Raw genomic sequence first — 71,167 nt, 5'->3', positions numbered from 1 at the left:
TGTGATTGGGGAGGAATCGGGGACAGGGAGGGCAAGGGTATTCTCAAAGGCAAATCAAGGTCATAGGTTGGGGAAGGGCAGGTTCCAGGAAACAGAGCAACTCAGCTCTCACAGTAAACAGAAGCTTGTTTTATTTATTTATGCTTGATTTATTTATTATGTATACAGTGTGAACTTTTTTAAAAAATACAGCATACTGGCTCCTGGCTGCACCATGGAGTCAGACAGGTTCTTCTATGTGTGTGCGGCACATTTGTGCCCTTTCTCCAGTCATATGTTTATTAATGATCTGGTAGTAGCTATGAAGAAGAGCTGACAGGAAAAAATGTGAGAATGAGTATTTTTAAATACAAAGAATCTCATGCTCCCTTTCCCCCCTCTGTGGTGTGTGTGTGTGTGTGTGTGTGTGTGTGTGTGTGTGTGTGTGTGTGTGTGTGTTTGGAGGTGTCCTTGGAGGCTAGAGGGGCATCAGGTTCTCTCTACCTAGACTTGTGTGAGCCTCATAACATGGGTGCTGGGCAGCAAACTGCTGTCTCTGTCTCTGAAACAGCAAGAGCTCCGACTGCGGAGTCGTCTCTCCAGCTCCAGAATGGGTCTTCTGTATGAGATCAAGTTAGTATACCAGGGCAGCCTCTGTTCCATGTTCCATGTATTTCGTTCTTTGTTTCCTCGTTTCTTTTTGAGACGTTGCTGTATTATTTAAGCAGGGTCTCTCACGGAACCTGAATTCATCAGTTCAGCGGGGCTAGCGAGCTCCAGGCATCCACCTATCTCTGCCTTCCTAGGACTTGGATTACAGCTGCATGCACTCCACACAGCTTCTTATTTAGATGCTGGGGTTCAGATTCAGGTTCTCTATTTGTGTAGTAAGCACTTTAGCCCCTGAGCCAACTCCCCATTACCTAAGAACTAGATGGCCTCGGGCAACCTGTTGTTCTTTATGTGCCTCAAAGTGAAGACAATACTGTCTTTGTAACCCTCTTGTCAGAGATCAGCGCTCTAATCTCTGACAGAAACCTCGGTTCTCAGGACATAATAGGTCATCGGTGTGTTAGCTTTTCTCACTGTGGTGGTTTGAACTGCAGTGTCCCCCATTGCCTCTATGTTTGAATATTTGAACCCAGTTTCTAGAACTGTTTGGGAAGGACTAGGAGGGATGGCTTTGTTGGAGGGAGGGGTGTCACTAGGGGCAGGTTTTGAGCTTTCAAAAGACTTGAACCATCCACAGTGTTCTGTCTCTGCCTCCTACTTGCGGATCAAGATGTGGGCTCTCAGCTGTTCCTGCGCCCAGGCCTTTGCTCCACCATCACGGACTCTAGCCTTCTGAAACCATAAGCCCAATTAAGCATCGTCTTGTACAGTTTGCCTGGGTCATGGTGTTTGTCACAGCGATAGGAGAGTAACTAAGATGCTCGTCACCACCATCACTCCATCATCCCGGTGCTGTGGCTTTGCTCATGCTGCCTTTCTGATAGCAGTGACCCCTTTCCCCACCACCTGACGTAAGTTTAACAGCCTCTGCGATCATTCCTTAAGCTTCCTAACCCAAGCTGACCTTGCTGCAGAGAAGGGATGGAAGCTTGAACTCGGTGTGAGCAAATGTTCTGAATTTCTTCAGAGATGCTGCACAGCCCCGTGGAGAGGTCTCATTCCGTGGATGTGTGCTAGTACCTGTTTCGAGGCAGTGTGGCCAGAGGCAGGAAATTCTTACATAAAAAGTATTGATCTTTTTAAAAAAAAAAGTATTGATCTTTGATTTCAGGGTGTTAGGAATATTCCTAACACAGGGACTGCTTTGTCTAATGAAGGAAGAAACACATCAAGAGGCAGGAGGGACTTGATGGCAGAAGCGTGGAATCTCAGTACTGGGAAGGCAGAAGCAGGAGGATCACAAGCTCAGGCCTGTCTAAACTATGGAGTGAGTTCAAGGTCAGTCTGAGTAACAAAGACCTTGTTCAAAATAAAAAGTACTAAAGTTGGGGTGAGGGGCGAGCTGGGAGACGAGAGCTGAAGCTGATTAGAAGACTGCTTGTCTGGCACGCATGAGGGAGGCCCTGGGTTTGATTCCACAACTGCGAAGGACAGAAGCAAAGATGCAAGAGAGGCAGGCAGGAAAAAGGAGGGAGATATAACAGTGAAACTTAAAGGGGAACTAAATACAGCAAAGGAGGACATAATTTAAGTGTCAAGATCATTCTCCTGCCACCTACCAGCCTAAAACCATACTGAGGGAGGTATCTTCTACCTTTAAAAGTTCCATATTGACTAAGCAACTTCCTCTAGCTACTGTTCCCTGGCGAGACCTCCCTCACCTCCTTTATAAAGAAGCTGTAAAATAATTGTTGGATTTCCGTAGCAGGAAGGTAAATCAATATAAAAAATCAGAGACTTTCTTAGATGCCAATAATGAGCTTGCCAAGACTTGAAGTAGGAAAAACATCCCATTCACAATAACTTTTTAAAAATAGCTAGAAGCAAACCGAGGAGGTGAAAGTCCTCAGCAATGAAAACTTTACGATGTCAAGGTAATCTAAGAAGACACCAGGAGGTGGAAAGGCTCATGACTCGGTGTTCACAGATTGACTGAAATAATAGTGTGAAAATGGCTACTTCCTGAAAACAGCCTGCAGATTCAATGCAATCTCCATCAACAATCCAATGGCCGAAACAGTTCCAGCCTCCTTTTGGAAAGGTGTTGGAAAGGACAAAGCATTTTCAATAAATGGTGATAGGTAGCTGGATAGCCACAAACAGAATAGCAAAAGTAGATTCATATCTTTTACCTTGTATAAAAATTAATTCAAAAGATTATAGACCAATATAAACTAAACATCAAAGAGCTTAATAGAAGAATCAAGTGTTAAACTGATAGAGGAAAACAGGGGAAGCACTTTCCGAAAAGGCCCCCGACAGCACAGAAAGCAGCAGCACTAAGGGCTAACAATTGGGATGGCGTGAAATTGAACCCTTCCTGTGTAGCCAAGGACTATTAGAGAGAAGAGACAGCCTACAGAATGGCAGAGTTTGGCTGACTCTACAATGTATAAAGAACCTCAAAAATTAAGCATCGAAAAACTAAGTCTTCCTTGCCTGGCAGTGATGCTACACGCCTTTAATCCCAGAGGCAAAGGCAGGGAGATCCCTGAGTTCGAGGCCAGCCTGATATACAGAGCAAGTTCCAGGACTGCCAGGACTACACAGAGAAACCATGTCTCCAAAAACAAAATAAACAAAAACCAAAACCATAAGTCTTCCAATTAATAAGTGGGAGAATGAACTGAATACAGTCCTACACTGAAGAAAAATAAGAGACCCATAAATATTTTTAAAGTGTTTAACACACTTTGCCATGAGGGGAATACAAATTAAAACTGCTTTGAGATTCTGTCTCATCTAAGTTAAAATAATTATCAAGAAGACAAACAAGAGGCTTAGCGATTAAGAACACACGCTGGCTCACAAGCATCTCTAACCCCAGTTCCAGGGAATCTGATGTCCTCTTTGACCTCCATAGGTACCAGGCATGTGTGTAGTGCACATACATACATGCAAGCAAAACATTTATACTGACAAATAAATAAACCTAATAAAGAAATGAAAAAAATGCCAGGGGCTGGAAAGATGGCTCAGAGGTTAAGAGCATTGCCTGCTCTTCCAAAGGTCCTGAGTTCAATTCCCAGCAACCACATGGTGGCTCACAACCATCTGTAATGGGGTCTGGTGCCCTCTTCTGGCCTGCAGGCATAGACACAGACAGAATATTATATAATAAATAAATAAATATTTAAAAAAAAAAAAGAAAAAAATGCCGGGCGGTGGTGGCGCACGTCTTTAATCCCAGCACTCGGGAGGCAGAGGCAGGCGGATCTCTGTGAGTTTGAGGCCAGCCTGGTCTACAAGAGCTAGCTCCAGGACAGGCTCCAAAGCTACAGAGAACAGAGAAACCCTGTCTTGGAAGAAAACGAGAGAGAGAGAGAGAGAGAGAGAGAGAGAGAGAGGGAGAGAGAGAGAGAGAGAGAGAGAGGGGATCTTCACTTCAGAGGGGGGGGGGGTATCTTCACTTCATGTCCAGGCACTCCATCCCACCTGTTGTATGAAATGAAATTCTGCCCTAAGGACACAAGGCCTTGAGAAAGGCTGGCATGAGAAAGGCTGGCATACACAGGCCAAAGAAGACCAGAATTCCCTCTCTCTGGCAACGGGAAAGTTATCCTAGCTGAGTGAAGGCTTTCCAGTATGGTCTTCTGTCCTGGAGAACCTACCCATTCCCTTCACCAACACTTTATAAGTAAGTACATTAATTCATTAGTGTCACAGGATAAACAGTGGTGGCATCTCACCCTGATCAGTTGCTGGGACTTTGGGAGGGGTGTTTGTGACTTCCCAGGTGCGGTGGTTTGAAAGAAAATGGCCCCCAAAGGTAGTGGCACTATTAGGTGTGGCCTTGTTGGAGGAAGTGTGTCACTGTGGGGGCAGAGGTCTCTTTCTCTCAAGCTTCCCTCAGTGTGACAGTCAGTCAACTTCCTGTTGCCTGCAAGATGTAGCACTCTCAGCCCCAGCACCGTGTCTGCCTGCACACCTCCGTGTTCCCCTTCATCATCATAGTGACTGGATCTCTGAAGCTATAAATGAGCTATTAAACGTCAGTTTAATATATATGAATAAGTTAAATGTTTTCTTTTCTTTTTTATTAAACTTTATTTAACTTTATTTCATGTGCATTGATATGGAACCGGAGTCACAGACAGCTGCAAGCTGCCATGTGGGTGCTGGAAATTGAACCTGGGTCCTCTGGAGGAGCAGTCAACGCTCCCAATCACTGAGCCATTTCACCAGCCCCAATGTATCCTTTATAATTCTAGCAACAAAAGGAAAAGGAGGGAGGGTAGCAGGGAGGGAGGAAAGTCTCAAAAGGTGCTTGCTCATCATGGTGGTTCACTCCTGGAATCTCAGCACTAGGAAGGTTGGGGCAGAATCGTTGCTGGAAACTCAGAACCAGCCTGGGCTAAACCACGAGTTCCTGAGTGATAGGGTAAGTCCTGACTTGAAAAAAAAGAGAGAAAAGAGACACATTGGGAAAAATGTGACGATTTTCTGCAAGATTGATTTTTCTTATATAATGTCACTTTCTTAAAGTTGTACAAGCCTAATGCAATTCATGTAAAAAATCCCAAGAGGGTTTTTACTTTTTTTGGAGGCATCCTCTCCTGTAGCTCAGGCTGCCTTTGAATGAATGAATGAATGAATCAATGAATGTAACTGAGATGACCTTGAACTGATCCTCTTGCCTCTGCCTTCTAAATTCTGGGATTACAGGCATAGGTAGTCAGACCCAGCTCCAGAAAGATTTCTGTTTTAGTGGAAGAAGCAGTTTCTTTGGACTTAGGGTTTCAGAGGGAGAGTCTATAATGGCAGGGAGGAGTGGTGACAGGAAGTGAGGCAGCAGATGGCAGACAGGAAGCTGAGAGGTCACATCTTGAACCAAAAGTATGCAACGAAGAGGAGAATTTGTTTTTCTTTTTCTCTTTTCTCCCCCCCCCCCCTCTTTTTTGTGAGTCAGGGTTTCTTTTCTTGGCTGTTCTGGAACTAACTCTGTAGACCAGGCTGGCCTTGAACTCACAGAGGTCCACCTGTCTCTGCCTTCCAAGTGCTGGAACTAAAGGCATACACTATCACTGCTGCGCAAGGAATTTTTAAAAAATAGATGTAAATAACATTATTCCAAAATTTATATGGAAATGCAAAGTAGCTACAATAGCTGAAAAAATCATTTTGTTTTTTTTTTGAGACAGGATCTTACTATGTAGATCTGGCTGGCCTGGAACTCTCTATATAGAACAGGCTAGCTCAGAACTCATAGACACCTGCCTGCCTGTGCCTCCCGAATGCTGGGATGGAAGGCATATACAAATTATAGAAAAGTGAATCACCTACATCACAAATGTAACATGTGTAGGTGGAGTTTTTGTTTTTTTTTTTTTGTTTTTTTTTTTTTTTTTTCGAGACAGGGTTTCTCTGCAGCTTTAGAGCCTGTCCTGGAGCTAGCTCTTGTAGACCAGGCTGGTCTCGAACTCACACAGGTGGAGTTTTTCTGTGTCTTGGCAGTCTCTTCCAAATAACCACACAGAGACTTAATATTAATTATAACCTACAATAGCTTAGGCTTGTCTTCAGCTAGTTTTTTAACAACTTGAACTAACTTGTTTCTGTTAATCTGTGTGCTGCTTCAAGGCTCCTTTACCTTATCTATGAACTTGCCATGTTGCTTCTTTTGAGTCTGGCTTGAGACTCCTCAGACCTCACCCTTCTTCCCAGCATTCTCTCTGCCCCGAAAATTCTGCCAATCAGCTTTTTATCAACAATGAGAGCAACACATTTTCACAATGTACAGGAGGATTACTCCACAGCAAATGTGATGTAAAATATAAATATTTTTAGAAAAAAAAGCATGGAAAAAATCTTTTAGATTGAGGGCTAATGTAGAACCAAAAGCATAAACCATAAAAAGAAAAACTGATAGCCAGGTGGTGGTGGCCCATGCTTTTATCCCAGCACTCAGGAGGCAGAGGCAGAGACAGGCAGATCTCTGAGTGTGAGGTCAACCTGGTCTACAGAATGAGTCCCAGGATAGCCAGGACCACACAGAGAAACCCTGTCTCCAAAAACCTAATAAAGAAAAAAACTGATGATAAGTTGGACCTTACAAAAAAAAAATAACAGCTTTGCTGGCCATGGCGGTACATGACCTTAATCCCAATACAACAGTAGATGGATCTCTGTAAATTCAAGGGTAGCCTTTAGCCTTGTCTACAACCTGGTCCAGGCCTGTCAGAGCTACACAGTGAGAACCTCTCTCAAAAATAGCCAACAAAAAACCCAAAGACAAAATAAAACAGCTTTAACTCTTGGGCATGATACCTAAATTCAAAGTTCTAGATCCTACCTGAAAAGTCAGCCTGGAATTTCTGTGCAGGGAGACTGAGACAAAAGGATCCTGGTGTCTCTACGGTCATCCAGATTTTCAGGTGGAGAGAGCTAAAAGAGGACACCTTAGCTGGCCTCTGGTCTGCACAGGTACGCACACAAGCATGCATACCCGTCATACACATGTCATAAACCACATACAAAACAATGTTAAAGGAATTTTTTAAACGAACATCTGTGGAGGAATTAAGAATTACACTGGTATCTCTCATGAAAGCAAGAAGGCAATTATTAACTTTTCTTTTTTCCCCCTCTCTTGCTGGATTGCGTCTTTGTCTGGATCTTGTGTAGCTCAGATTGATCGTGAAGGTGCCTGAGGATGACCTTGAACTTCTGATCACAGGAGTCAGACACCACGTTCAGTCTATGTTGTTCTGGGACTGAACCTATGCTTCAAACACGCTCAGCTCAGCAAGCACTCTACCGGGTTATGCCCCTGCCCATTTTGGTGGGTGTTGTTTTACATTAATTAACTATTTGTGGTACTGGGAATTGGATATAGGACCTAATATATGCTAGGCAAATGCTCTACTACACATATGCGCATACACGCACACACATATACACACACCTCTAGACCTTAAACTATTGAAAGAAAAAAATGTATGGTTTATTTAACTTTTATTTTATGTGGATTGGTGTGAAGTGTCAGATCCCCTGGAACTGGATCTTCAGACAGTTGTGAGCTGCCATGTGGGTGCTGGGAATTGAACCCGGGTCATCTGGAAGATCAGTCAGTGCTCTTAACCACTGAGCCATCTCTCCAGCCCAAAAGAAAAATTTATATAACTTCTATATATAGTCAAGCTATCCTTCAAAAATGGAAGAAAAGATACAAAATTTTTTATTTCAAACCAAGAGAAATTTTCAGCGATATACATATCTTTTGTTTTCTTTTTGGTTTTTCGAGATAGGGTTTCTCTGCAGCTTTTTTTTTTTTAGAGCCTGTCCTGGAACTAGCTCTTGTAGACCAGGCTGGCCTCGAACTCACAGAGATCCGCCTGCCTCTGCCTCCCGAATGCTGGGATTAAAGGCGTGCGCCACCACCGCCCGGCTGCGATATACATATCTTATAAGAGATTTGTAAGATTCGTTTTTGTCTGCCAGGCAGTGGTGGCGCACACCTTTAATCCCAGCACTCGGGAGGCAGAGGTAGGCAGATCTTTGTGAGTTCAAGGCCAGCTGAGGCTATAAGAGCTAGTTCCAGGATAGGCTTCAAAGCTACAGAGAAACCCTGTTTCAAAAAACAAACAAACAAAAGTTTGTAAGATTTTTTTTTAATTATGAAGATGTGGGTGTGTCTATATGAGTATAAAGTGTCACATATGTGTGAGTACCCATGGAGACCAGAAAGGAAGTTGGATCTCCTAGAGCTAGAGTTACAGACAGTCGTGAGTGTTGGACTCTAGCGTCCAAACACCGAGGAGGAGTCGCCCCCAGAGACCACCTCTCACACCACAGTCGATGCAAAAGCATGAGGATTTTATTAATTCTGTCATGACAGGGTCCCTCAGCATTCGGGAAGCCAAGAGACCCCTACTAGCTGGTACAGGCTACTTTTAAAGGAGAAGGCCATAGAAGCAAGGGGGGTTGTGATTGGCTTATTATTCGAAAGGGCTATTACCAATAATTAGTTGAAGAGTTGTTGCCAGATCAGATGAGGTTAGAGGTCATTTTGACCCCATTTCCCAGGGGACTGAATCAAAACATACGTTTATGGGTAATTGTTCAGGAAATGAGTACGGGCATGTGTAGCTGTTAGGTCCTTGGTTCCCAGGGGAGGAGGGGAAGCACTATGGCACAGAGGCTGAGAGGGTTCAGAATTGTCTTAAAGTCTTACAGTGAGCTGCCTGATATGAGTGCTGGGAATTGAACTCAGGTCCTCTGGAAGAGCAGCAATTACTGTTACCTGCTGAGTCATCTTTCCAGCCCCTATAGCCATTCTTTAAAAAAAAGAATATGTTCTATTATTTCCTGTGTGTGTGTGTGTGTGTGTGTGAGAGAGAGAGAGAGAGAGAGAGAGAGAGAGAGAGAGAGAGAGAGAGAGAGAGAGAGAGGAGAGAGAGAGAGGGGGGGGGGGGAGGGAGATATGCAGGTGCCATAGTGCTTGTGTGGATGTCAGAGGACAATTTGCCAATTGATTCTCTCCTTCCATCATGTAGGTTCTGTGGACTGAGCTCAGGCCAAGGCTTGGCAGCAAGTTCCCTTACCTGCTGAGCCATCTTGCTGGCCCCTTTACAGAGATCTTTTGGTAGAGTGGGGTGTGCTGAGGTGAGGGTTGAGATAAGGTCTATCTGGAGCCCTGGCTGTCCTGGAACTTATTCTAAGACCAGGCTGGCCTCTCAACCAAGCACCAAGTTGAACTCCCAGAATCCATTCAGAGAGGGAGGAGGGAATACATTTACAAGGGAGGTCAAGATCAGGATGGAGAAATCTACAGACAGCTGAACCAAGCTCATAGAAAGTCATGAACTCTGGACCGACAGCTGTGGAGCCTCCATGGGACCAAACTAGGTCCTCTGTATGCCGGAGTCAGTAGTGAAGGCTGGACTATCTGAGGGGCCCCGGGCAGTAGGACCAGGATCTATTCCTGGTGCAGGAGCTAGCTTGTTACAGCCCATTCCATATGAGAGGCTGCCATGCTCAGACTTGACACAGAGGGGAGGGAATTGGTCCTGCCCCAGCTATGCCAAACTATGCCAACTCCCCATAAGAGTCCTTACCTGTTGGGAGGAGTAGATGGGGAGTGGGCTGTGGGGAGAGATGGGGGGGGAGAAGGAATGGGAGGGAGAACTTTGGATGGAATGTAAAATGAATTTTAAAAAAATATTAATTAGAAAAATTCTGAGATCTGCCTGCTTCTGCCTCCAGCCAGAGTCAAGGATGAAAGGCATGCACCACCACGCCAGCTTTATGAGAGATACCAGAATAAAGTTTCCAAAGAGAAAGAAGACTAGCTGAGCCAAAACTCATCCCCACATAAAGAAAGGGGAAATAAGCCAGGCGGTGGTGGTGAGGCACACCTTTAATTCCAGTCCTCGGGAGGCAGCAGGCTGGTGGGTCTCTGTGAATTCAACGTCAGCCTGGTCTACTATGTGAACTAATTCCAGGACAGGCTCCAAAGCTACTACAGAGAAACCCTATCTCGAAAAAACAAAACAAAACAAAAAAAAGAAAAAAGAAAAAAGGGGGATGTTGAAAAAGAAACCCAATAAACCAATGAAGGTAAAAACTCATTCTTTCATATGTATTTATGTATTTATTATGTGAGGCAGGGTTTCTATGTTCCAGGGCAGACCTAAACTCTCGAGCTTTCTGCTTTAGCCTTCTGTGTTCTGAAGTGACAGGCCTGTACCAGCATTCCAGGCTAAATCTTTATTTTTTTTTTTCTAAAAGAAAAACTCACTTTGTAGACCAGGCTGCCATCAAAGGCACTGAAACTTGCCTGTGTTGGGATTAAAGGTGTGTACCACCATACCCTGCTAAATATTCTTGTTTTTAAACAGCCCCACACAAAAAAAGAAAAAAAGAGCACCAGCAGGTACGGGGCTGCATGACTGTAGCCAAGCCAGCAGATGGAGGCCGGAAGTGAGTATGGGGCCAGCCTCACCTACCATTGCTAAAATTAATTCCCTTTCTGTGTAAATGGAACTTTCCAGTAAGTCCATTTAGGGAATCACCAAATATCTCTAGAGTGAAATTTCTTCAAATTGACACACTTCAGAGGAGCACTGTGTCCCTTAACTAGGGTATCCTTTGTCCCCAAGGTTGCATTTGCTAGTAAGATTCAAGCTTTTGGTTCTTGGTGTCTAGTCTGGAACTTTCCCATGAACAGTTGACCATATCCTCCTGGCTGTATCTCAGCCCCATGCCTCTCGTCACAATGGCTAGAGAAGTCAGCGTATGAACGGTAGAGAAGTTAGGGACGCGGGCAGGAGAGACGGCTCAGCACTTAATGGCATTTACTGCTTTGGCTTTTGGTTTGTGTGATATAGGGTTCTCTCTATGTGGCCCTGGTAGACCTGGAACTCACTCTGTAGACCCAGCTGGCTTTGAACTTACTGGTTTTGCAGAGGGCCCGTGTTTGGTTGCCAGCACCCATATGGTGGCTCACAACCACCTATTTTTACTTCAGTTCCGGAACTGACACTCTTTTGTGGTTTTTCAGGCTACTGCAAGCATCCGTAAAACTCATGCATAGCACACACACATACACATAAAAATCATATATAAACTTTAAGAAAAAACAGGAGCCGGGCAGTGGTGGCGCACGCCTTTAATCCCAGCACTCGGGAGGCAGAGGCAGGCGGATCTCTGAGTTTGAGGCCAGCCTGGTCTACAAGAGCTAGTTCCAGGACAGGCTCTAGAAACTACAGGGAAACCCTGTCTCGAAAAAAAAAAGAAAGAAAAAAGAAAGAAAGAAAGAAAAAACAGGAACATGAGCTTCTTTTTTAAAAAATTTTTTATGTGCACTGGTGTTTTGCCATAAGTGCCAGGTCCCCTGGAACTGAAGTTACAGACAGTTGTGAGCCACTATATGGGTGCTGAGAATTGAACCCATGTCCTCTGGAAGAGCAGTCAGTGCTCTTAACTGCTAAGCCATCTCTCCAGCCCTAGCATGAACTTCTTGGTCACAATCTTTCCCAATGTTTTCAAATCCCCAGTCTCGCTCTCACACCTCAGATTTACAATAGGTAGCATTTACTCCCAGTTCTTTCCCTTCTTTCACCCTTTCTTTACGGGGCCAGGGAAGAGCGTGTGTGTGTGTGTGTATGTGGTATTGCCACACATATGTACACGCGTGCACGTAACTTGCTGTGGATGGCCTCAGACTCACAGAGATCCACTTACTCCTTCCTCCTGAGTGCTGAGATTAAAGGCATGCATTACCATGCTTGGCCTCTTTCACATTTTTTATTTATTTATTTACTTATTTATTTTGGCTTTTTGAGACAAGGTCTATGTAACCTTGACTGTTGTGGACTTTGCTAGTAGGACCAGGCTGACCTTGGTCTAAGGGAGATTAGCCCGATTCTGCCTCCTGAACAAAGGGATTAAAGCCACTACACCCAGCTCTTTCATGTCTTAAAATACTCTGCTCAAACTGCCTTTTCTTTGGGCTCCAATTGGTCCCAACGTTTCCTATGCAAAAAGACCACCCTACAACCCTTAAGCTCAGACCAATCTACATGGCTTCCTTCTGGGTCACATGTCACCTGCCCTCTGATGACACTTTACCCTGGCTGGCTTAGTTCCTCTTTAAATCGTCCTTCAGGGCTAATTCCATTTTCCCTCAGGTGTTTCTTGCTAGTAGTCAGGGTGAGGTAAGCCACCTCCTCATAGCTTCCGGAGGTAAACTGGGCAGTGTTAGCTCCCTTACGACCCATCTTCAACATTCCCCTAGACGGGAGACTGGAACACTGACTAGTTCTCGACCTTTTTAACGTCTATGGCCACTGAGCCATCTAGACTCACCCAGGATGCTGATAGTAGCTTGTTTACTGGAGCTTCCCTGGGTCCAGACTTTTCCAGGAAGAGAGTGAGTGGATGCCCTTTGTGTCCTCGGGTAGGGTAACCCTTGGCTGCTTTGCTTGTGTTCTCTGGGGTGAAGATAAAAGATAACCATCACAAGTGGGACCAGAAACAGCCTTTGCGTCTAACTTGAACTTGTGTTGGTTTTGGGTAAGTGATGCCTTTGGAGACAGTCTAGGGAAGTGCTTGGTTTCTTGTAGCCCTGGCTGTCCTGAAACTCACTCTGTGGACCAGACTGTGGGATTAAAGGCGTGGGCCACGACCGCTGGCTAAGCCCTTTGTTTCTGAAAATAAAATAAATGTTGTGCCAAGTAAAGATACTGATCCAAAGTACCTGCCACCTAGTTTCGACAGGTCCGCATTTGGGCCAGTGCTGCTCCCTCTGTACCTCCAATCAGACCGGGCCCTCCCCCATTATTGCGATACTGATCTGACATGCTCTATCATAAATACTTCAATTGATATCTCGAAACAAGCTTCCTTTTTTTGTTTGAGTTTAATCAGATTTACCCTTAAATAAGGTCATTCCTTTAATAAGTTTATGAACTTCTAAGGTTCTATTATGTTCCAGACCCCCTTGCCCATGCCCATCTGCAGTGAATCCCCTCTCCCATCCCCAGACAGTCACAGATATGCTTTCTGCTATAGCTCTATCTTTGCAGGAATGTCATAAAAATGAAGCCATGGTACCCTTTTACAAGCCCACCTTTTAAGACATAACTGTGGGGTCTGGAAAGATGGCTCAGCATTTAAGAGCACTGGCTGCTCTTCCAGAGGATCCAGGTTTAAGTCCCAGCACCCACATGGCAGCTCACAACTGTCTGTAATTCTGCAATTCCAGTTACAGGAGATCTGATGTTCTCACACAGACATATGTGCAGGCAAAAACTCCAATGCACATAAAATAAAAATAAATACATTATTAAAAATTAAAACATGCCGAGCGGTGGTGTTGCACGCCCTTAATCCCAGCACTCAGGAGGCAGAGGCAGGAGGATTTCTGTGAGTTCAAGACCAGTCTGGTCTACAAGAGCTAGTTCCAGGACAGGTTCCAAAGCTACAGAGAAACCCTGTCTCAAAAAACAAAACAAAAAAATAAATAAATAAAAATAAATTAAAAAAATAACTGTGGAGCTGGGCACAACGGTATAAAATTATGCTATCAGCATGTGGGAGGCTGAAACAGAAATGCCATTAGTCCGAGGCCACTCTGGGCTCTATGAGACTCTGTCTCAACACGGCTACCCTCATAAAAAAAAATAGGAAAGAAAAAGAAACGCAGAATCTTGTACCCCAACCCTGGCTCATTAAATCATAATCTACATTGGGAACCCAGAGCAAGGAGCACAGGGACACTTCTGCTGCTGTAGGTTGGTAGTGAGAAGTACCGAGTCTTTTTCCTCCTGGGCCTCACAATGTAACCTAGGCTGGCCTGGGACTTCAGGCAATCCACCTGCACCATCCTGCCTCACCCTGATATATAGTCATGTCGATCAATTGAGAAGTAGTCCTGATGATTTGGCTGTCACCCTGACCACCTCCTCCTCCTCCTGAGCTAGTTTCTGGGGGTGTTGAACCTCTTGCTTCTCAGCCCTGCCCACTCCTCTGTCTTAAACTCCCCAGACTGCTCAGGAGCCAGGTCCTGTGGCCTCCCATAGCGCAGGCTTTGTAGATGTCAGCATGCCCAAGGAGATGCTGTCTTGTCTCCCATTCTTCTCCCTTGCTCTGGCTTTCAAGCATCTCACCCTATGATTCACAAATCCCCCGAATCCCTATGTGCTTTTAGTCTCCTGGTGTTGTCATTTATTTAAGAACGCAGCGAAGAGAAGTCAAGGCATGCAATGAGGCAGAAGAGGGTCATTGGAAGAGGAGAGAGAAGGGGCAGAGGAAAGGGCAGAAAGGGGGAAAGAGACCAGTCCCTGGAGTTGAGTGGCAGAAGAGAAAGAGAGAGGGAGAGAGAAAAAAAAAAGAGAAAGAGACGGGATGCGGGCAAGGTCCACCTTTTAAAAGGAACTGTAGCGAACGTGCTCAGGGGGCGCTCTGAGCGGCAGCAGCTGAGGTATCCTTCCTGGACCCCACGGGCAGGCCAGTACAGATGCCTGGATACTGACACCAGCTTGCCTTCCGTGGGCCAGAGTGATTTGTCTTCTCAGATATCCAGTCTGCACCTCGACTCAAGGCGACTCTACGTTTTCCCTTTTCTTTTTTTTAAATATTTATTTACTTATTATGTATACAGTATTCTGTCTGTGTGTATGCCTGCAGACCAGAAGAGGACACCAGACCCCATTACAGATGGTTGTGAGCCACCATGTGGTTGCTGGGAATTGAACTCAGGACCTTTGGAAGAGCAGGCAATGCTCTTAACCTCTGAGCCATCTATCCAGCCCCGTTTTCCCTTTTCTCTGGCCTTTGGCTTAGTAACTTTTTTGACTATTCAGATCATTCCAAATTGCCTCTATCTTTTTCCCACTCTTTCACCACCTCGTTTCTTATTAGGGATTAGTTTTGTTGACTCTCCCGTGCTTGCTGGCCTTGGTTAAGTCATGCTGGGGGTGAACACAAAGCCTCCTTCATGTCAGTGGTTTGCAACACAGTACAGCTTGCCCAAGGCAGGTGTTGGACCAGTATCCACCTGATGCGATGATTTGCTTCATGGACTTTCTTCATTCTAAGATCCAGGCCAAGTCACAGCCTCAGTTTGAGAAGTAACAGGGGGGACAAAGGCATGGTCAGACCTCTGTTCAGGTACAGCACAAATCAATTCCTGGTGGCTCTAACAGGGAACTGACCAAGCCTTGCGCCCGTAGGCTTTGAAGGTGTGTCAACTTATCCTTGAACCCACAGAGCCCTGCCTGCCTCTGCCTCTCAAGTGCTGGGATTAAGGGCATTCACCACTACACCCAGCCAGCCTTCAGTTTTTTTCCAATTAATCCTGGTTGTTGTTGTTGCTGTTTTTTTTTTCTTTTTTTTTTTTGGTTTTTCGAGACAGGGTTTCTCTGCAGCTTTTTTATTTTTTTTTTATTTTTTTATTTTTATTTTATTTTATTTTATTTTTTTTGGTTTTTCGAGACAGGGTTTCTCTGAAGCTTTTTTAGAGCCTGTCCTGGAACTAGCTCTTGTAGACCAGGCTGGCCTCGAACTCACAGAGATCCGCCTGCCTCTGCCTCCCGAGTGCTGGGATTAAAGGCGTGCGCCACCACCGCCTGGCTGTTGTTGCTGTTTTTAATTGAGAGTCTCAGCCTCATTATGAAGCTAACCTGGCTTCAAACTTGCAGCAAGCCTCTTGCCTCTGCATTCTTTGTGCTGAGGTTACAGGCTCATTACATCCACCTATTGGATGGGGCTCTTTGGGGCCAAGAGCAGTACTTTTACTGGTCTTATCTTATCCATCACTTAATATGGAGATGCTTAAGAGCTAGCTGCCTGCCAAATTTTTGCAAGTCAGGTCAGTCAACAGAAGCACGAGACAAAACACACCATAATCATCTCGTGCTCTTCAAGCAAGCAAATCTTTCTACTTTTTTTCCTGGTTATTTTTTGTTGTCGTGGGTATTTGTTTTGTCCTGTTTCGGGGGCATGGTCTGACGAAGCCCAAGCCAGCCTCAAACTCACCGTGTAGCCAAGCGTGATCTTGAACTTTTGATCCTTCTGCCTTCATCTCCCAATACTGAGATAGCAAGAGTGTACTACCACACAGTTTTATGAGCTGCTGAGGACGGAACTAGGCAAGCCTTCTACCAAATGAAGTGCGTCCTCAACCTCAAACCCACTTAATTTTATTATTCAGTACTAACATTGTTTGTAGTTTTTCCAGCACAGATTAGAATCAGAAGAGAGACACTTCTAGTGGCCGTCAAGGGCTTGTCAGCAAACAAAACGCAGGCACATGATCCAGCAACCATGGTGCTTGCTTGTGGCTGCAATGTTTCCTAGCAAGGACCTGCTGCCTGCAAACCCCACTTTTCTTTCTTTCCTTCCTTCCTTCCTTCCTTCCTTCCTTCCTTCCTTCCTTCCTTCCTCCCTTCCTTCCCTTCTTTTTCTCTCTCTTTCTCCTTCCTTCCTTTTCTTTCTTTCTTTCTTTCTTTCTTTCTTCTTTCTTTCCTTCTTCCCCTTCTCCCCTTTCTTCTCCTCCTTCTCCTTCTTTTCTTTTTTGGTGCAGGGTATAGAACTCAGGTCTTGCACATGCTAAACACATAAATTACAACCAGCCCATTCCCTCATCCCTGAGCTTAGAGTCTCAAATTAAAAGCAAAGAGTAAGGTTTGGTGGTGCTTGCCATAACCCTATCACTCATGAGGCAGAGGCAAGAGGATCATGAGCAAGTAATGGCTTTCATCATGACATTAACGTATAGGCGTTAATCATTTCTTTTGTTGCTGCAACCAAATGTCTGACAAAAGGTTCCATCGGGGAGAACTGGCTAATTTTGGCTCACGGTTCATAGAAATATTGTCCACAATAGAAGGAAAACATGGTGGTGTGCCAGTATAAGGCAGGTTGGTCACTTTGTGTTGCTCTCAGAAGGCTGTGAGAGGCGAAAGCTGGCGTTCAGCTTTCCTTCCTCTGTTTGGCCCACAGCCATGGGATGGGTGCCTCTTCTTGCACCTCCTTGTGATTCCGTATCCAGGCACAGGGACAAGGTGACATTACTGTCATCACTGTGCATTGTTCTCACCCAGCCCGCCGCCCACTGTTAGACTTGGCAGTCCAGAGTGAACTTGTATCCTTTTTACTTGTTCACACTTCCTGAATTTGCCTGAGGGGGCATTGGGAAATTGCATGCAGCTTCATCCAGCGTGTCTGTGGTGGGTGTTAGGCAGTATGCATATCTATAAAGTCCTAGCTGCTGCTGCCGCCGCCGCCGCTGCTGCTGCTGCTGCTGCTGCTGCTGGTGGTCTGACCTTGGGAATCGCCAGCCTAAGCCAACCGAGCTGAGCAGTACTCTGGCCAAACAGGAAAACACTGAGAATTTCATCCTTGGTTGGGTATTTCTTGTTTCACTTACTCAGGTGCCTACAGTTTTGTTCTGTTTTTCTCTCAACGAAGATTTTGTGATCTGATAAATTTCACTCGTGGAACCAGAGGAGCTGGATCCTTCCCATCAGATATTTGCTTAGGTAAATACTGTTGCAAAACTGAAGCTATCATGGGCACGTTGACTCGCTTGCATGGTAGCTCTCTATCAGTGACTCATATTTAGACCAAAGATACTATAAGGAAACTTGCCATAGAACTGAGCCGGGCTTTGTTCCTGTTGCCGCCCACCCCCCCCCCCCACCCCTGAAAACTATCTACAAGATAGCAGAATTGAGTACGAAACCAGAGGATAGTTGCTAAAGCCCCACAGTGTTAATGGAACTCAGTCTTAAAATGGATTGCCTGACAATAGCTACTGATGTTAAATGAGTGCATTAGAGTTATTGGAAAAGTGCAATCATCAGAGAAATTTTGTTAGCGGTCAGCAGACCAGCACTGGTGTCACTGGAGGATTCTCTGACTTTAGTTCTCTCTGCCACTCATCCACAGCTAATAGCTCACACCGCGTCTGTAATGAGAAGGCGTTAAGGAGATGGGAGCATTAAGGCAGAAAACGCTGGCTGGCATATTGATCATTTCCAGTTGAAATCACTTACGGCTCTGTACCTTCATAAAGGGTCATTTGGTCTTTTCCCCTATAGGCAGCAAGCCTTTCCCCATATGCAACCAGCCATAGGGATTCTTTGGGGATAGCTTGAGTGTGTGTGTGTGTGTGTGGGGGGTGTACCTAGCATGCTCGGGGCCCTGGATTCTATCCCCAGCACCACAGACACAAAAAACAAAGAGTTTTGGTGGGAGAAAGATGTTCTATACAGACAAAGACTAGAAAATAGCTAAGAGCACACGAGTCCAGTGACGTGAACTCAAAGATGCACTTTGTGTAAGACACATCGTCTACCAGTGCCCACATCATTCCATCCCATATCCCTCTAAGCAGCAGCCCTAGAGCAGGGGTTCTCAACCTTCCCAAGGCTGCGACCCCTTCATACAGTTCCTCATGCTGTGGTGACCCCCAACCACAAATTACTTTTGTTGCTACTTCATAATTTTGCCACTGTTATGAGTCATAATATAGATATCTGTTATACAGGATAGGTGATACATGAACCCCCCCCCCAAGGGGTCGAGACCCATAGGTTGAGAATCACTGCTCTAGGCCCATTGTTCACTCGCTTCACAAAGTTATGGCTCTTAGACTGAGCATGGTGGCTCATGCCTTTTATTCCAGCACTGCAGGCAGATCTCTGTGAGTTCGAGGCCTCGAGGCCGGCCAGACTTTGTCTCAAAAAAAAAGTATTGCTCTAGTTTAAGAAATACCAATATCATTCTTTGAGATACTGATATTCTCAATTGAGAATAATATTTCTTCAGACTTCACTCTCTTGTGATAACCTCCAGGCACACGTGAAGCTAACAAAACTTTTATGCTTTTCTCTTGTCAACAAATCTTTTTTTTTTTTTTTTTTTTTGAGGCAGGGTTTCTCTGTAGCTTTGGAGCCTGTCCTGGAACTAGCTCTTGTAGACCAGGCTGGCCTTGAACTCACAGCAATCCGCCTGCCTCTGCCTCCCAGAGTGCTGGGATTAAAGGCATGCACCACACCAGGCTCCGGATAATGCTCTTATACACTGTAAAGATTTGTCACTCATATTGGTTTGGTAAAATGCTGACTGGTCAGTAGCCAGTTAGGAAGTATAGGTGGGACAACCAGACTAGGAGAGTACTGGGAGGAAAGGAAGAGACTCAGTCGTCATCTAGATGTAGAGGATGCAAGATAAGAAAGCCTTACTGAGCCGGGTGGTGGTGGCGCACGCCTTTAATCCCAGCACTCGGGAGGCAGAGGCAGGCGGATCTCTGAGTTTGAGGCCAGCCTGGTCTACAAGAGCTAGTTCCAGGACAGGCTCTAGAAACTACAGGGAAACCCTGTCTCGAAAAACCAAAAAAAAAAAAAAAAAAAAAAAAAAAAAAGAAAGCCTTACTGAGAAAAGGTACCAAGCCACGTGGCTAAACATTGACAAGAATTATGGATTAATTTAAGTTGTAAGAGATAGTGAGTAATAAGCCTGAACAATAGGCCAAACAGTTTATAACTAATATAAGTCTCTGTGTGTTTATTTGGGACTGCATGGCTGTGGGACCGGGCGGGACAGAAACTTCTGTCTACAACAATGCATATGAGTATTTTTAAAAACCAGAAGGTGGTACATGCCTGAAATCCCAGCACTTTGGAGGCCAGCTGGGGCTACATGAGACCGTCTCAAAAAAATAGAAACAAAAATATTGCAAACTGTAGATAATGCTACAGCATTAACAGGAAACATTTTGACTTTGAGGATCACAATTTGAGAGAAACTGGCACATATAATAACCGTGTTTTATATTGTTAGAATAGATGGATGTGTGTGGTCTTTCTTTGGGGGGTAACAAGCATGTGTTACCACACCCAATTTATTTTCACCTAAGCTATTGGGAAGAATAAAACATGATCACTCGAGCAAGCAGTTCTGTTGCTGGACTGTTGGTGTTTGGTATTTGACAGGGAGACATTAACAGCACATTTTTTCTTTTGTGGCTCTGGCCTGCTCACACTTGCTAGCCCATAACTGACCCTAGAAGAAGGCTATTGTGTATGCTCTCCTTCTTGGGTTTCAGGAGACAGTGGAACTGGCTCTGGAAAAGGAACAAGGGACAGAAGGTTGGATAATAAAGACACAAGGAATGGTCTGGTCCCTAGGAAATAAAGTCGGGTTTCCTGGTGGAGACCCGCAGTTTCTGCCTGCCACGGAGATGGGAATGGCTGTGTGGGTGTGTGTGGAAGACAGACATTAACACACAGCTTACAGGTGCTCCAGTCAGGAGAGAAGGCAGGCCCGTCTGAGCAAGGAAATGGCAATCAGTGTAGTTTGCTGTCCAGGGTGTCTGCCACTGTCCTTACCTGGAACTTCCCAAGAAGAAGGTCCTAAGCTGTCACCGAAAGGAATAAAATGGGTTTCTCCAAGATCTTAGGAACCATCTGGCTTGTATTTAGAAACTACAGAGTAATCACAGTCGCAAAGTCTTTATGAGCCCATCGAAGGTCATCCGGCCTGAACTCGATTAGATCTAACACACTGGCAGAAAGGGGGTTATTAATACAACCCACTTCGCGAGAAACCTGCCTGGGTCACCTAATGGGAGACATATGGACTACTCTTCTCAAAAGCGCCCGGCACATATAACTGTGTGTACTACAGTACTATGTGTGTATCATGTTCTGCACTTGTGTGTTCTTACCTGCTATACTGCATCCTCTGTGGGTTGGGATGGCTGAAGGCTTTCCCCAAGCCTACGTTCCTCATAAACGACTAAAGATGGGTATGGTCACACTTAGTACTGCAGAAACGACCCCCTGGGGAGTGGGTGGCCCAGGCTGCTTGGAAGAGTCCAGAGAACCTGTTGCTACAGCTTGGAGGATCTTTTGCCCCAGCGACAATAGCGAGTCGCTTTCTGGTAGAGCGGAACAAGAGCCTTCTTTAAGCGTGAGAACCTGAGTCCCAAGCGCAGTGAAGCAGCTTGCTGCGAACTCCCAAGGACTCCAAAGTGGTTCTGAGGTTCTTGTGTTTCTCCATATTTTACATTTTTACGGGGCGCGGGGGGTGGGGTGGGCAGCTCTGGCGTTCTTTACACAACCTGGACGCAAGCGGACAAGAGCGACTCTAAAGGCCTTTGCCATCAGCGTGGAACTGGAGAGCCAGTGGGTACAGCCCCGCTTTTCCACCCCCGCCCTTTCGGGCCCCTCTCACGTCAGGTCCCGCCCCGAGTGGGCGTGGCTGTCATGCTCCGGGACTCCCAGGGGCGGGGCCGGGGCGGGTCTGCAGCGGCGGTGGCCGGCCGGAGCAGCCCGGCGAGGGAGGCCCGCGGGGAGGCGTCTCATCCAGAGGCTGTCCCGCACCGCATAAAGCAGCAGACGCACAGGGTGTCCCCTCAGCCGCTCTGACCGGTCGCCGCGGCGAAGAAGCTGCTTCGATGCTCCAGAGCGGCCATGGGCGACCCGCACTGGTGGGACCACCTGCGGGCTGGCAGCTCCGAGGTGGATTGGTGCGAGGACAACTACACCATCGTGCCTGCCATCGCCGAGTTCTACAACACGGTGCGGGACGCGGGAGCGGGAGGGTAGGCGGGCGGAGGGAGGGAGCTGTCCCCGTGGCTGCGGTGCCTGGAAGCGGGCAGTGGGTGACCGTGGATGTCCGAGGCAGGAGTCACTCCACGCCCCCTTCTCCCGTGACTGCTCCCAGCTCTATTTCTGCACGCCTCCCCGGTCCCTATCCAGGGCATCTGGGCTCCACCAGCTCTTCCTGTCATTTCTTCTGATGGCTCTATTGTCTTGTTTGAGTCCCATGGTCCGGGAGCCAGGGGTCCGCGTCAACCCATTCTTCCAGTTTGGGTCAGTTGGGGATGTGAACCCACAGGGCAGCTCCCTTCCTCCCTGCCTAGGATCTTTGTGGTGTGACGCACCTGGATCTCATTGTGCGTTTTTGCGCTGAGTACCTGCTTTGGGCGCATTGGGAGAGTGGAGCCCGGGGCACGTTCAGGGACTGGGCCCACTCCCACAAGTCGGCCTGCCCTTTCCACTAAACTATGATAATGTCGATCGAATTATTTCTGTCCAGAATCAAGTTAATTACTCTGAGTTCTTTTTATTGTTGCTTTTAGAGTCCAATTTTGAGCCAGCTCCTGGTGGTGACAGTGAAATTTGGGAGTAATAACGGGTGGGTTTTCTGAACTTGCCTACGTCCCTGGATATGGACAAGCGGAAATTTACAGAATCCTTGGTAGGATTTTGGTCTTTGTGGGAGGGAAGGGTTGTGCCTAGGAGAGGAAATGTCCCTGCTTTTTCCCTGTGCCCGTCGCTCGGGACTCTAGTATCCAACGTGACTTTGCATGGTCATTTTGCTGGCTTATCTTTTCTTGCTGTTCAGACACAGAAAACAGGAACTCCTGGTTTGAGTCATTGTGAGTTTGAGATTGTTATTTAGGATTTTTCCCCCTCTTGGATTTCTGGAAAGAATGTCCTCAGCAAGAGTTGCCTGGGGAGATCTCTGGTCTCTTTTATTCCCCATCCTTTAATTTTGATCTCCTCCCCCACCCCGTTTTTGTTTGTATTGCTCTTTTATTCCCATGGCGAAAAGACTAGGCTATTGAGGAGAGAGCTGCCATACCCACATGCTGGTGTGTCTGGGGCTACAACCCAGAATTCTCCACTTGCTTCCCCTCAGTGCTAGCATACATGGTTGTCCTCCACATCAGCATCTCTCCTTTTTATATGGCCAGGTTGGTTGCTCAAGGAAACCAGATTTTTGGCATTCAGAGACATAGGGAAAGATCTAGTTAGTGGAAGCAGCCACCTTTTTCCTATTATACAACCTGGTGAGAAGCACGCTGCTCTCAGGTACATACAGGCACCAACCAAAGGGCTGGAGCAGGAGAAACACCAGCCGTAACAAGTGGGAAATTGCTGAGAAATACTAAAGATTTCACCAGAGTTGAAGGAATGACAGATTGGTGTCAGGCTCTTGCACACCCACCGTGGCAGTTCCCTGTGAGGTGTGAGATCTGCAGAGGGAGTCAGCCCTGTCATTAGGTCCCCCCCCCCCAAGGCTCTTGCATAGCTGCTCTGTGCCAGGCTTGAACACCCCCCCCCAGTGCTGGAGGAGGGGGAGATGTGACCTGCCTTCCCTTTTCTTCTTCCTTCCCTTTGCTTCCCTCCTCTCCTGCCCCCTCCTCTTAGTCTCTCTCTGGCAAGGGTCTTCCTGTATAGCACAGACTGGAATTAAACCGGAGACCCTCATCTCGGTTTCTCAAGTAGCCCGTGCACCTGGCTGCTTTTTTCTTATCAGTCTAACCTCATGGGAGCTGTATACAGAGAGGCGCAAACTCTGTTTTAGGAAAGAGCTGCAGTGTTTGTGGCTCCTTAATCTAGCCCATCTGCCGGACAAGCTTTTTCTTTGGGATTAATAAACCACCACACTTTTTGGGGGGGATGTGGGAGGTTGCAGAGAAATAGCTGGTTGTTATATGTAAGCTCCGCCCACCAAAAAAAATTTTTCCTTCTCACCGTGGCTCTGCCAGTGTGCTAATGCTACCACAGGACTTTCCTGAACCCTTTCTTCTCATGCATGGGGAATACCAATGAATTGTTGGTGATAAACATCTCCTAAGGTCCTCATAATAAAGCAGGAGACCTTGTTATACTTTTTTTTTTTTTTTTGGTTTTTCGAGACAGGGTTTCCCTGTAGTTTCTAGAGCCTGTCCTGGAACTAGCTCTTGTAGACCAGGTTGGCCTCGAACTCAGAGATCCGCCTGCCTCTGCCTCCCGAGTTCTGGGATTAAAGGCGTGCACCACCACCACCCGGCTATGCATTTGTTTATTTGTGTGTTTATTTTTATTTTTATTTTATAAGCCTTTGGTATTTTGCCTGCATGTATGTCTAGGTGAGGTCAGATCCCCTGGAACTAGAGTTACAGACAGCATGTGGGTAATGGGAATTGAACCCAGGTCCTCTGGAAGGTCACTCTTAACTAATGAGCCTTCTTTCCAGCCCTGTTTATTTGTTTTGAGACAGGGTCTCACCATGTTGCTCTGACTGGCCTGGATCTCACTGTGTAGACCAGACTGGCTTCACATTCATAAAGATCTGCCTGCCGCTGCCTCCAGAGCTCTAAGATGAAAGGCATGTGCCACCTTGCTCATCTCTTTGTTTTGTTTTAAGACAGAGCCTCTCTATGTAACCCAGGCTGGACCTGAACTCACTGTGAAGCCCATATTATGTAGCCTGTATTGTCCTCAAATGCACCAAGATCCTCTTGCCTCTGGCCCGAGAATGCTGGGATTTCAGGTGTGTGTCATTGTGCCTAGCTTAATTATTTTGCACAAAACTGATAATTAGTACCAATGTTGAGAAAAAGTTAAAGGAGTTGAGAAAAATTAAAAGAATTGACAATTAAGGAGAATACTGGGAGAGGGATCTAGAATGTTTTAACGAGTCTTAGATGGTAATGGTGGCTAATATGACTTCAGTCGCTACTGGTCACAGTTAGTTGTTTGTTGTGTGCTGTGACTCTGTCAGGTACTCTGCCATCACCACAAACGATATGTGCGATGGATTCCTTAGATAAAGGAGGAAAATCAGGGCCCGTTTAGTTTATATCACTTGCTGAAGTCAAGAAAATGGCAGAGATGGAGTAAGAACTTAACCCTTTTGACTCTGCAACAGCTCTCTTGTAAATGTAAGTGCTTCTGTAAGCATCTAATATATATACATATATATCTTATATATATGCACATAGTATATATGTGTATTGTTTAATCAGTGCTTAACTTTAGATACCTATGTTGCATTTCCAAATATTCCTTTATACTGTGTGAAGATGTGTCGCTGTGATTGGCTTAATAAAGAGCTGAATGGCCAGTAGCTAGGCAGGAGGAGGTTAGGCGAGACTTCTGTGGATCGAGAGGTTTCAGGGAAGAAGAAAGGCAGAATCATCTGCTGGGTACAGAGGAAGCAGGACATGCAGGAGGAGAGGGTAAAAGTCATGAGCCATGTAGCAGCACATAGATGAATAGAAATGGGTTAATTTAAGTTAGAAGAGCTAGTTAGAAGCAAGCCTAAGCTAAGGCCTAGCTTTTGTAATAGCTAAGAAGTCTCCATGTCATTATTTGGGAGCTGGCTGGCAGGATAAAGACTCCATATGGTACAATTTGGAAAAAAGTTTCCTGGTGTAACACAATCCCGTATGCACAAGGAGGCACAATTACATAGAAGCTCTTCTCAAAGTACATTGTCACTCCTTCTCTGAGGTGGGTTCTATAGGTAGGCTACAGATATTGTCTTAAGGGCCTTGGGGAGGATCTGGTGTGGCCTTGGTCATGTAGACAGCACAGAGGTCACCTGGGCAATTAGCTATCTCTAGACCTAGTTGTGGGAGCTTGGGGGATACCCCGGCCATACAGATAGCACAGGGATTAGCTAGGCTGTTAGCCACCTCCATGCCTAGCCTTCTGGGTAGAGAACAGGTTATACATCTCCTCTGCAGAAGACGCAGGCCTGTATGTTTAACATTCCCGGTTTCCCTAGTGCTTATCTGTGAGTGCGAGGACCTTTGTGCTCCCAGCAGTCACACTGGCTGCACAGAACCGCCTTCCTCTTCTCCTGCGCGCTGGAACCGATTGGCCACGGCTCACTTGGCCACTTAACTCCTTCTTGATGCTTTATTGTTTTCATTTTGGCTTTTGAAGAGGAATACAGAGGACGTCCACATAAACGCATCTGGATATAGTATTTTTTTTCTTCTTTTCATCACTGAGGATCAAACCTAAGGCCTTGGGCATGCTAGACAAGAGTTCTACCTCTGAGTTTTATGCCTGGCCCACATAGATGTGCTTCACAAGTATGAATTCTCATCGGAGAACGGCTGTGCTGAAAGTGTTCATTGTTGTTTGCTTGCTTGTTTCTGTCTTTCTTTTGAGAAACAGTTTTATCATTCGTCCTGACTGGCCTGGAACCTTCTAGTGTAAAACATATTGACCTAAAACTCCAGAGATCTTCCTCGGCCTCTAAAGTACTGGGATTGCAAGCATGTGACACTTGCCCAGATAAATGTGTTCACTTTATTTCGTATTCATTTACTTTGTTATTTAAAAGAAACACACACACATGATCTTGTGTAGCGGTTGAGTTAAAACTCCCTATGTAGCCAAGGATGGCATTAAATTTCTGGTTTCTTGCCTCTACCTGCTAAGTGCTGGAATTGCAGGCATAAGTAGTCATGCCTGGCTTGAAAAGATTCACTGTAAATGCTGATGACTGTTATTACCCAATGGCCTGCCAGAGAGCGTACACAGCTTCCTCCTCTGTTTGCCTGCTGCCTCTGTCCTCTTATCACCCATCCTTGGCTTCCGAGAAACACCAGCATCTCTTCCAAGATTCATCACTTAAACCTGATGTGGACGTGCACACCTTCAATCATAGCACTCAGGAGGCAGAGGTAGGCAGAGGTAGGTTAGCCAGGCTAACCTGGTCTAAATAGCAAGTTTGCAGGCTAGCCAGGGCCACACTGTTTCAAAAATAAAACAAAAAGAACCCACTCTTTCCCTTCCCTTGTTCACCCAGGATACTGTTTTTTTCCTATATGCAACTCTCACTGGATGAATGATATGGGTTTGTTTGGTTTGGTTTTTAATACAGAGTCTTATGGTATAGCCCCATGCCGCCTAGAACGCACTCTGTAACCCAGGCTGAACTTGAACTCACAGAAATCCTGTCCCAGCATCCAAGTGCTGGGCTTCCAGGTGTGAGTCAGGAGCACCTTTGGGGGCTCCTGCCACATGGGCTGCTTTGGATAAAAGTGGAGTCTGCTCTGGGACCACTGGGTGTGCCCTTTGAAGGCTCTCTTGCTGACCAGTGCCTAGGGAAACAGAAATAAACAGGTACTGAAAAAAAGTGAAATACGTGCTTGATATTAGCACCTGGCTTCTCACCTCCTCCTCTGTACCCAACAATCACAACAAGGAAAGCTTCCTTTATGGGTCCAAGTCTGGGACCCCCTCTCTGTTGGACAAAATCCTGGCTGGTGGCCTGACTAAGCATTTATTGCCGTGTACCTGTCCCAGGAACCAGAACTGGAAATAGTCTCTGGGCTTTGGGGCTCTTAATAGTGGCACATACACATTGCTGAGGTGTTGTTAGCACACTGCATGCGGATGTGTGTTGTGGGGCTGGGAGAGGGGTTGCAAGCAGGCATCTGAGTAGGGGGACCAAACTGATTCTAATTTTTTTGCTTGATAATTTTAAGTAATTTTAAAAGCATTTTTGCTTACTTATTTTAATTTCTTTATATTTTATTTTATGTGTATGAATGCTTGCTTCTATGTATGTATGTATGTATGTATGTATATATATATGTATACCATGTACATGTAGTAATCATGGAGGCCAAAAGAGGGCATCAGATCCCCCCTGGAACTGGAGTTACCAAGTTTGTGATCTGCTTTGTGGTGCTGGGACCTTAATTTGAGTCCTCTGAGCACTCTTAGCTGCTGAGCTAGATCTCTAGCCCTATTTATTAAGGTGTGTATGTGGTGTGCGTGTGTGGTTGTATACATATGGAAGGCACAGGAACTTGTGGGAGTCAGTTCTTTCCTTCTATCATTTGGGTTTAGGATAGAACTCAGGTCCTTGTGTGTGGCAGCAAGCACCTCTCTTGTCCACTTTTCTTGACTTTTGCATCTGGAAGTCCTGTGCTTTGGGAGCCCCCCCCCCCCCCCCCCGAGTCCCTGGCAAACCACAGGCCACCCAATAGGCAGGACTGGGACAGTGCAGTGAGGCCTAGGACTCTGCAGACAAACAGGAGGCGCAGACAGTACACTTAGCCAGGGTGCGAGTCCAAGGCTGCTCTCGAACCTATGCTCCGCAAGCGCCCTGCCCATGCCTTTGCACTCCCCTCTTCTGTGGGCAAGGCTTGCTCCAATGCATCAGAACGAGAACACAGTGTGTCTGTGAGATGACTTTGGAACAAATGCTAGATAGGAATCCACAGAGTAAGAAACTCTTAAAGGAAACCATTGATGCATTTTGAAGTTGTAGTTTTCCTTAGTTAAAAATAAAAGTTTGTGGACAAGGAACAAACCAATTCTTCAAGGGATAACGCAGCAATGACCTTAAAACAATCTCCCTCCAGCTGAACTATCGTACAACTTTAGAGACCCTCATTGTTTTGAATGAGAGCTTGTTTCTCAGTAGAGATGGAGCCACAGAGTCTGTCTTTAGCCATAACTCATTTGTCTTTCCGTATTTATTTTGGTATTCCTTCCTCTTTTTGTTTTGAGAACGGTCACCCTCTAATTTAGGCTTTTCCTCCTCATATATCGGTGCCTTTTAAAGGAATAGTGGCAACCAGCGGGCCTTGGTAGGTAGGCTGTTAAGTAGTTTTCAAAAAATGTGATTTTAGTCTTAGTAGGGAGCATGATCAGAACAGTGTTTATATGTGACCTTAAAAATAACACGCAGTGGTGGAAAAGGCTGTAGTCCCAGTATTTGAAAGGCTGAAGCAGCTGCTTGGGATGGTTTGAGACCAGCCTGGGCTACCCTGTGAGATCCTTCTCAAATTGTATTGCATTATTGTATTTAGAAAATACAATCACTAATAAGTAATAATGTTGAGGTGTCGTGATTTTACTGCAGGTGCAGTAAATGACCCCGTGCCCTCGTGAAAAGCATATGAAGACATTCGTGTGTGACAGGCATGTGCCTTACTTGTGGTAATATGAATCTGTGGAGCCATGTAATGGACTGCTTGCCAAGCATAGTCGTCCTTGGCTACAGCAAGAGGTATTGCTAGGCCTTCAGGGGACAGAGGCACACAGGAGTGAAAGTCAGGATGCGTGGCAGAGCAGGCCATGTCGTGCACACCAGTCTTGCGTACTCGGTAGGTAGAGGCGGACCATCAGGAGTTTAAGGTTGTCCTTGGCTACCTAGTGTGTTTAAGACCAACCTGAGCTCCTACTACAGACAAGCAGGCACACCCCCAAGTGTATTATATTTCCCAGCGTTGTAAAGGAGACTCTAAATTGGTGCTCTTTCCCCTGAAAAGATGAGTACACAAGACAAAGCCACAGCACCGAAACCCTTTTGCTCTCTGCGGTCACGAAGAGCAGTCAGCAAATCCACGTTCACTAAGATGAAAAGTTTCTCAGAACGATGGTGCTGCAGTGTGGGACCCGTCTGCTCTCCTTCTCGTGATTCAAAGAAGCAGATGGAGGGTTTGCATCCAGAGCAGGACTTCTTTCCGGGGAGAAGGGTAGAAAGGAGCTTTTAACTCTTAAGATGTTTCTGAGAGAGAGAGAGTGCTTGCCCATGAACATGAGGGAAAATGATTAAGCCGCAATTCGATGTTTCTATTCCTGCTCTCTCTCTGCTCCCCCTTCACCTCCCATTTCATCTACTTTTTTTCCCTGCTGAATGAAACTCAAGTTTAAATCATGTGATGGGGGTGTGAGCACAGTGTGATGGCCTTCACTGTTCTTAGGGAAGGAAAACGTGGAAGTCCGGGTGTGAGCGGCCCAGTTGGAGGAGAAACCTGGGAGTAGCAGTGAGAGGAACCTTCTGGGTCTTCATAGCCCCTTAAAGCAAGGGATGGCTTTGGAAGGGCCCTATGGTCTTTCTTTAAAAAATTTTATGTATATGAGTGCTCTATCTGCATGCGCACCTTCATGTTGGATGAGGGCATTAAATCTTACTATAAATGGTCGTGAGCCACCATGTGGTTGCTTGGAATTGAACTCAAGACCTCTGGAAGAGCAGCCAGTGCTCATAGTCACCAAGTCATCTCTCCAGCCTCACTAGAAGCGAGAAGCTGTGCTCATAGCATGAACGGAAACCTGTGTGTATGCAGTAGGTAAGGTAAGCCCCATTCCACGTCAGTCTTTTTTTCCCCCAGGCATTGGGGATTGAACCCAGGGCCTCCTGCATGCTAGGGTAGTGCTGTACCACTGAGCTATAGCCCTAGCCCTGACTTCTTTTTCTTTTTAAATATCATGTTTTTTTAAAGTTATTCTTTATACAATTTCAAAAATTATGTGTCTGGTATTTTGCCCGCACTTATATTTGTGTACCACATGCGTGCCTTGTGCTCATGGAAGTCAGAAGAGGGTGTTAGAGCCCTTGGAGATGGAGTTTCAGAGCGTTGTGAGCAGCGAGCTGGAAATGGAACTCTGGGTAACCACTGAGACGTTGTCTCTTCTGTGCCTCATCTACATCTACTTCTCCCTCCTTCTTCCCTCTCTCTCTCTCTCTCTCTCTCTCTCTCTCTCTCTCTTTCTTTCTTTCTTTCTTTGAGACAGGGTTTCTCTGTGTATCCCTAGTTGTCCTGGAACTTGCTCTGTAGCCTGTTCTTGAACTCAGCAAAGATCTGAGCACCTCTGCCTCCTCAGTGCTGGGATCAAAACTGTGGGCTACCACCGCCCAGTTCACTTGTTTCTTATAAATGAAAATTGCTTCTTATAAATGAGAATTGGTTCTGGGACCACTGAGAACATTTATTCAGTTTCATTCAAGGTCATCAATCACACATAAAGATTCTGTTCTCTCGTCTTATTATCCTCTTTTCTTTCCCATTCTTTGTTTCCTTTCCAAAGACCGTATCACCTCCAAGGGGTGCCTAAGTTCTGGGTTTTGCTAACACTTTTTCCCCCCTCTCTCTCTGTATGTGTGAGTGGCATTTGTGCATGAACAAATGTGTTTACTTGTGTATGGAAGCCAGAGTTTGAAGTTGGCTGTTGCCCTTAATCCCTTTCTCCTTTATTGTTTGTGATGTGGTCTCTGTTGGGAACTGGATTTGGCTACACTCCCTGGTAAGCGAGCCTGAAAAACCCCCTTGTCTCTACCTCCCCTGCATTCGCTCGCATTAAAGCATCCAAGGCAGCTTTTTGCATGGGTTTGGAGAGCTGGGTGTCCGGACTTAAGTCCTCATGCTCGTGTGGCAAGCACTTCACCGACTAAGCCATCTCCCCAGCCCCTGCCGCAACACATTTTATTGGGATGTGACCGGCATGGCTTCTGAGGTCTGGGGGTAAGCCCTTCTGCTCTGCAGTCTGGATCCAAGTACAGGTATCCCCGCGGCTCCTTTGTGCCAGCGCCTAAGTCACCTTTCTGGCTTAGCCAACAGGGGCGGTCGCACCTTTCTTTTGGAAACCCTCGTGCCCGTGTCTTTGAGTTTTCGTCTTTACTTACCGTGCTGTCTAGTTTTTTGTCGACCTGAAAAAAGCTAGAGTCATTTGGGAAGTGGGACTCTCCACTGAGAAAATGTCTCCATGAGATCGGTTTGTAGGCAAATCTGTAGTGCATTTTCTTAATCAGTGATTGATGGAGAGGGCCCAGCCCCTTGTGGGTGGGGCCACACCTTGGACTGGTGGTTCTGGGTGGTCTAAGAAAGCAAGTAACTTGTGTGCGAGGCCTCTGTACCAGTTCCTGCCCTGCTGTGTTCATACCCTGACCTCCTTCAGTGATGGACAGTTATCTGGAAGTCTAAGACGACATAACCCCTTTCCTCTCCTGGTTGCTTTGGTCATGGTCTTTTTCACAGCAAAAGAAACCCTAAGACTTACCCTGTCTACTTATCCCTGAATCTTTCTGGCAGTACTAAGGATTGAACCCAGGGCCCCACACATGCTGGGGAGTGTTCAATAACTGAGCTATATCCCCAGGTCTATTGTTAGTTATTTATTTTCATTTATTTCATTTAGTGAGTGTGTATGTGTGTGGATGCTTACCTACTGTAGCACATAGGTGGAGGCCTGAGGATTACTGAAGGGAGCTGGTTCTCCCCTTTCACCTGGTGGGTGAAACTGAACTCTGATTGTCAGGTTCAGGGGCAAGCGAGCCATCTTGCCAGCCTTGCTCTTTGGGTTTTTAAATTTTGAGACACAGTCTCACTAAGTTGCCCAGGCTGGCTGTTAATTCAAGCTGTACCAGAGGAAGGCCTTTAACTTGAATTTGGGAACCTCCTGCCTCACCTCCAGAATAGCTGGGATTATAGCCATGAGCAACCAGGTCTAGTTCTTTTTACTTTTTCAGAGAAGAAACACCATGACCATGACAACTTTTTTTTTTCTTCGAGACAGGGTTTCTCTGTAGTTTTGGAGCCTGTCCTGGAACTAGCTCTTGTAGACCAGGCTGGTCTGCAGTTCACAGAGATACGACTGCCTCTGCTTCCCAAGTACTAGGATTAAAGACATACACCACTACCACCCGGCTGACCATGGCAACTCCTAAAATAATTTTAATTGGGGTGGCTCGCTTACAGTTTCAGAGGCTCAGTCTTTTATCATCATGATGGGGTGCATGGCTGCAGATCACATGCAGATGTGATGCTGGAGTAGCTGAGAGTCTTACATCTTGTAGGTAACAGGAAGTTGACTGGGCGGTATCCTGAGCATAGGAAATCTTAAAGCCCACCCCTGCAGTGATACAGGTCCTCCAACGAGGCCATACCCACTCCAAAAAAAGCCACACCTCCTAATAGTGCCTCTTCCTATGAGATTATGGGGGTCAATTACATTCAGTCTATCCCAGTGGCACACGCCTTTAATCCCAGCACTTGGGCAGCAGAGGCTGGTGGATCTCTGTGAGTTCAAGGCCAGCCTGGTCTACAAAGCAAGCTCTAGGATAGCAAGGCTGTTATACAGAGAAACCTTGTCTTAAAAAAACATACAAACAAGCAAAAAAGGTATGTTTTTATTACTGTTTTTTGAAGATTTATTTGTTCTATGTCATATGTGTGACTGTTTTGTTTCCATGTGTGTATGTCCACATGTCTAGCGCTTGAGGAAGTCAGAGGAGAGTTTTTGGATCACCTGGAGCTGGAGGGCAGTTGTGAACGGTCACGTGGCTTCTGGGAGCTAAACCTGGATCCTCCATAAAAGCAGCAAGTGCTCTTAACCCCTGAGCAGTCTCTCTTGGCTTCTTTTTATTATTCTTTGGTGTGTGTGTGGTGTGTATGTGGTGTGTGTGTGTGTGTGAATGTGTGGTGTGTGTGTGTGTGTGTGTGTGTGTGTGTGTGTGTGAGTGTAGTGCCTTCTGAGGTCAGAGACGTGGTATTCCCTAGAGCTGGAGTTCCAGGCATCTGTAAGAACCATGTAATGTGGGTGCTGCGAACCCTGGTCTCTGTAGGAACAACACGTGTTCTTAACTGCTGAGTCACTTGTTTTGTTTTTTAAAGTCTTTTGCGATGTGTTCCTCCCACCTCACCTTTGGGCTAAAGCCTATTTAGACTTAGATGTTATCTTTACATTCTGCCTGCACGGGCCAGGACCGAGGGCTCCTCATTCAGCAACTGGAGATGATGCTTAGGAACTGAATGTCAAGCTGGAGAGATGGCTCAGTGATTGAGAGCACTGGCTGCTCTTCCAGAGGACCCAGTTCAATTCCCAGCACCCATGTGACAGCTGACAACTGTTGGTAACTCCAGGGGATCCAAGACCTTCATAAGACATGTGCAGGCAAAACACTAATACACATGAGATAAAAATAAATAAATTAAAAAGGAGAGAAGGGAAGAAAGAAAGAAAGGAAGGAAGGAAGGAAGGAAGGAAGGAAGGAAGAAAGAAAGAAAGAAAGAAAGAAAGGAAAAGCAAGCTGAATGTCTTTACTATTGTATACTTTCTAAGAATGGCCTTGCTTTAGAAACAAACAGCAGGGTATACTATGTCTCACTGAGAATCAGAGCCCTTGTACCCGGCTGGTAGGAGTGTAAGACAAAGCAAAAAGCCTCAAAAGCCTGCTATTGAATGTAAAATTACCAAGCCACCAGTACCAAATCTGGTCCTGCTCCTATAGGAAATATTTTAAACCCAGTCGTTTGTACATCAGAAGGTTCTCACAGTTAGTTCTACAGGCTGCAGACACAAGACAGAAGAGTCAGTCAATTGTACTCTGGTGAGGGCATTGTCTCTCAGCTGCTGCCTCCTGCCCTTTTCTTTCTGTCTTCCCATCCTCCAGCTCCCCCTCCCCTTCCTCCTGTTTTTTTTTTTTTGGGGGGGGGGGGATTCAGGGATGGTGGTGATAGTGGTGGTGGTGATTCTGTTGATTTAAGCCAGGGCCTCACAAATGCCAGGCAAGCATCTTACTGAGATGTATTTTCCAGCTCTTCAGACTTAGAGTGAGGTTGTGGAACTGTGTTTTACAGTCTGTCTTCTGAGCACAGGGAGATGTGACTATCCCAAACTGAGACTTGCTATATGTGTGAAATTTTCACTGGGTTTAAAAGCCTAGGTGTGAACCAAAGGATGCACAATACTTCATCACCATTTTTATTAATATTGTTTTTTCTTTTTTATTAAGATTTATTTATTTTATCTTATATGTATGGGTGTTTTTGCTCGTATGTCTGTCTGAGCATTACACATGTATATTGTCTGTGGAGGCCAGGAGAGGGCATCAGATCCCCTGGAGCTGGAGTGAAGGTTGTGAACCCCAACATGGGTTCTGGGGATCAAACCCAGGTTGTCTGAAAGCCTGTGCTTTCAATTGCTGAGCCATCTCTCCAGTCCCTGGTTTATTTATTTATTTACTTATTTGTTTGCCTAAATTCAACTAATCCAATTCACAGTCCTCCAGCCTCAACTTCCCAAGAAGTTGGGATATGGGTATAGGCTACCTTGCTAAACTAATGATATTTTAATAGTGATTACATATTCAGACAATAATATTTATATTATATTACATTAGATAAAGCATTATTATTATTATTATTATTATTATTATTTAAACAGTCGAGTGCTTCCTAGGGACATAATAGGTTTAAGCACAAATAAAATTTACAAGCTAAATACAATTTTCTTTCCTTTTTTTTGGAGTACGGGGGTGGGGGGGCGGGTGGGAGATGGTGTGGCGGAGGGGCAAAGTTTCTTATTGCCCAGGCTCCTCACACGCCCGAATCTATCCTTGAACTCCCAATCCTCCTGCCTCAGACCCAGTGCTGCACCACCATGCCCAGCCAAACAATCTTATTTCAAAGCTGGGAAGAAGCATACAAACTTGATTTTCTTCGAAGGATAGGTTTTGATTGGAATGAGACAATGACATTGTGACTTAGAGGCCCTGCAAGAAAAGAGTGCCGTCCTCGTGCGGAAAGCAAGAGTTACTGGCTCTTTGAATCAGGCGGGGAGTTTTTTTTTTTTATTATTTATTATGTATACAGTATTCTGTCTGCATGTTTTGCCTGCACACCAGAAAAGGGCACTAGATCTTATAGTAGATGGCTGTAAGCCACCATGTGGTTGCTGGGGATTGAACTCAGGACCTCTGGAAGAGCAGTCAGTGCTCTTTACCTCCGAGCCATCTCTCCAGCCCCAGTCGGGGAGTTTTGGAACTTTTCATAGATCAAAGTATTCATGTTCTTCTCCCTCCAGACACTGTGAGTTGACCCCAGGCTTTGATGCTAGGCCAGGGCTCGACCACTGAGCTGCACCACCTCTAGTCTTGACGGGGCTGCTTACAGTTGGTTCTATGATCAAAAGAAACAAGAGCCCCTACATGGACTGTAAAATGGTCTGTCTTTACCCCCACTGCACGTCTTCAATTTAAAAACTGCAGAACTTGCACAAGATGCATGGGCACATTCACTCCGCTTTGCAAAGGACACGCTTGGAACAAGCGTTCTTTATGCTTTTACTTACTATTCATCTCCCTTCCAGATCAGCAACGTCTTGTTTTTCATTTTACCACCCATCTGCATGTGCCTGTTCCGCCAGTATGCGACGTGCTTCAACAGCGGCATCTACTTAATATGGACTCTCCTAGTTGTAGTGGGTAAGTGGAGTCATGTGGGAGCGGGGACTGAAAGGGAGGAAGTGGGACCCCGAATGTTTCCTGTCCCTTTTGAACATAATGTTTTGTAAACCAAAGTCACTCTGACATCTTAGCCACTGCTCCGCTGATGCCAAAAGGACTCGGCTTGATAACAAGGCTGCCTGTAGCTATCACAGACCGGCACTCAGCGTCTGTGAGCAGCCACTGGTGGCGTGCCAGCGTGGTTTTCTGAGAACTTCTGAAGAACCCCTGAAACAATTGAAGTCTGATGAGATGTGGTTCCAATGGACTTAAAGAAAGAAAAATATTTAGACGTTAGGTCCCTCATTGTTCGGTGAAATATTTGTGTGATTTCCATTTCCTCTCTGGCAGTTTGGGAATTCTTTACAGGGAGATAGCGTTGACTTTTATTTACTGCCTGTTATCGTGAAGGTTCAGAGGATGGAGACAGAGTGTGCTTGGCTGTGGAATTCTTTCTGTTGTGATGTGCTGACGTTTGCGCCCAGCTTGAAACCTCCTTTCTAGCCTCCAGGCCTGAAAGCCTGACCTCTTGAGCCCCCTCCCCGAGAGTTAGAGCACTCTGGTGGTTCTGATGGCACCCGGAGAAGGGTTGTCTGTGTGAGTCTGTTCTGAATTACTTTTTGTTGGCCGTGATCGTTCCTAGGAATTGGATCTGTCTACTTCCATGCAACTCTCAGTTTCCTGGGTCAGATGCTCGATGAACTTGCCATCCTTTGGGTTCTGATGTGTGCTTTGGCCATGTGGTTTCCCAAGAGGTATTTACCAAAGATCTTTCGGAATGACAGGTAAGCTTGTGCTAAAGACTTTTTTGCTAGATGTGGTTACCATGCTCATCCAGTTAGCAAAGTAACACACTCAAGTTAAGCAATGCAACACACTCATCAAGTTAGCAATGTAACACACTCAAGTTAGCTATGTAGCACGCTCATCAAGTTAGCAATCAAGTTAGCTATGTAGCACGCTCATCAAGTTAGCAATGTAATACGCTAATCAAGTTAGCAATGTAACACACTCAAGTTAACAATGTAATACGCTAATCAAGGTAGCTATGTAGCACGCCCATCAAGTTAGCAATATAATACGCTCATCAAGCTAACAATGTAACCGCTCATCAAGTTAGCAATGTAAGACACTCATCAAGTTAGCAATGTAACCACTCATCAAGCAAATTACTGCCTGAGTGAGCTCAGCTAGCAATGAGCTCATCACACACTTGCTTATTGTCCACCGAGTTTAATGATCTGACAATACAGTTGATGGATAAAAGGGGAAAATATTAGCTCACAGATAAAAGGAGAAATCCCTGGGCAAGAGCTGATATTATGGTAGGGGCATAGAGTCAGAGATCTGATTTCCGTGATCTGAGCAAGAGAGAAACCACTCTCAGTGGAAGAGAAAATTTTGGATGGTATTTCAAAGCCCCTTGGTTCCTTCCTCGATTACGTCCTTGAGTGCAGTCCAATCCACCAACTTCATACACATGAAGGAGGGTTTATGCTCTGATTTTGCTCTTGGAGGTATAGAGCTAGTTTTAGATTGGATCTTATTTTATTTTGCTTTTTATAACACATACAGATACATTCTAGTGTACTCTCTCTTTCTCTCTCTGTGTGTGTGTGTGTGAGAGAGAGAGAGAGAGAGGGAGAGGGAGAGAGAGAGGGAGAGACTTGGGGTGTGTGTGTGTGTGTGTGTGTGTGTGAGAGAGAGAGAGAGAGAGAGAGAGAGAGAGAATGGAAACCCAGAACTTCAGGAAGGGATGCGTTTCAGCATCCATTGTGTTAGGATTATATGGTTATTAAGCAAGCATTTTCACGCACTATTTTATACTATGTGTTTCTTTCAGCCCTAAGATACAGCAGTAAACAGAGCATGAGTCTCTTCCTCTAGTGCACCTCCACTGTCCAAGCTGGGACGAGTGCAAGTGCACACACAAATGACAGTGTGAGGGGTGCTGGGGTGGGAACGAGCTGGGCTGTGCCAGTGACATCCATGCTCATTTCCAGTGTGATCAGGGAAGCCCATCTGAGAAGCTGTTCAAGGTTGTTCTCATTGGAAGGCACAGAGCCAATCAGCCTACTGAAGATGAGAAATGTACCCAAACACGTTAAACACACATCTCCCTACAGGATATCCTATTCTGTCGAAATACACGCAGCATAGAGATAACCACTTTAAAATTTTGGAGTCAGTGAAGCAAGCTGTGCCTGACTAGGGAAGAGATTATCAGAGCAATACAACAAGTAATGATGACTTCTGTGCTGTGTTGGAAAGGGGCAGGAGCGATGCAGCTCTTAAAGATTAAGATTTGGGGGACTGGAGTGATGGCTCGGTGCTCAAGGACATGGACTGCTCTTGCCAAGGATGCAAGTTTGACTCCCAGCACCCATGTCAGGCACTGCACAATTGCTGTAACTCCAGCTCCAAGGGTATTCGACACCTCTGGCCTCTGTGAGCATCTGCACTTATGTGCACCCACCCCTACACACAATTAAAGAGAAAAGAAAGAGAAAAAGACGAAGATTGTTTTCTGAAGCTTCAGTGTGAGGAATGTTTGTGGAAATGCTGCAGAAAGCACCTGGTGCAGTTGTGTGTATGCATGTAAATATCCTATTTTAGGCTCAATCAAGTAGATTACATATATGCATATTTATACACATGTATAAAAACATATTCATTTTTTTAAAATTTAAAGATAAAAAGAAAAAATTAAAGATGTATTTATTTTACTCTATGCATATGGGTATTTTGCCAAGGTGTATGTCTGTTGTTTGCTTTTTGAGACGGGAACTTATGCATTCCTGGCCAAACTGAACTCACTAGGTAGATGAGCTGGGCCTTGCGCTCCTAATCTCCCCGCCTCTGCAAAGAGGTAGAGAGAAAATGTTCCTTGTGAATTAATCTTTATCCTTTGAAGTAGGACTTGACTAGTATTATTTCTGAATATAATCTAACATTAGAAGTACCCTCAAGGAAGTAATTTATCAAAAATACTGTGAGGAAGGGCAAGTTGGTAGACCTTTATCTTGCCTTCTAATCAGCTGAGAAAGTATGCTCTAAGCTCTCCCCCCCCCCCCCCTTCCTTCTTTCTTCCTGTCTCTGTCTGTCTGTTACTGGGAATTGAACTCAGGTCCTCCCACACACTCTTACACTGAACTACATTCCCAGCCCCAGAAAGTGTGTTTTCCAATGTGCCCAACAGCTGGGCCTGGTGGCACATGCCTTTAATCCCAGCACTTGGGAGACAGAGACAGACAACTCTCTTGAGTTTGAGGCCAGCCTGGTCTACAAAGTGAGTTCCAGGACATCCAGTGTTACACAGAGAAACCCTGTCTTTAAAAAAAATCAAAAAAACAACAAACAAAACAACGACAACGACAACAACAACCCCAATGTTCCCAGGCTGCTGTGGTGTCCCTAGAGTGTCCTGGAAACTCGATCTGTCTCAGGAGAAGCCCTGGAAGGGGAGGGACCAAGAATATGGGGCAATGTCACTTGCAGTTTTGCAGGTGAGGATACCAGCTCCTGGGGTACCCATCAGACACCTTGGCCGTTGCACTCTGCAAGACTTAGGGATGGACTGAATTGGAGCAACATGGGAATGAAGAAATGACAGACATACAGACAGAAAAGCTGGGATCCAATAGGTCTTGGGCTCCAATGCATCAATAGTAGCAGCAACGTGGAGATTCAGTGCCTGTCTTTCATACTTCTGACAAGATGAGGCAGGGTTAGTATATACAGCTGAGGCAGGAGCAGGGTTAGTATATATAGCTGAGGCAGGAGGCAGGAGGCAGGGTTAGTATATACAGCTGAGGCAGAAGCAGAACTAGTATATACAGCTGAGGCAGGAGGCAGGGTTAGTATATACAGCTGAGGCAGATGCAGGGTTAGTATATACAGCTGAGGCAGGGGGCAGGTTTAGTGAATCTTGGCAGGAGGTCTCTGGACAGAAGCAGTCTCAGGCTCTCAATAGAGAGGAGGAAGCCATTGTGCACGTGTTCTGCACGCAGTGTCAACATGCATACGTGGACGGGGAAGACTGCCATTTCCTGAGTTTGACCCAGGGAAGGCTTTGCCATTCCTCTGAGTCTGAGGCATTGTGGTCCTTGACTTGACCATGCTCTTGTCATCAACAGACACGCACTCACTACGTGATCAGCTCCACACACATTCTTGTGTGTTAGTTTCTGCATTAGAGAGCCACTTTCCCCTAAGAACTCATCTTTCAGATTTGGGGATCTGAGTGTGACACTGAAGAAGTGAGAATAAGGGTTTTCTCCAGTTGTGGCATTCTGTAGTCCTAGGTTGAAATTCCAAGCCCGCCTTCCACACCTTCAGTTCATGAAATAGAGTAGGGAGTGTTTACACGGGAGGAAAGGAAGCAGGGTGTTGATGTTGGTAACCGAAACCTATCAACTTAATAATGAAAACACCGAGCAGCGACGTTGGGAACTCACACAGACTATCACAGCATGGTGCAGTATTGATCTAGGAAGGATATGAAGATGTGAGCCCTGGGCATTGGGTGTGGGGAGAGTCATTTGGAGGCTCAGGACCACAAGTCCTTTCCTGATGGGAGGGGGTTGAATTCCTGCTGCTGATGCTTAGGAACTGGGTGACTTGGCCTGCTATCTCCTCATCTGTAAACTCCCCCAGGGCTGAGATCACACACACACACACACACACACACACCCCTAAGGGAATCAGAGAAAACTGAGAGATGGGTGTGAGTGTAGTTTATTATAGAGCCCTTGTATAGCGTTCATTGGGCTTTAAGCTTTTAGTCCTAGCATGGAAGATAATGCTGTCTATAGGAAGTTTTCATTATACCAGTAGGATATAATTGCTAGGTTAGGAAAAAACAGGTTCTCGTTTTACTTAGAAATCCCAGGACTCTTCAGAATATACACTCATCTGCTGATGGCTGTTAATAGCTTTAGGTATTTTTATTTTCAGACAAGGCAAGGAAAAAGGGTTATTACAGGCTGATGGAATGTCCTTCCCAAATAACCCCTTACATGTGCACTTATGAGTACCTTCTACAAAACCTACAGCCAACCCTCATTTCATAGCCCACCTAATTCTTAGAATCTTGAATGGCTAGGGCGCAAACTAGGCCCTGCCTGTCTTAGCGTACATAAGGCTGGAAGTGTAAATTCTCTGGCCCTTGGTGCCTCTCTTCAGAAGCAACAGGGTGAGAGAGATCTCTGAAGCCCTTCCCAGGCCAAGTGTTGTAGCACCACGACATAGCAAGGGCACTGTTTTAAGTAGGTGACGTTTCCACCGTGATCACTGAAACCACTGAGTCCTAACTATCTTACGGGACATCTCAGAAGTTTGCAGACTTGGTCTTTATCATCCATAAATGATGGCAGGTTTTATCCTCCAGAAAGTTCTTCTCACTTTGTGGGAGTAGAGGTGACATTTCCAAGTACTAAATATAAAATCAGGACCAGTGGAGGTTGACATCTTCCCCTTTAAGGGGTAGCTAATGATGACAGGGACAGCATTCTCGTGAGATAATGGTGATGAAGTTGGGTTGCTAGATTTCTGTTTGGGGAATACAGAAGATGGGGGTGCTAAGAGTTCCTGCACTGTGTGCTCTAGCATGAGACCCTATGGGCTGACAGCTAAACACAGTAGGGACTGCCTGCCATCAACAGTTTAGAATACACACTGTCAGGGCCCCTCACGCTTAGAAATTTCTAGCTCTCTAATAGCTAGGGCCTGCCGGCGACTCTTGCTTGGGTTTGCTGGGCTGGCTGACTTTCTGTCGGCCATGTGACCTCTGTTTACTTTCACGAGTTGCAAAATTGTGTGCGCGCACAGGATGTCCTCCTTGTCCAGTACATTCCTCCACTCCCTCTGGACCTATGTGGGGAGGTGTCTGCCACTGCCTCCTAAGGCATGCGCCTTTAAACTATTTGGCAGTATTAAACAGAACCTTTGGGGATTGTAATGGCTGTCCAGCCTGCTCGCCTTCAGAAGATATCATCAACGATAATATTTTTTTTTCTGTTCTGTTTGCTTTGTTCTGTTTTATTTTGAGACATGATCACACTCTTAGTCTAGCTGGCCTCAACTCATAGTAATAATCCTCCTGCCTCAGTCTCCCAAGTGCTGGGATTACAGACTGGGATTACAGATATGAACCCCAATGGCCAGCTCAACAGTAGTGATATTAACATATTATTAACTCTTACAAAGCTGGTGGTAGTGGGTCTTATTGGCACATCACCTAACCTGGACCCTATATTAAGTGCTGAAGTGCTCCCAAGAATGCCATGGGTGTTAGCTGTTCAGTTTCAAGTTGGAAAAGCTCGAGGCATTAAGCTTCTTCTTTTTGGTTTTTCAAGACAGAGTTTCTCTGTGGCTTTGGAGCCTGTCCTGGAACTAGCTCTTGTAGACCAGGCTGGTCTCGAACTCACAGAGATCCATCTGCCTCTGCCTCTACCTCCCGAGTGCTGGGATTAAAGGCGTGCGCCACTACCGCCCGGCTGGCATTAAGCTTCTTGCAGAGGACCCACAGCCACTGCACAGTGGGGCTGGATTTGTGAGTACATCTGCCCCATCAGTGCTTCCAGTCATTGTATTCCTCTTTCCAACTTGTGCTTGAATCCTAAACCACTGGGTACGGGAGGCGACATACCTGGCAAATTTGCTTTCTTTCCTCACCTCTTCCCTCCTGTCCCCTCTCCTTCTCTTTCTTTCATTTTTTCTTTCAAACAAGGTCTCCTGTGTCCCACGCTGGCTCCAAGCTTGCCAGCCGAGGACGACTTTGACCTTGTAATTATCCTGCCTCTTCCTTTCATGTGCTAGGATCACAAATACACATGACTATACTTAGCTTTTGAGATGCAAGGATGGACCCCAGTGCTTCATGCATGCTAGGGAAGAACTATGCTAACAGTTATATCTCTGGCTTCTGAGCCTCTGGTTATGTTTCCAATTGAAGAGGAGAGGGTTTAAAATAATTCATAGAGCTGGGTGGTGGTGGAGCACGCCTTTAATCCCAGCACTTGGGAGTCAGAGGCAGGCAGATCTCTGTAAGTATGAGGCCAGCCTGGTCTACAAAAGTGAGTTCCCAGGGCAGCTGGGACTTTAACACAGAGAAACCCTGTCACAGAAAAAAAAAAAAAAAAACAAAAAAAAACCAAAACCAAAAATACAAACAAAAACAAACAAAACAAGAACAAATTCATAGAAAAACTGGCAATGAAGACTGAAGGGTAAAACAATGTACAGCTCTGGGGTATGATGCACAGGTAAGGAAACACTCGGACTTGTCCTGAGGCGAAGAGAGGAGGGAGAAGGAACAGAGAGAGAACAGCAAAAGGCCTTAGCCTAGGTGTGTCAGAAGCAGGGAGAGCTGCCCAGCGCCCCAGAGGCCATCCTTGTGCTCGGTGCTAGTCGGGCTGTCCTCGGGCTGGACAGGCAGCTTTGCTTCCGGTAGCTGAAGCGCTCTAGCCTGTCAGGAAGAAAACATGAGTCTCTTGAGCATTTGCGGCCTGCTTCCTCTCACGTGTGCCGGTTCCCCTCCGGTTCAGGGTTACAAAGCCGGTTCATTCCAGTCAGAGGGTTGGCAGCTTGATCAACGATTTCCTGCGCCTCCAGGAGAAATGAATGCCTTTCCTCTTTAGAAGATAAATTTGTGTTTCGAGGGGTCGATGTTCTTTGATTTCTTTATAATAGAACTTCATTCCAATCAGTTTCCTAACTGTGACCTGTTCCGGGGCTCTTGGCCAAAACAAATTCTGCTAAAGACAAAGAACAGAAACTACAGGAAAATGGTGCTCCTTAATTTAAGTCATGGATAAGGCTCTATAGATCAGGAAACGGGGTCCCCGGAGGGAAGAAGTGTGTCCAGGATCACGTCGCCTCTTCTGGCTGGCTCCACTTCCCTGCAGGCTTTGAGGAGAGTGTCAGGGATCTGTCATGTTTAAAGACTTGTCAAGACAGACTTCCAGTTCACGCTAGACACACAGGCTGCCAGGAAATACTGCCTATTTGATTCCCGCCCCCCCCCCCAACTTTTAGTTTTGTAGGTTGGGCACACAGGATTTGTTTTCTTTTCAAGTAGTGACGCTTATGCTTTATTAATGGTCTCTGATTGTCTCATAAAAGTCATGCATGATGACCTGGTAGAACAGGGCTTGGCAAGGTTCGGGGCTAAATGGGTTCTGTGAAGTTTTATCAGCACGTAATACACATTCCTGATCTTATCTGTACAAAGGCAGCGTTGAGTGTCTATGGCAAAGAGCTCAGGGTTTGCAAAACCTAAAATGCTCTCACACTTTACAGTTTTTTTTTTTAAATTCAAGAAAGGGTCTTTTTTTAAAAATTTATTTTATGTGCCTTGGTGTGAAGGTGTCAGATCCCTTGGAACTGGAGTTACAGACAATTGTGAGCTGCCATGTGGGTGCTGGGAGTTGAACCCAGGTTCTCTGGAAGGTCAACCAGTGCTCTTAGCTGCTGAACCATCTCTCTAGTCCTGAGACAGGGCCTCAAAACATGTTATGTAGCTGAGGCTGGTCTTGAACCCCTGATCCTCCTGTCTCTACCTTCCAAGCGCTGGAATTATAGTCTTGTGCCATTGTGTCCAGTTTATAGGAAAAAGTCTGGTCAAGTCCTGTAGGTGAACATCTGAAGAAACACAGTTAAGAAAAGGGAACTCATTGTCCGTGTCTCTCCCAGAGAGTTAGGTTGATTGTGGCTTAACCATTTTCACAGCTAAACGTTTTCAAACTCTTCGATTTCCCAACAATCAGCTCCTGGAGGAGAGTGGATGGCTTTTAGATCTGGTTCATCTATAACCCAATAATACTTAGTGTAGGACAGTAGTTCTCAACCCACGGGTCGTGACTCCCTTAGGGTCACAGCTCAGATACTTACATTATGATTCATATGTAACAGTAGCAAAATTACAGTTATGAAGTAGCAACGACAATAATATCATGGATTGGGGTCACCACAGCGTGAGGAACTGTTTTAAAGGGTCACAGCATCAGGAAGGTTGAGAACCTCTGGTGTAGAAGTTCTCAGCTTGCACAAATATGCCAGCTGCACCTTGCCAATAGTAACAAACAATTGGAGAACACTTGCCCAGCATATACAAGACTGGGTTCAGTCTTCAGCTTGGGGTTGGGGAGCATGGTAAATGAATAAGCAAGATCTCCTTTGCTAATGGATTTGGTTTTGGTTCCACTGATTCAGGGGCAGGTTCAAGGCAGCCGTGTGTGTCCTGTCTGTAGTTGCAACATGCCTGGCATTCGTCAAGCCTGCCATCAACAATATCTCTCTGATGACTCTAGGGATCCCATGCACTGCCCTGCTCATTACGGAACTGAAGAGGTGAGTGCCATTCTTCCTGTCTTTAGTTGCCTGGGTAACCACTTTATTCTGGGAAGTTGTAGATGAAGACTTCAGGTTCATAGCTGAAACATTGAAAAAATACTCTTTTATTTTTAAAATACATCTTTACACTTATGTATTTTATTTTGTGCATATGTGTATATGTCTGAATGTGTGTATCGCACCATGTGCATGCACCAGGAGTCCTCAGAGATCAGAAGAGTAGTTCAGTTCCCAGAACTGGAGCCACATATGTCATGAGCTGCCTGACCTGTGTGCGGAGACCAGATCTGGGTCCTCTGGGAGAGCAGAGTGCTCTTAACTTCAAAGCCATCTCTCCAGCCCTTCCAGAAACATGTTATATGGGCTGGAGAGATGGCTCAATGGTTAAGAGCACTTGTTGCTCTTCCAGGGATCCTTGGTTTCATTCCCAGCATCTACACGGCAGCTCCCAAGCATCTGCCACCCTCTCTGACCTCTGCAAGCGCTAGGCATGCACTCGATATGCACATGGTGCACATACGTTCAGGTGAAACATTCATACACACACAAAAAAAAGAATGAAAACATATTTTATTTTAGGTCTTGGGTGTGGTCTTCTAGCCACGAAATACATATGATCACTGATCTAATTTTAAGACTTGATGAAAACATTGTTTTCGCTATAGTTACCTTTATGTATTTGAATCCATGCTTTCTCTTACTATGAGCATTAAATGTCTTGGTTTTGTGAAACCAGCTCTTGTTATGTAGCCAAGGCTGGCCAGGCTGGGACCAACTCATACTGATCTTCCCACCATAGCTTCCTTAGTGCTGGGGTTATGAATGTGATGTACCAGGCCCATGAGTGAGTTTTTAAAAACAACAAAAGAGGGGCTGGAGAGATGGCTCAGAGGTTAAAAGCATTGCTTGCTCCTCCAAAGGTCCTGAGTTCAATTCCCAGCAATCATATGGTGGCTCACAACCATCTGTAATGGGATCTGGTGCCCTCTTCTGGCCTGCAGGCCTACACATAGACAGAATATTATATACATAATAAATAAATATTAAAAATAACAACAAAAGGCTTTTATGTGTGTGGGTGCTTTGTCTGTGTACCACTTGCATGCCTGGTACTTGGAGAAGCCAGAAGAAGGTATCAGATTCCCTAGATCTGGAGTTAAAGATGGTTGTGTGCCATCATGTGGATGCTGGGAGTTGATCCTGGGGCTCCCTGGAAGAGCAGTCAGTGTTCTTAAACCCTTGAGCCATCTCTGCAGCTTCCAAATATTTTTATAAAAAATAATGTTTATTACATTTGTTCTTTGATAATTTCATCCATGTGTATAATATATTCTGGTTTCTCTCACCCTCCCAACCTTGTCAGCACCTCTCATCCTTCCCAACAAATCCATTTCTCACATTTTGTCTTTTTGCTTTGTAACCCACTGAGTTTAACCAGGACTGTCTGTATGAATATGGCTTTGGAGCGGTCTGGGAGCCTGATGGGCTCACCTATGAGTATGCGCCTGCTCTCCCACCAGGAACCGCCCTCTGATCAGTGACTGACAACTGATAGGCCCAACCAGTTGTAGCCCTTAGTATCTTCCAGTTCTTAGAGTCTTTCCACCTCCTCTTCCTCCATGTCCCCTGAGCGTTAGAAGGAGTGACATCGATGTCCTGTTTCGGGGCCAAGTACTCAACCATCACTTATTCTGAGCACTTGAGCAGACAGCCACGAGTCCCTGCATTCACTGCTGTTTGTCTATGAATGTAAATGCAAACACTTAGAAGGCAGTTTGGGTTCATATCAGTTTAGTTGCCCCCTTAGGGGCTAAGACCCCTCAGCTATGGGTTTGACGAAGTTTGCAGGACCACAGTTCTGAGCATCTTTTTTTCATATCTTTTAAAAAAATATTTATTTATTTATTTATTTATTTATTTATTATGTATACAATATTCTGTCTATGTGTATGCCTGCACGCCAGAAGAGGGCACCAGACCCCATTAGAGATGGTTGTGAGCCACCATGTGGTTGCTGGGAATCAAACTCAGGACCTTTGGAAGAGCAGGCAATGCTCTTAACCTCTGAGCCATCTCTCCAGCCCCAGCTCTGAGCATCTTAATTGAAATTTGGTCTTTGTCCCTCAGATTGTAGTACACAGTACTACCCACTGAGTGGGAGAGCAAGAGAATCTGAATTATGGCTATATTAAATTTAGTTAATTTTTGAACATTTAGAGTTCAAAATAGTGGAATAATTTTCCACTATTATAAATGCCTATGTAATGAACATCTTTGTGTATTTTGGTCTGTAATAACTAGTTTTAAACTTCCAAACTGGAACCGAGAACCTCTGTCTAGTTATAAAGTTATGTCAGGAATGAGGACTCTTGGGCTGTCTGGAGAATTGGGAAGCCACCCCCTCCTTATCCCTTGGCTTCTGTGACCTGGGCAACCCAGGTTGTTCTGCTTGGCTGTTTCTACTGTACTCCTTGTCTTCCTGGGTAACTGTTCTCCAAACTTGAGCCTTTTCATTTATTTCTTGAAGGTCTCATTCACCCTGAGTCCAGTATCATGTCCCTTTTTGACTCTGCTTTTGGTTCTTATCCCCTGAAATCTACTCTCACATTTTCTTTTTGTTTGTTTGTTTGTTTTTGTTTCTTAGAGACAGGGTTTCTCTGTGTAGCTCTGACAGTCCTGGAACTTGCTCTGTAGACCAGGCTGTCCTTGAGCTCACAGAGATCCACCTGCCTCTGCCTCCCAAGTGCTAGGATTAAAGATGTGCACCACCACCGCCTGACTCAGTCTCATATTTTCAACTGTATGCTGGGAATCCTCCATCAGACTGTCTGTCCCCCAATACTCAAGGCTCTGGTTTGTCTCCACCCTTCCGTGTGCCACCTCACTGCCCTTCACAAACCCCATTTTAAAATTCCCAAATGAGAACTAACAAGCTGGGGGGTGGTGGCACGCGTCTTTTTTCCAGCACTCAGGAAGCAGAGACAGATGAATCTGTGGCCAGCCTGGTCTGTAGAGTGAGTTTGAGGACCGCCAGGGCTAAACAGAGAAACCCTGTCTTGAAAAACTAAGCAACAGCTGGGCAGTGGTGACCTGTGCAGCACTCGGGGGGATCTCTGTGAGTTCGAGGCCAGCCTGGTCTACAAGAGCTCATTCCAAGGCAGCTACGGCTGTCACACAGAGAAACCCTGCCTCAAAAAAATAAAAAGAAAGGAAAAGGAAAGAAAAGGAAAAAAGAAAAATAAATGAAAGAAAAGACAAACCAAACAACAAAATTTCTCAAATGATAAAGGCACCGCTGTTGCTAATCCCATTCATTGCCCCCCTAAATCTCCTGCCACTGCAAAGGCCCTCTGTCTTCCATAGGAACTCTTTGGCCAGTGTTTCCCATTACCTCCTCCCATTCCCCACTTCCCACCCTCACACCTCTCCAGTAGGCCATTGCATCTGTTTTCTGCCTCCTCTCTTCTTCCCCTAGTCTTCATTCTTAAAGGGGGTAGTTTTCATATTGCCCCTTTGTCCTGTACACAAACCTTTAGTGGCTCCGCAATTGCTGTCCCGCTTTCTCTGATCTTGCTTCCTTCCCTATGCCTGGTGACCAGTCAGTCTGGACCAGCTCTTTACTTTTTTTTTTCCTCTTCAGCCCTACTTGCTTGCGCTTTGTCCTCCCAGTCAGCAGCCCTTCCCCACCACTGCCTTGCAAAGACCCAGCCTTCCTATATCAGCTTCTTAGATGCCAGCTCCTTGGGGACTTCCTATCCCTTTCTTCTTCCTCGGTTAGCTCAGCATCTCTCTTCCCAGACTCTGTGCCTTTACATTGGGTTTAATGTGTGCTCCAATGAATATGGGTAATTTTCTTCTTCTCTCTTTCTGGTATATTATTCAAAGGCAGAAATTATACCTATCTGTACATTTTCCAAGGTGACTATTACCTCTGAAAATTCTCAACTCTGTATTCTCAAGGTAGCTCTATTTCATTTTAGATTCACATGATTGCTTGAGAATGCAGTAGAAAATGCTGGAAGAAACTTGGGGGATCAGGAGCTAGACAGCACTAAGTTGGGGGCTTGGCTTTGCCTTCAAGTAGCTCAAAAATCCAGGGCATTTTCTTCACTTCCTTGGGTCTTCCATAATAAGACTAAGGTCTATTTAAAAAAAAAAAAAAAACCGAGGGCTGAAGAGATGGTTCCGTGGTTAAGAGTACTGGTTGCTCTTCCAGAGGACCCTGGTTCAAGTCCCAGCACCCACATGGCAGCTTCCAACTGTTTGTAATTCTAGTTCCAGAGGATTCAGCACCCTTGCACAGATACATGCAGGCAAAACATAAAATAAATAAATCATTAAAAAATGAATAAACAAAGCTGGGGGCCCTGGCAACACTTAGGAAACTAAGACAGAGCTGCCATTTCAGAGAGAATTTGTCTCAACAAACAAGGCGGCAAACTAAACAGCAGAGCTTATGTCTTTTGATCTTCCAGTGAGTGTAAAGAAGTTGTTATCTCGTGCAGAATCTATCTGATGGTGGCTAGTCAAGAAATACTAGTTATGGCTGTATATAGTGATGCTTACCTTTAATCCTAGCACTTGGAGGTAGCCTCGGGGTAGAGGCAGGCAGATCTCTGTGAGTTTAAGGCCAGCCTGATCTACACTGTAAGTTCTAGGCCAGCCAGGGCTACACAGGGAGACTGTCTCAAAACAAAAATAAACAAAAAAGGAATACTAGTTGTATTATTTAGTTTTCTGTTGCTCCGCTCTAACACCATCACCGTAGCAACTTCTAGAAGAGTGAGTTGATTTGGGCTTGAAATTCTGGAGTGGTCCAGATGGGTCCTTCGTGGTAGAGAAGCATGCCAATCAGTGGCAGGCATGCCGGCAGGAGCCAGGAAGCAGAGAGGCCACCACTGCCTCTACAGCAAACGTGGAGTGGGAGGCAGAGAGAACTGGAAGCGGGAGAGGCTGTACCATATATTCTCAGAGCTCCCTCAAGCAGCAGAGTTCCTCTAGCAAGGCCCCACCTCAACAGCACCACCAACTGGGCTCTAAGTGTTCAAATGTCTGAGTTTATGCCAGTTTCATTCAAATCCTTAAGTTTGAACAAGGACTCCAATCAATAGAAAGAGAGACAAATAGCTCCTGCAGTTTCAGCTTCTCTTGTATGGACCCTTCCTTTCCTATCAAGGGATCCTCCCTGTGTTCTTAACTAGAGTTGCCCACTGAATGGCCTTTTCTCATTATTTGTGGCCTGAAGTTCTGGTGCCTGAGTTTTGGGGCCTGCTTTCAACTTCATCTATCCAAGCCTGGTTACTAAAAGATATTAAAGGTTTGTGGAAGACATGTGACTAAGTAGCTGTTGAAGATATCTAAACATTCTATTTGGGGCATTCAGTCCAGTGGCACTGGCTTCTTTTTGGCCTGAAGTGAGTAGAGTATTCTAGATTTAGATGTTTTTGTTGTTGTTGTTTGCTTGTTTTGTTTTGTTTTTTTGTATTTGTTTTTGTTTTGTTTTGAGATAAGGTCTTTCTACTAGCCCAGACTGTTCCAGGACAGAACTCACTACATAAACCAGGCTGGCCTTGAACTCAGAGATCTGCCTTCCTTGGCCTCCTGGGATTTAACACTGGGTTTGTGCTGTCTTTCTTATCTTTAGTGTTTTTTTTTTAATCTATTAGCTGCTTTCCTGTAATTTCCTGTAATTGCAGAAGTCACTGGCGTGGAGAGTTACCTGTCTCTCTCAGCCCTCGTCTTCTTTGTGTTTCCTGTTGTGCTAAACAGGGATACTATGTGTTCAGATGCCCAAGCCGGAAGCTGTTTTCCTGACCATCTCCTCTGGTCTTGCTCATTGTTCTACTCGTTAGCATGGCAATGTGGATAAAATTCAATCTTTCACACATATCTCTGCTGCCCCAACACACACACACACACACACACACACACACACACACACACACACACACACGGGAGGCAGAGGCAGAGGCAGGTGGACTGGCTCCATAGCTACTGGGAAACCCCATCTCACAAAACCAAAGGAAAACAAAAAGATTCTCAGGAAAAAGGGTACTCTTGGTGCTCTCGGCATTTCCTGCCAGCATCTGCCCTGTTTGTTTTCATAAGGCATAGGCATGGCGTGTCCACGCCAGTTTGTCTCATTGTGCCTTGCTTTTCCCCGGGGGCCAAAGAGGAAAGTCTGCCTTTTACTGCCTTGCTTCTCTCTAGCCTTCCTTCCTGAAGCATGTCTGACTAATAGAGTTTCAGTGTTCGTTCTGAACCTTCACTCACCAGGAGAAAATGAAAGCTTATTCTGATTCAGGGTCATGACCTCATATCATTGAACTTTGGGATGTTTAAATCATGCTACTAGGAGATTCTCTTGTATTTAAAATATTTTAAAAACAACTTTTCCTGGGGGCTGGAGAGAAGGCGCTGTGGTTTAGAGCACTTAGAAGTTTTGGGCCACTATTATACCAACATATCTTACAGGCGGGAAAGTCACTCTTGTAGATCAAAGGGTTTGTAACTGTTTGGAGTTTATCTCTCTCCTTTGGTAGCATGAGGACTACCTTCCAGTACTGTGAATACTCGTCCATAGGGGTGAAGGCTCTAGGTAGGCACCAACTTGAATTCCCAGTGTTCTGTGAGTTGAGTATGTGCTGTCTTCAGTATCAGGGCCTTACTGTCAGTGTGTGGAGAGCCAAGGCAACTCATAGAAGGAAGGGTTTCTTCGGGCTCACACTTCCAGAGGCACAAGAGTCCGTCACCATCATGGCGGGGGAAACATGGTGGCAAGCTGATAGCTCATGTCATAAACAAGCAAACAGGAAGCAGTGAGAGCAAACTCAAAATGGCATGAGTCTTTAAACTCTTAAAGCCCACCTCCAGTTGACATCTTGTGACAAGGCAGACAGTGCCACCCACTGGGGACCAAGGAGTCATTCAATGAGAAGGTCTCCTAACTGCACAGGCTGCCTGAGCAGACACTTGAAGACAGATAACCACATGGTCACATAAGCGAAGAGCACCTGGGCAGAGGCAAAGCAAGCAGGAGGTTGTAGGGCCCATTCATGCTAAGCCCCAGCGTGTTTGAGTAACAGCATAGTTTGAACAAAGGTGAGGACCATGGGGAGAAAAGGAAGGGGAGCCTACTCATGGGGCATTGGGCCTTGGCCACTGTGAATGCTCTCTCTCATTAGGGCCTGGAGCAGAACATTGTCAGCTGACGACAAGGACAAAGGTGGCAGTAGGTTAGAGAGGAGGCCTGGACCCGTGCAGTAAGAGGGCAGATTTGGGTAGATTCTGAAAGAAGAGCTAAGAACCCGGATGTGGGGTCTGTAGGCAGAAGGAAAGACTAGTTTGAACTTGTATCTGTGTTAGACATCAGGGTGCCCTGTCAAGATGGTGGGTTCTATGCAACTGGAGTGGGGGCCAGGACTGGTGGGAAATAAGGTTGTGTGATATTTACATCCCATGTATACCTGTGATATTTACATCTGTGGCTATGTTCGGTAAGACGCCAATGCCAAGGGCTGGAGCGGAAGACCAGTTGTGGAGATACAGGAGAGGAAGGTAGCCAGCAGACCCTACGGACACCAGAACTGACCCTCCCCCTCTGCCTTGCAGGTGTGACAATGTCCGTGTGTTTAAGCTGGGCCTCTTCTCTGGCCTCTGGTGGGCCCTCGCCCTCTTCTGCTGGATCAGTGACCGAGTCTTCTGTGAGCTGCTATCCTCTGTGCACTTCCCGTACCTGCACTGCGTGTGGTGAGCTCCTGCCCTGGGGTGGTGGCATTGACTCTGGGTGTCCCCGCTTGCTGCTGCTGGGCTGGGTGCTCCCTACCGGGTGCACGGATGGGCTCAAGGGAGGGGTGCAGCACCAAGCATTCTCCTTTCCCCGTCAGACATTTTAGAAACAAAGTAAGGTAAAGTGTGAAAATGGCTCCAGGGAGCCAGGGAGCTGGTTTAGCCAGGACATCCCTGCCACCCCCCCCCCCCAACCTAATTGTTATGCTGCTCGGCGAGTTGGCAGCCTCTCCTGCAGCTCCTTAATTAGTACCAGGGAGCCTGAAAAGTGAGTCTGCAACCTGAGCCCCAAGGTCTGGATGGATGGTGGGGGAGGGGGAGTTGGGGACCTGAGTGATGTGAGGACAGGACAGGTCCCCAATAGTAACCACACCTTCAGGGCCCATGTGACCAATGAGAGCTTGGATCTCACAGGTCATCTAGGGACAGTCTCACCTGTTCTTTTGTACAGCTCTAGAGAGAGCCTAGGGGACTGGAGTCTGTTGTTGACCATCAGTCAGACTGTTTGATGACAAGGAGCTAGAGCATCTATGTTTTGGGGAGCCTGGGAAGGACTCTAAAGGTCAAAGAAAACCCCTGAGGAAGGGGAGGAGGCAGTGGAGGAGTGGGCGCGCGGGGTAGGGGGGAGGTGTAGCTCAGTGGGAGAGTGCCTGCCTGGCACGCACAAGCCCCTGGGTTCAAACTCCAGTGAAAAAGGAGGAAGCGGGGATGTGGAGTGGCTTTCTTCCTAGAAGCTGCTTCAGCTCCAAACCCAGGACAAGGCAGAGTCTCTGTCTCTCATGACTGCTAAATACAAACGGTGGCAGAGAACAATGGTTGTCAAATGTCCGGGAGATTAGGAGCATCCAGGCAAAGTGCAATAGTGCATCCGTGTCCGGAGTCATCTTCACAGGGGACATACTGAGTCCATTTATGCTCTGGGGATGGTGGCTCACACCTGCCCTCCGTCTTCAGAGGAGACAGATCCCAGTGTGCTCTGGGGATGGTGGCTCACACCTGCCCTCCGTCTTCAGAGGAGACAGATCCCTGTGAGATCTGGGGATGGTGGCTTACACCTGCCCTCCGTCTTCAGAGGAGACATACAGATCCCTGTGTGATGATCTGGGGATGGTGGCTCACACCTGCCTTCCCAGCACCTGACAGGCTGAGGCAGGAAATTTGTCACAAGATCCAGGTTAGGATGAACTACATAGTGAGGTCCATCACACACACAAACACAATTGTGTGTGTGTGTGTGTGTGTGTGTGTGTGTGCGCACATGCACACATGCACGTACATGCACAAACATTCCTCAAAAAAGTTCTTTTTTCTCCTTCATGCTAATGAAAAATGAGGAAGAAAAGAAATGAACCGCCAGGCATGGTGGCACACACCTTTAATATTCAGGAGGTAGAGTCAGCAGGTATCTGTGAATTCAAAGCCAGCTGGGTCTACATAGCACCAACGTAGGCTGACTACATCGGTATAAAACCCGAGAGAGTTTTTAAAAGGAATTCTAGACATACACCCATAAGAAAGAGAGTTTAGCACAGCTTCTTGGTAGCCTAATGTTTGCAGAATAAGAGTTTGTTTCCACTAAACTGTCTCCTGAGCTCATGTCGTTTCTAATATTAGAAACTTTGTAAATAATCTGTAAAAACATCTATATTGAGTCTAATCTTTATAGGTTAAATTATAAGACGGCAACACACTTTTTCTTTTTTCTTTAAAGTAAGGCCTTGGGCCGGGGATGTGATTTAATGGGTACAGTGCCTGCCTAGTGTAAACAAAGCCCTGGATTTGATCCGCAGCACCACATACAGGGTCAGAATCTTAATAGTCGGCAGACTGAGGCAGGAGGATTACAAGCAAGTGCAGTTTGAGTTACAGAGTGAGACATTATTTTATTTATCTTTTTTCTTTTTCAGTTTTGGTTTTCCAAGGCAGGATTTCTCTGTGTAGCCCTTGGCTGGCCTCAAACTCACTCTGTAGACCAGGCTGGCTTCAAACTCTCAGAGATCTACCTGCCATTGCCTCTGAAATTCCGGGATTAAAGGTGTGTGCCACCACCCCCTTGGCTTTTGTTTTGCTTTAAAATACAATTTCATTATGTAGTACTAGTTGGCCTGGAACTCTGTGCACACCAGTCCACAAAGAATTGCCCACCTTTGCTTCCTGAGTGCTGAGATCAAAGGCATGCGCTACCATGCCCGGCTGTTTATTTCCTGTTTGAGACAGTCTTGTGTATTCCAGGTTGGCCTCAAATTCACTGTGCACTCCCAAGTGCTGGAGTTCAGGCTAGTGCCACCCTGTCAGGCTTGGTTTTGTTTCCGTTGGCAGTGCTAGGGGTCGTGGATGCCAGGCAAGTCTTCTGCTACTTCTTCCCTGAGCAGCTCCCCCCAGTCCTGCGGTCACTTTCCTAAAGTCTCCTAGAGGGCCTCAGCCCACATGCTCATGCCTGTAGGTGGTTATTAACTCTTAAATCTTTGCAACCTGATAGGAAAAAAATATTTTTGTTTTCATGTCTTTAAAGACAGTGTCACTAGATGATTTTAAGATGTAACCTGAATGGTAGCTTTCGATTGTAATCAATTGCGATCTTTCCAATTCGCCTGTTTCCCCTTTGGAAGCATGCCTTCTGATGTCTCTGTCTTCAGCCATTAACTGCCTGCAGTGACTATGTGCTGTTTGTTGTGCATGTTTAATTAATTACTCATTAGTTAATAATTGTTATGTTCTCACTGTGTAGCCCTGGCTAGCCTGAACTTGCTGGTAGACTAGGCGGGTTTCAAACTCATAGAGATCCGCCTGCCTCTGCCTCCCGAGTGCTGGGATTAAAGGCGTGCACCACCACTGCCTGGCTTGAAGAGGTTTTTAAAGCATAAAGAACAATACCAGAGCCGCCATATGCTCTGACTCCAGTTTCTGGCCATCATTGGGGGCGGGTTGTGTTGGTACTCCCCTTCCCCACTCTTCATCCAACCCCATTTGAAAACACAGCTCACACAATGTTTAGAATGATTGACACTTATAATAACGATTGACATTTTTAGCATTAGTTTTAGTGCTTTACCACGTAGGGCAAATATTTCCCCCAGTTTCCTATTTTGTTTTTTATTTCTTTTTATTTTTTTATTTTATTTATTTATTTATTTATTTATTTATTTTTTGGTTTTTCGAGACAGGGTTTCTCTGCAGCTTTTTTTTTTTTTTTTTTTTTTTTTAGAGCCTGTCCTGGAACTAGCTCTTGTAGACCAGGCTGGCCTCGAACTCACAGAGATCCGCCTGCCTCTGCCTCCCGAGTGCTGGGATTAAAGGCGTGCGCCACCACCGCCCGGCCCTATTTTGTTTTTTAAAAGCACATTAATAGTTTTGCGCTGTATTCATTTTGAATTCTGTTGTCACACATGTCTGACTTTTCTCCTTGGTTTCTGGACTTTGTGTCATTCTAAGGACAGCCTCTTCCATCACCGTCACAGGAGCACAGGTCCTTTGGACTATATATCAAAAGCACAGGGGCCGGAGAGATGGCTCAGCGCGTCTGAGCACTTGCTGCTCTTGAAAAGGGTCCTAGTTCAGTTCTAGCACCCAGGTTGAATGGCTTTCAACTACCTGTAATTCCAGTTCCAGGGGATCCCATGCCCCTTTGTGGCCTCTGCAGGTACCTGCACAGCGGGCCATACACTCACACAGGACACACATACATACAGATTAAAGCAAAGCATTAATCTTTATTATTTATTAATAGAATGTAAAGCATTGTATTTTAAATCTCTTCTTAAGTAATTAAGCATTTTTTTTACATTTATTTGTTAATTTGTGCTTGTATGTATATGTGTGTGGATGTGTGCATGGCGTAGGCCATGTGTAGAGGTCAGAGGACCCCTTTTGGGAGCCAGTCAGCTCTTTCCTTTTGCTATGTGGTTTCTGGGGTTTGAGCACAGGCCATTAGACTTGGTGGCAGTTCATCAACTGGGACATCTCATGGGTCCATAGTTTAAATCTTTAATTCATTTGGGATTGAGTTTCAGTATAGGGTATAAGGAAGAATCTGTCTGCCCTTAAAGAAATTATTTCCTGATAAAGGTCAAAATTGAAGCTTTTGACAGGTAAAGATAGTGGTTTTTTTTTAGATAGTTTTTTTTTTTTTAAAGATTTCCCCATAAAGCTGCAATCATACTTTAATGTAGGATGATTTCCGATGAAAAGCACAGGCTGCACTTATTGCTAAGGTGAGAATGTGGTATTTAATTTGAGGTTAAAGCACTTCCGATTTTATCCTTAGCCCTCAGTCTTACTGGGAAGACCCTAAAGATATTTGGTCCAATTATCAAATAGAATTTTTTTTTTTTTTTTTTTTTTTTTTTTTGAGACAGTGTTTCTCTGAGCAGCTCTGGTTGTCCTGGAGCTCGCTCTGTAGACCAGACTGGCCTCAAACTCACAGAGATACACTTGCCTCTGCCTCCTGAGTGCTAGGATTAAAGGCACAGGCCACCACTGTGTGAACTTAAATTTGCTTAAATTTGTGGCCGTCCTCTTGAGTTGGCCTCTACAGTGCCCGGGTTATGGGTCTGAGCTACCATGCCATTTCGCATGGTAATGTGTTGAAGTCTAGGATGCTCTCAAGTGCGCAAGATCTTTCCCTCTGGATGGAAGTGGCAGCTGGGGAGGCGGGTGGTCCAGGAAGATGCAGGAGTCTACGACCGCACGGTCTGAGCCTGCGCCAGGCTCACCGCTCTCCTCTCTTGCAGGCATATTTTCATCTGTCTTGCCGCCTACCTGGGCTGCGTGTGCTTCGCCTACTTCGATGCTGCCTCAGAGATACCCGAGCAAGGTCCAGTCATCAGATTCTGGCCTAGTGAGAAATGGGCCTTTATCGGTATCCCTTACGTGTCCCTCCTGTGTGCCCACAAGAAATCGCCTGTCAAGATCACATGATGGCAAGGCAGTGGCCGGCTTCTCGACTTATTTCTCTTCGTGCACTGGGATTTATTTGCTGGCAAAACTAGCCACGGGGGTTGAAGAATCGGTGTGGGTGTATCTGTTTAAAATTCTCTTCCTCTGGACCACTGTGCCTGGGGAGGAGGTCCATCTTTTCCCTAGATGGGGGATGCAGGGCTCAGGGAAAGTAGGTGTGTCTTATTCAGCATCCTTTCTAGGCACGTGGGCTTGCTGGCTTGTCCATTTTGGCAGTGGCAGAGCAGTTCTTTGGGAGACCCAGGGCAACTTCTTGCTGGACAAGGTGGCTTGCTTGTGAGTACACAGGAGTCAGCTTCTCTGATATACAAGATTTTCGGGTTTTGTGATGGAAGGTGCCGGAGCTTTTCACTGGCAGGGGAGAAATTGTCCTTCAACAAAACCAAGAGGACAGAACACACAGGGGGCCTGTGACTGAGGGGGCTCGTCACCTGCACCTCCTAGCCTTCCCAGGTTTTCTATGAGCTGTGGATCCTTCAACCACTACCTCGGCTGAGAGAGGGAGACTTGGTATCAGAGGGCAAAGCAGTAACACCCTCTGTGCCAAGACCTGCCCTCCGCTGTAAGCACACATTAAATATTGACACTGTTTCTGCTCTTCCTGAAGCTCAGTAGCCTTCTCTGGTGTGAAGACTCCACACACAGCCCCTCTGCTTACCACTTGACCTCTGAGCGCACCAACAGCTCATTTCCGTCACCGAGGCAGCTCTGGTTTTGACCGTGGAGTGTGTGTGAAGCTTTGGGGAAAGTTCTCACTGGAAGCTTCCAGGATGTTGTCACCTCCAAGACTCTGACCCTGTTCCTCTGCTGCTTCCTGGGAATATGGGCCTCCTGCTTTTGTTCTCACTTACCTGGTGCTAATTGGTTTCTCAGAGCACTTGTCTGTTTGTCCTTCTGTCTGTCACTACACCCTGATTAGCTGGTTGGGGGTCGGTCACAGGTGGGCAGGGGTCTTCAGGGCATGAGGTGGGATATCTCAGGGATGTTTGTAACTCAGGCACCTTCTCTTTTCAGACATTCCATTGTGGGGAGTCGGGCAGTGCTGGGGGAGTGGGGATCAGAGTCACAAGGCCACTGTTCTGAGCTATGAGCTCAGAAGCAGCTAGTTGGGTCTGGCACCTCAGGAACTTGTACCCTGGTTAGAATCTTCACAGGGTCCGTAATGGAAACTGAACTTAAGTTTTTACATGAATAGACTCCGTTTCACTTTTGTGGCTTTGAAGTTTTATAAGTCACTTGGTTATTTCTTGTTTATAGGAACCAATCTTTATGGAAAAGTAAGTTGTCTTTTATTAAATTTATAGCATTCACTACGTCTCCCAGGCAGCAAACACACAAGTTATTTGATTGGGGGATTTCCAAGATGGAAATATTTGGTTTTGAGTGAGTGTTTATGTGATCTTTCTATAGCTTAAAATATATTTAAAATGATTTTTGAGTTGAATGTTTGTGACTACGTAGGGGTTCCGAATTGCTGCTGAGCACTTTGGTTTTTGAGTCTAGAAATTTTCAGAAGTCAATCAAAGCATCCTTGTTTCTGGCTTATCTTACCAGGCACATGGTCTGCTCTTATCTATTCTACACTGTACAAATGTCTTGAAGACACACCCAGCTGCCTGACTCTGGGAGGGTTGGCTGGGGTTGGAGAGTTAGTTCAGCAGTTAAAATACGTGTTGCACTGGGCAATGGTGGAACACACCTTTAATCCCAGCACTTGAGAGGCAGAGGTAGGTGGATCTCAGTGAGTTTGAGGCCAGCCTGGTCTACAAAGCAAGTTCTAGGACAGCCAGGGCTGTTACACAAAGAAACTCTGTCTTGAAAAAAAAGAAAAGGAAAAAAAAAAAAAAGAAAAAAAGGAATACATACTGCTTTCCCAGAGGACTCAGAGTTAATTCCCAGCATACACATGAAGCTCATACCCTGTGACTCCGGTCCCCTGGAATTCATGCATACAGACAGGCAAACATTTATGCACATAAAGTAATAACATGAGTAAACTAGAAAATTGGCTGTAGGAGAGGGTTTCTAGAGCAAGGTTTAATTTGTTCCAAGGGCGCTGCCGTGGCAGTGGTGTGGTCCTCAAAGTCAGGGAAGACTCATTCCTTTTCTCCAGGGAGAGACTTACTGCTGACACCACTAGCAATGGGGATCCAATACTGATGGATATGCTTGGACATGATTGGGCGAAAGGAAATGAACACCTGCCTCAGGAGGCAGCTTCTCCACGGATGTGCCACTAGCTCTGGCTTGGGATGGAGTGTGTTTGGGGCAAACACCTTTTTTTTTTTTTTTTAATTTTTCTTCTGTCTATGACAGAGCTTTCTCCTCTGTCTCAGGCTGGCTTCAATCTCACTATGTAGCCCAGGCTGGCCTCAAATTGATGATGAGCCCCCAGATGCAGCCTCTCAAGCGCTAGGCGTGATTATAGGAGTGAACGACCATACCCATCCTAACCGGAGATCTATAGCTCGCTAGCAAGGGACTAGACATATATGAATCTGAGTTTGACCTGGGCTTTGGGCATCGTTCGTATTTATGTTAAAGCTCCACGTGTTGAGAAGGAATTGGGATACAGAAAAACGTTACCCATGCCACTATTGCCTTAGAGCATCCATTGCCAATAGTTTGCCTTTTGGGTGTGTTTCCTTCCTATCCTTTCTGTCCTACTACGGCTATAATTAGATGTCGTTTAGACAGTGTATCCTTGAATGGAGTACAAATGCCAGCATTTTCATGGAGAGCTGGCACGGAGTACACTCGAGCTGGCTTTCTCTTGAAGGCTGATGGCTGGACTCTGAGCTCAGTACTGGAACTGCCTTTTCCATGAAGCCTGACTGGAGTGGCCCCGAGACATGGACTGATTTCAGCTTTCAGTGTGACACTTCACTTTTGGATCTCTGTGTCATGGTGAACAGCTGCTGAGGATGCAACTTCATGGACTTTCATGTGTTGAGAGTAGTAAAGAAGGCTGAGTCCACTGAGTCCAGCATCTTCTCCCTCCCGGCGGAGTGAGGTCATGACCACTGTCACCAGCATGGTGTCCCAAATCTGCCTGCGATCTCAGGACATAGAAAGCCAAATGTCTCCAAGCGATCATCTCTGTCTGTGATTTACAGTTTTGCTCCATCATTGATTCTTAGGAGGAGAGCTCCTCTCTTTAGTACCCCGTGATGCCAAAGCCAGCTCTTTGGTGGAGCTCTTAATGTCTGTATCCATTTGTAATGTGATCCATGTGGGGGAAGTGTGTGTGGGGGGGTGTCTTTCCCGTGAAAAGTGCCTAAAACAGTCATGGTGGGTCATCAGTGTTGTGTTGAGGGACAAAGCTGGATGGTTGGGCTTCTCAGGTGACTAAAACCTCCCTCAGAAGTCATTTCCTTCTGACCCCACCCCGAGCCAGCGCTGGGATTTGATCCTTCCCCGGTTCTTCTTCCCTCAGGTCTGACAACTATCTCTGGGGTCCAGGCAAGGGCTGGAGCTTGGCCAGCCAGGTCCCTCTCTCCCAGTTCCTTTCTCTAGCTGAGCTTGGATTCATCCTAACCAGGGCTTGACCTAGGTGCTGTTGGTCCCAATGGCCAAGGACACATCTCCGGCTGGAGTGAGAGTCTCATTAGATTTTATAGACGTTATTCTCCCGCAGTCTTTTAAATGACTCCAAAGGGCTTGTGTCTTTTCCTACAATCAAGTCAGATCAAAAACTATTTTATAACCACAATATGTAATCAAAGTAAATAGAGTATTTTCAGATATATACCGTGTTTTATACTTTTATGTAGGGTGTGCTGTATATTGGTGGTATGTACTCTGGCTGAGGTGACACTAATCATTGCTCTGGGGGAATTTATAGACCTTTTGCACTTTATGCTTGTATGTGAGAGAGAACTCTGATAACCACTGTTACCATTAAAGCCATTAACTGGCATTTCCTGTGAATAAATATGTATATGTATCTATTTCTGACGTGACTTCTTTCTTTAAACATTTTTATTATTATCTTTGTGTGTATGTATAGATGTATGATGTGTGTATGAATGGCGGCCCTCACACGTGGAGGAGTCTCTTCTTCTGCCTTCATGCGGGTTCCAGGAGTCAGAGTCAGGTTGCCAGGCTTGGGTGACAGATGCCTTTACCCGCTGAGCCGTCCTGTCAACCCGTTTGCTTGCTTGTTCTCCCCCATTCCCATGTCGTTTAGACAGAATCTCATGAAGCCAGGGCTGGTCTTGAACTTACCTACATATAGTTGAGGATGACCCTGAACTTCTGATCCTCCTGCCTCTGCCTCCCAATGGGACTACGGGGTGGTAGTTTGAATGAGAACGGCCTCCATAGGCACACATGTTTAAACACTTGGTTCCCAGTTGGTGGAAATGTCTGGGAACGAATAGGAAGTATGGCCTTGTTGGAGGGGAACTACTGTGGACAGGCTGAAGATTTTAAAACAAAACAAAACAAAAAACAAAAACAAAGAAACCAAAAAAACCCTCCCACTATCCCTAGTCCACTCTCTCTGTCTCCTGCTTATGGATCAAGAAGTGAGCTCTCGGCTGCCACCAGGCCTTTGCTCTATCATCATGGATTATAACTCTCTGAAACTGTAGGCCCAAATGCATGCTTTTTGAAAATAAGTTTCCTTGGTCGTGGTCAGCTATAGAGAAGTAAGATAACCACCACGTGTGAATCTTCAAAATAATTTCCAAAGTATCTTCAATGAAAATGAACTTTATCCCTCCCTTCCATGAGACAGGGTCTCATATTGTAGCCTAGGTTGGCCTGGAACACTTCGTAGCCCAGGCTAACTTCAAACTCATAGCAATCACTATGCCTGAGATTCCTGAACGCGTGGGTCACAGGCAGGAGTCACCACCACAAGCAAGCGTGCAGCCCGTGGTTTACAGAGCACAGTATCTTTGCCTGGTGAGAGGTCTGGGCATCTGTGACCACACACGCTTCAAAGAAGCATCTAGTTCATTGCTGATTTCTTCCGAGCCATGAAACCAACACACCACCATGTTCTCAGCATAGAGTACCAAACAATTCTGTGATATGTCATGTGGCATCTTACACAGATGACAGCTCACTGGTACTGCCTTCCAGACAGTCACGGGAGGCAGTATCTTATGACATTTCCAAATGGTCAGTGACTGGTGGCGGCACCTGCATCTACCTCATTACTGTTTTAACTTCCTGTGACAGTCATTTCAGTGTAGAGATTCATTGTTCACCAGGGTTAAATACAGTGACCAGAGAGGATGGGTCAGCATTACCAAAGATCCTCACAGTGGGCTCTGTAGACTTCTAGGAAGAGACACTGGCAGTCCTGGAGCCTTGTGATATCTGATGAAGTTGGATCTTCTCTTTAGGGTGATGTCCCTGCCTGTGATTTTCTGGGGAATGGTGTCCCTAGGATCCATTCCCCTTGATAAAGAACTCCCTCTGTGGCAAGACTAAGCAAGGATATGAATTCTTTCTGGTTCTCAGATTGGTCTCTTGATCCTGAAAATAGGACCCTCCCTCTGTGGCAAGACTAAGCAAGGATCTGAATCCTTTCTGGTTCTCAGATTGGTTCCTTGATCCTGAAAATAGGACCCCCAGTCTCTTTTGAGTCTGGGAAGTGGGGGCAGGGGCTGGGTAAGAAGCTGAGTGGGGGGGACAGAGGCTGGGTAAGAGGCGGAGTGTGGGGGACAGAGGCTGGGGAAGAGGTTGAGTAGTAGGGCAGAAGGCTGGGGAAGAGAGTTCTGTGTACAGGAAACAGTGCAGAGTGTATCCCGGATATCCTTGCAGTCTGCTTGTATGAGTCTGACTGAAGGAGACAGAAATTCTACAGGCTTCTCCGCCTTCTGTTTTAAAGATCAGAGTTGGGATCTAACTCCTTTTTAAAACAAACATTTTAAGTGGTGCTCGGGGTGTAACTCAGGGCCTTGTATGTGTTCGGGATGTAACCCAGGGCCTTGAATGTGCCAGGGGCATAACCCAGGGCCTTGTATGAGCTAGGGGTGTAAACCAGAGCCTTGTATGAGCTAGGGGTGTAACCCAGGGCCTTGTATGTGTTAGGGGTGTAACCCAGGGCCTTGTATGTGCTCAGGGTGTAACCCAGAGCCTTGTATGAGCTAGGGGTGTAACCCAGGCCAGTTGGAGATGCTATAGCATGCCTATAATCCTTCTACCTGGGAGGCATAGGCAGAAGAATCGCTGCAAGTTTTAGACTAGTCAGGGCTATGTAGTGAGACCTTTTCTGGAAGGAGGAGGAGGAGGAAGAGAAAGAAGGAGGAGGAGGAAGAAGAGGAAGGAGGAGGAGGAGGAAGAGGAAGAAGAAGAAGAAGAAGAAGAAGAAGAAGAAGAAGAAGAAGAAGAAGAAGAAGAAGAAGAAGAAAAGAATCAAGAGAAAAAGAAAAAAGGATTAAGACCCAAAGATATGCATTACATTAAGGTGCCAATATAAGGGAACTGGTAAGAGGGCTCAATGGTTAAATACACCTGCTGTCAAGCCTGCTGACCAGAGTTCAATCCCCAGGATCCATGTGGGGAAGAAGGAAAAGAAAAGAAAAGAAAAAAGAAAAGAAAAGAAAGAAAGAGAAAGAAAGAAAGGAAGTAGGAAGGGAGAGAGAGAGTAAAGGAGGGAGGGAGAGAAGAAAAAAATAGGAAAAAAAAGCAAGATGGCATAATGGTATTCGCTATTCTGTGAACAAAACAATCGAGCATGGCTGCTGGACCAGAAACCAATGGAGCGGTCGCACCACCTTGTGACAATATATGGTATTGCCATCAGTGGTGCCAGCTTGTCTCCAAACAGTCTCAAAAGTCTGATAAATTTGGAAGCTTTTTCAGAGAACATGTATGTTGCCTTGGGTTTTTTTCAACCATCTCTCAGCCTTTACTCCCTCTTTTCTCCCCTTAACAATTCATGTTTCATGGCCTAAGGTGTTGGATATTGCTAGAATTTAAAAAATAAAGCAAATTCATTTCTGTATGTAAACCAATTTAATACAGATGTGGTCTAGATGAAGTTTTTGTCCATCTGTCTGTCATCTATCCATGAGTCTACCTACCTATCTGACATGATCTATGTAGGTCACTCTGGCCTTAAACTCAATATTACTTCATGTAAATCAGGATGACCTGATTTCCTGATCCTCCTACCCCCTTCTTCCAAGTCGGGGATTACGTGTGTGCATCACCTGGTTTATCGAGCGGTCTGTTTGTTTTTGCTTATTTGTTTTATAGGATTTATTTACTTTACGTGTTTGTTCTGCCCAAATGTGTGCCCAGTGCCTTCGGGGGCCGGAAGAGGGTGTCAGATCGCCAGAAACTGGAGTTATAGAGGATTGTGAACTCCCACGAGGGTGCTGGGAATGGAACCCTGTCCTTTCTCTGTAAGGACACCTAGAGCTCTTAACTGTGACTGCAGCCCCTAGAAGGAGGGCTTTTTTTTAGTTTGTTTGTTTTGCTTTCTAATCCTCTGGGAACAACAGCCCCATTACACAAGATAAGCACAAGATAAACACGTCATTACATGTGCAGTGGAGACTGAATGCTGCTTGTCTACCATTACAGTTATTCTGTAGGGCTGGGACAGAACTTCAGTTTTCCCGATGCTTGAGACACCCTAGAACACCTGCACCCAGCGCACCTGCACCAAGCACACCTGCACCCAGCACATCTACACCCTAGCAACCTGCACCCAGTGCACCTGCACCCAGCGCGCCTACACCCAGCACGCCCACACCCAGCACGCCCGCACCCAGCACTCCCGCACCCAGCACGCCCACACCCTAGAAAACCTGCACCCTAGAGCACCTACACCCTAGAACACCTACACCCAGCACACCTGCACTCTAGAACACCTGCACCCTAGAACACCTGCACCCTAGAACACCTACACCCTAGAACACCTACACCCAGCACACCTATACCCAGCACATCTACACTAGCACAGTGCACCCAGCATCCCTGCACCCAGAACCCCTGCACCCAGCACCCCTGCACCCAGCGTCCCTGCACCCAGCACACTTGTACCCAGTGCACCTGCACCCAGCACACCTACCCCGAGAGCTCACACATGCTGTGGATTCTGGGCCTGCTCTGTCTTTGCCTCCTTCCTGGTGTGTTCTGAGCTCTTTCATTTTGTCCCCTTAAGAGAATCTTTTGAGTAGGGAGGGTGTGGTGCACACACCTTTAATCCCAGCACTTGGGAGTCAGAGGCAGTTGGAGCTCTGTGAGTTCAAGGCCACTAGTCTACATTGTTCCAGGACAACCAATGCTACTTAGAAAGATCCTGTCTCAAAATGAACACAAAACAAACAAATCCCAAACAAACAAACAAACAAATAAATAAATAAAATAGGTAGATAGATAAATAAAAATAAAAAAGAATCTTCCAGAAATTTGCAGTTCTATCTTTGCCTTCTTATGATTGTGGATGTTCTGAAACAGCCCTTAAACTGAGTGTCTGGAACCAGAGTAGTTTGTGCTTCTGTATTTTAGGATAAAGGCATATGATAATAATATCATGTCTGTAGGATTTATGCCATGTAGAGACCGTGGAGACCCATCCCGTGCTCCTTCCATGCTGCTGGTGGTTACCCTGTATGGTCAGTCCTGGCCTTGAAGGCAAACTGCTTCATTCCTGTCTGTATGGTCATGTGGCTTCTTCCATGCCTCCCTGTGCCCAAATAATCCATCGCCTTTGCTTTCAAAAGATGTGTGGCTGGAGAGATGGCTCAGAGGTTAAGAGTGCTGGCTGCTCTTCCAGAGGTCCTGAGTTCAATTCCCAGCAACCACATGGTGGCTCACAACCATCTGTAATGGGGTCTGGTGCTCTCTTCTGGCAAGCAGGCATACATGTGTCCGAAAGAAAGAAAGAAAGAAAGAAAGAAAGAAAGAAAGAAAGAAAGAAAGAAAGAAAGAGGAAGGGAGGGAGAGAGAGAGAGAGAGAGAGAGAGAGAGAGAGAGAGAGAGAGAGAGAGAGAGAGAGAGAGAGTTACAAACATGTAACTGTGGGAAGGGGGCTCCACATTCTTAGCTGATGTAAAAAGCATCTTATAGGACCCTGGAGTGGATCAACACCAACCCCCTCCATTCACATTCATCCAGAACAAATCCTGGGGAATAAGGGTTTCAAAGATGTAATCAGTTGAGGAAAAGTCAACCAACATCTTTTTTCTTTTTCTTTCTTTCTTTCTTTCTTTCTTTCTTTCTTTCTTTCTTTCTTTCTTTCTTTCCCTCTCTCTCTCTCTCTCTCTCTCTCTCTCTCGCACACACACACACACACACACACACACACACACCCTCACACACACAGAGTCCTGCTTCTCTAATACATTCACCCTCACACATGCAACATGCACACCCAGGTTCTTATAGCACATTCCTGGTTCCCACTGGAGGTTCCTGTGCTGGGTTTTCATCCTCTTGGGTGCAGCTGGGGTGTGTGTTCCATTTACAGTCCGCTGTGGGAAGACACAGTGAATGCTAAGAGAGATTTGTAGGAAAGATAGGAAATAGTGGACGGTAGGAAGCTTGCTTGGTCTTCACTTGACATAAAAGTCTCTTTGTTCTGGAAACTAGGCTGTTTTGGGGATGAAGTCATCCTGCCACCCATTCGCATCTGTGCCGTGATATTGTGGTACATGCATTCCCAGGGGCATGCAGGGGCTGACCTCGCAATCGCTGCTTCAAGCATTCCTTCATCAGTTAGTTTGGTTTACAGAGTAAGAGACATGCTGGCAAGAAGGCCTTGCTGAGCAGTCTTTCTAGACAGGAAAGTGATGTGCAAACAGACTAGAGAGGTGTGCAAGGGACAATGGAAGTAAGATGTACCCTGGGACAGTGCTCTCAGCCCGACGGTGGCTCTCAGTTCATGCAGAAGGTCTTGTCCCAATCAGTTCTCTGCTTTGAAACACCTTTGACTTACTGCCAGCCACTGGAAGCTACTTTTACGTTTAATTTTTTAAATTTATTTTTATTATTTTTTAGCTTTTATAACTTTTTTTCTAATATCTGGGGCTGACTCGGTGACCAAGGAAATCTTTTTAGCAGCTGTCTTTATTCCTTCTAGAAGGGATCTAGTGAAAATTGTTTAAAGTCCCCTTGATCAGTGTTAGACAGAAAGGAAAATCTGTTCTGTCCAGGCTGGGTTGTCAGACAGCGATCTCCCTGCCCAACCCAGGGACAGTTTTTCTACTTTTCTTTCAGAGATTGGTAGATTTTTAAATTAATTATATGGATCTCTGGTTAATAAGGGGACATAAATCATGAAGAAGGGAGTGGAACGTTCTCTTTTCCCTTCCCCTGGGGCTGCTTAGAGCAGGCACTGAGTGGACTGCTCAGCTGGGGGGAACCATTTCACCCTACCTGTGTGCACCCTTCCCTGTGTGCAGTGAATTCCACTGAGCTGGCAGGGGCCCGGGATGAGAGGCCCGGCCCCTCCCCACCTCCTCACAGGGACCCACCCTTACCCTGACCTTGAGTCAAGCAAACAGGTGCTCCTGCTCCCAGACCAGGGCAGGTGGAGGTTTAGTTTGGTTTTTCTGGGTCACCTGGCAAAACCCAAAGGATTTGGGTTCCCAACAGGAGGCAGCACAGGTCTTAAGTCAGGTAGGGGGAGGGGCTCACACCAAAGAGAATTAGTCAATACAGCAAGACAAAACTGTCAGAAACACATAGAAAGGACACACACACACACACACACACACACACACAACCAGGGGCAGCCGCTACACATCCATACGCCTGGACAGATCCAGTGATGTCTCATCTGGTCCTGGGACACGGGATCAGCACCCACATCCGACCTCTCCTATGTGTCCAGACAGAGGGTGCCTTCACCAGATTCACCTCTGGAGGTGACTTACCAGGTGACTTTCTAATTTTGGGGTGGAGGTGTCAAATTCCTCCATAAGGCAGCAGTTGATCAAAGGGAGTCTTGGGGACCTGGACCTCAGGTTGAGCACACCCTAGAAACTCCTTGGCCACTGCACCCTTCCCTGATCTGAGGGGTTCTGAGACCCCTGGTGTCTTGCGGTATTGCCCTGAGAATCTCTGTAGGACCTCCAGAAATGTTGTGGGGGTGTTCACTAGAGATGACTCCTTGGGCATGGGCCAATAGGAAGTCTTTATTAGTCGACTGGCCACTGCACTAAGTGCTGGGGTGCCAGTGAGCCTTTTCTGGGGTGAGATTTTCAGCGCAATAAACCATGTTCTGGGTTGACACACTCCAGTTAACACGAACAATTAGCCAGAAGTGGAGCTACAGAAGCCGAAAAGCCAGGTTAGTACATTTAGAGACTTTTCCAGAACTATAGACTTTGATGGCTTGGGCCTTTGTTTTAGTTTTGGCAGGTGGTGCTGTCTACATGCTGAGTTTTACAGCCTGAATGGCCCTTCCATCATGGAGTCACTTGTGCTAAGGTCTGGGACTCTGTTACAATACGACTGACGGTGGCCTGGAACACAGCACACTGCCAGCCAGCACACCCTCCCTGTGACTGGGTCCACAGACATTGGTTTTTTTAAGGCAGGAAGCAAGCAAGCATGTGCAAAGGAGGGTCTTAAGGGGAGGCAGTGCTCTAGTAGGAGTGACAGGCTATCGACAAGCTTCCCGACAAGCTGAACCACAGTGGACGCTGAGACCCACCTAACTCGGCAGAACAGCGGGCAGTGGTGTTAGCTAGAGTCGTTTGGCACAGCCAGGCTGCCCAAGCTGAGTCAAAACAGCTCCTGCTGCTCTCAAGGTCTCTCCCCAGAAACTCTTAGAGTGATACTTTGTGTTTTAATAAATAAAGTTTCCTTGAAGATGAGAGTGTAAAGCTAGCCACGCTAGCCAGCCATACAGGCCAGGCAGTGGTGGCACACACCATTAATCCCAGCAGCTATACTAGTTAGTCATAGAGGCTGGACGGTAGTGGTGCACACCTTTGATCCCAGCACTAGGGAGGAATATAAGACAGGATGAGACAGGAACTCGCTCTCCTTTCAGTCTGAAGATTTTGTAGAGGTAAGAGCTCTCAAGTAGTTGGTTGCTTTGCTTCTCTGATCTTCCAGCTTGAACCCCAGTATCTGTCTGATTTCCCCAGGATTACCAGCCCGCCAATCCTACACATGTCTCTTTGTGTCCTTCTTGTGTTTCCATAGGAGTTTCTCTTTTCCTACCACAGATGCACCTGCTGTTGCTGTATTTACCACTGGGGATGAGGAGACATAGCTCGTTCTCAAGTCTAGAATCCAGAGACAGTAGGTAACCCATGCCTGTCCCCAGTGTTTAGAAATAGGGACAGGAGGTTTCAGACGCTGGCTCAGCTCATACCAGCGCTCTGAGGGTGGCTTACCTGCTCCGTCTACTTCTCGAGTGTGTATACAAAGAGTGAGTGTGGTCATTTGAATGTGATTGGCCTGAATAATCTCACAGGGAGTGGCACTATTAGAAGCAGTATCTTTTTTTTTTTGGCGTGGGTATGGTCTTGTTGGAAGAAGTGTGTCACTGTGGGGGCAGGCTTTGAGGTTTCCTATGATCAGGATACTGTCCAGTGTCTCAGCTGATTTCCTGTTGGCTGCAAGATATAGGACTCTCAGCTACTTTTCCAGCACCATGTCTGCCTGCACGCTGTCATGCTCCCCATCATGATGATAATGGACTGAACTTCTGACACTGTAAGTGAGCCAGCCCAATTAAATATTTCCTTTATAAGAGTTGCCATGGTCATGGTGTCTCTTCACAGCAATAGAAACCCTAGCTAATGCAGTGAGACAGCAAGACCCGAGGCGGGATCAGTTGCCGTAGGGACCATGGGGAGCCGGCTGAGGAGTACTATGGCCTTCAAGATGGAATAGGATGGGCCAAGGCAGGGCTCGCCTGCAGTTATTGCTATGCACTCTGAGGGTCATGACTGGGAGGAGAGGGGAGAGTTCTGTGCTCAGAGCTGTGTCCTTGGCTCTGGGAATGGTGCCTAGCCCCTAATAGTCATGTGGTGTCTCCATGGGATAATTAGTTTTGGTGTTCAATCCAGTGATCTTAAAAACAGAATAGCCTGTCCCTCAAACGTTCTTCCCGTCAGCCCAAATCAGAGTCCTCATTTTCACCAAGCATTTCTTCTATGAAGTTTGCAGAGGAAGTGAGAAGGGGGACGAAGTTTGGCGCGTGTCCACGTGGCTGTGTCCA

General features: G+C 46.1%; 1 protein-coding gene across 4 annotated transcripts; it reads left to right on the top strand.

The window, feature by feature from the left end:
- The first annotated feature begins 21,448 nt into the window (after nt 1–21,448).
- On the top strand, nt 21,449–59,794 carry Acer2 (alkaline ceramidase 2). 4 transcript variants are annotated; one of them, XM_038334038.1, is made up of 6 exons: nt 21,449–21,683; nt 35,784–35,898; nt 36,563–36,704; nt 45,133–45,270; nt 52,885–53,022; nt 57,792–59,794. In XM_038334038.1, exons 1-6 carry the CDS (start codon nt 21,576–21,578, stop codon nt 57,976–57,978), a joined length of 828 nt encoding a protein of 275 aa, XP_038189966.1. In that variant the 5' UTR covers nt 21,449–21,575; the 3' UTR covers nt 57,979–59,794. The 4 variants fall into 4 exon arrangements, with proteins under 4 accessions (XP_038189966.1, XP_038189967.1, XP_038189969.1 ...); XM_038334039.1 differs by lacking the exon at nt 21,449–21,683 and adding an exon at nt 22,321–22,365; XM_038334041.1 differs by lacking the exon at nt 21,449–21,683 and adding an exon at nt 29,728–29,986.
- The last annotated feature ends 11,373 nt before the right edge of the window (nt 59,795–71,167 follow it).

Source organism: Arvicola amphibius, chromosome 6 (assembly GCF_903992535.2).
Source record: "Arvicola amphibius chromosome 6, mArvAmp1.2, whole genome shotgun sequence".
NCBI classification, from domain to species: Eukaryota; Metazoa; Chordata; class Mammalia; order Rodentia; family Cricetidae; genus Arvicola; species Arvicola amphibius.
The sequence above is the reverse complement of the archived record's forward strand: the minus strand, read 5'-3'. Positions and strand labels throughout refer to the sequence as shown.

What these genes read in the sequence shown, in the direction of transcription:
- Acer2 (XM_038334038.1), top strand. Translation starts at nt 21,576, where the DNA reads ATGGGCGACCCGCACTGGTGGGACCACCTGCGGGCTGGCAGCTCCGAG. An exon ending in GACTCTCCTAGTTGTAGTGG is followed by an intron (nt 35,899 to 36,562) that starts GTAAGTGGAGTC and finishes GATCGTTCCTAG; the next exon opens with GAATTGGATCTGTCTACTTC. An exon ending in CTCATTACGGAACTGAAGAG is followed by an intron (nt 45,271 to 52,884) that starts GTGAGTGCCATT and finishes TCTGCCTTGCAG; the next exon opens with GTGTGACAATGTCCGTGTGT.